The 72089-nt window shown below is 39.7% G+C and overlaps 2 protein-coding genes across 4 annotated transcripts; both read left to right on the top strand.

The window, feature by feature from the left end:
• The first annotated feature begins 27096 nt into the window (after positions 1–27096).
• On the top strand, positions 27097–31008 carry cysltr1 (cysteinyl leukotriene receptor 1). 2 transcript variants are annotated; one of them, XM_046848849.1, is made up of 2 exons: positions 27097–27257; positions 28410–31008. In XM_046848849.1, exon 2 carries the CDS (start codon positions 28420–28422, stop codon positions 29440–29442), a length of 1023 nt encoding a protein of 340 aa, XP_046704805.1. In that variant the 5' UTR covers positions 27097–27257; positions 28410–28419; the 3' UTR covers positions 29443–31008. The 2 variants fall into 2 exon arrangements, with proteins under 2 accessions (XP_046704805.1, XP_046704806.1); XM_046848850.1 differs by lacking the exon at positions 27097–27257 and adding an exon at positions 28090–28203.
• Positions 31009–34151: 3143 nt separating this feature from the next.
• On the top strand, positions 34152–68317 carry LOC124385925 (fibronectin type-III domain-containing protein 3A-like). 2 transcript variants are annotated; one of them, XM_046849427.1, is made up of 26 exons: positions 34152–34534; positions 42550–42679; positions 48935–49010; positions 49200–49276; positions 49417–49621; positions 50760–50993; positions 54137–54201; positions 54388–54551; positions 55436–55495; positions 56340–56478; positions 56615–56665; positions 56757–56878; positions 57096–57279; positions 58428–58514; positions 59622–59760; positions 60532–60594; positions 60727–60845; positions 60943–61048; positions 61748–61923; positions 63203–63316; positions 63405–63554; positions 64622–64908; positions 65000–65203; positions 66132–66298; positions 66688–66809; positions 67467–68317. In XM_046849427.1, the coding sequence occupies exons 2-26, from the start codon at positions 42581–42583 to the stop codon at positions 67767–67769; spliced, it is 3513 nt and encodes a 1170-aa protein (XP_046705383.1). In that variant the 5' UTR covers positions 34152–34534; positions 42550–42580; the 3' UTR covers positions 67770–68317. The 2 variants fall into 2 exon arrangements, with proteins under 2 accessions (XP_046705383.1, XP_046705382.1); XM_046849426.1 differs by having other exon boundaries at positions 56754–56878.
• The last annotated feature ends 3772 nt before the right edge of the window (positions 68318–72089 follow it).

The raw sequence follows: 72089 nt of genomic DNA, 5'->3' as shown, positions 1-72089 counted from the left end.
GTGGACTGTTTCCGTTACCTAGGTGTTCACATCAGTCAGGACCTGTCTTGGTCCTGTCACACCAACACCCTGGTAAAGAAGGCCTGTTTTCTTTGTTGCGTTCAGGGAAACGCCTCTGCTCCCTGAAAGCAAACACAGAGAGAATGAGAAGGAGCTTCTTCCCACAGGCCATTCAGAGTTTGAACCAGGAAACACCTAGGATCCCCCACTCTACATCGTCACACTTTTTCTCTGCACATATTTTTATTTTTGCACTATGACACTTCAATCTCTGGACTGTCCTTTAACTCTGGACTTGCACAGCACAGTGCACTTTATACCTTATACCACACAATACCGCACACGGGCACTTTAAGGACAATCACATCAACCACCTAAAATTTTTACTGTATACTGTATAACCCAAACCATTTTACACACTATTAGAACACACTATTAGCTTCATCTTTACTATTGCCATTATTGCAATAGGTAGAATTCCCCTGGCATTGACTGGACAATGCTTAATTTAAAGTTAGCGTTGTATTATAACCTATTATACTGCCACTGTTTGTCTATGGAGATTGTGTGGCTATGTGTTTAATTTTATGCACATTTAAAAAATAACAAGGAGTGGCGGGTGGTCACGCGACCCAAAGCCAGATGGCAACCTAAGAGTTTTGCTTCGCTTCGAAACACCGTATTTTCTTATCACGCCTTGTTTTGTTTTTTTTATTCTTTGTTCTTACTTAATAACTTGAAAGGAGATGGAAAGTGATTGTCAACAAGATCCCAGAAAAATAAGGAGAAAAAGAAAAACCCTGCCTCATATGATGTTAAGGGAAAAACAGTGTTTCTCGTGAAAAAACATGAGAATTGTTGGGCTTCCTAAGAAAGTGGAAGACAGTAAATCTCTACATTTCATTTCTCATAACCAAAGACTACATTTTTGAAACTATGTTGCTGGTTTGACTTCAGCTTCCCACAGATTTTCCAGTCATCAAGATTGAGAGAGGGCACAGAACCCCCCTTCCATCTCAGTCTACACCAAGCAGAGTGTTATTGGGCAGTTCCTACTTTTGCCAGTAAAAGGGGCAGTTTTGAGAGCTTGGTCATGTGCAGAGGAGGGACATGGGTTATATTGGTAGGAGAATGCTGAGGATGAAGCCACCAATGAAGAGGAAAAGAGGAAGGCCAAGGAGGAGGTTTATGGATGTAGTTGGTTTGAAAGAGGCAGATGTAGAGGACAGAGTAGTATGGTGATGGAAGATCGCTGTGGTGACCCCTAATGGGAGCAGCTGAAAGTAGAATAAGAATAAGAATGTTACTAGAGTGGACTTTATCTTTTTATTTCTAGGAGTTTTGAGGAGATTTTCCCTGTCTGCCATGTTTCTAGGTGGTCAGTGGTGATGTTGGAGAAATGATGTGTGTGACGAGTTGTTATTTAAACCCTATAATTTGGGGATAGGGCAGAGGGGGAAGGGTTGGTGGGAGCAATTGTTTATGTTTAGGAGAGCCGACTTTACTACAGAGTAATGTTGTCTCAACCTCACTTCTCTCAGCCCACAGCACTTAAATACTTTAAACAGCACTGATATATGTCCAATTTGACTAGGGTGGTCACATGGAATGTGAAAAGCATGGGTAATGTAATTAAAAGAAAGAAAATTTTTACATTCTTGAAGAACGAAAAGGTAACTGTGGCACTCCTGCAGGAGTCACATTTGTCAGATATAGAGCATTTAAAGCTCGAATTGTAGGTGTATTATAGTTCATTCTCATCACACAAACACAGGGCATGGCCATTTTGATGCATAAAAATTCCTTTTGTTTTAGAATAGACTGAACAAGATCCAATTGGCAATAACCATTTAGACTGTACCTCGTATTGCTTAAGTCTACTACAGTTTACTAAACATAGACTTGTCCTATCTAATCCTACCTAAGATCATCAAACGTGCATCATCTGTTGAATATAATACACATTTTGACTGTAGATGGTGACCCGGGTGCAATAATATCTCTGGACGCAAAAAAAGCATTTGACAGTGTTGAGTGGAAGTTCTTATTTCAATTCAATTCAATTTGTGCTCTAACCACATCAGACTAGTCAGACGTCTTTACTGTAGCCCATCAGCTGTGGTTTATACAAATGTTTACTATCAAGTGGATTTTTGATCCAAAGAGGCTGCCGCCAGGGCTGTCCCCTGTCACCACTCTTGTTTGCCTTGTATGGCGAACCACTGGCAGAAAGTATTTGCATGCATAGTGGCATGATGTGAAGTGGGGTGATGCAGGTGGGATAGAACACAAAATATCATTATATGCAGACTATGTTCTTCTGTACTTAAAGCAACTACATTTTACCATTCCTGGTCTGTTGGAGACAATTAATCAGTTTAGTCAATTTACTGGATATAAAAAAAGGTAGCAAAATTTCAAGCCATGTTTTTAAATACCCCACACATGTCTCTTTCATATTACTGACTCTGGGTTTCTCTATTTGGGTATACATGTAACCCCTGATTTAAAGGATTTGTTCCTGTTATTTGATCCTAACCAGAGTGCAGGACAAAGGAGCCAGGACTGGCTATAACGTTGAGGTCGTAAAACCTGATGAAGGTCAGCGGGGTGGACCAGCCTGCAGTGTTGCAAATGTACTGGAGTGGGACCCTGAGTGGAGTGCGCCTTCACCCCAGAAAGTAGGGAGCAGATTCTCAGTAGGTGGGTTGTGGATGGTATTTCATCTTTATATGAGTCCTCTGTTCTCCCGACTCAGAGATCCACCTACTACGAGTCTGCTTGTTGGCAGGAAACTCTTTTCTATAGGGGCCATAGCAGACAAACAACTGCTCCGACTTCCTCCACTGACTTGTCCTGCGGACGTACGTGTCCTGTGCTTACACCGGACACAGTCGGTTTTGCTTCTCCTTTTTAGGGGCTTGAAAAGGGGAGCCGTAGGCACCTTAGGTATATACCCTGGTTTAGGGTAAAGGAAGGAAAACAGTCTTACTAGACAGGTACCTAAGGACCTAAAACTATGCCCCCTCAGGGGCCACAGCCTCCATAACTCTGAGAAATTTCCCAAGGAGGTTTCTCAAGAGGGGACACCAGGTCAGTGAACCATGGTCTGCCCAGCGATTGAGGTGCCATAAGGAGGAGACGGGCTCCTTCCTGGCAAACTCTCTTCAAAACTCTTGTGATAGGGGGAAAGGCGTAGCCTTGGCCACATCTGCACCATGGAGTCTAGACCAAAGGAGGCTGGGTGAGTGAGGGAGAACCAGAGGGGACTGAGGATGTAGACAGCCCTCAATGAGAGCAGCTTCCCCTGGAACCAAAGGAGGATCTGCCATGCCAGCCTGTATAGGGGCGAGATCGGAGACCCCCCTGGTGGTTGATGTATAAGACCACCGATGTGTTGTTAGTACGGACTAGCACATGGCGATCCCTTAGGTCTGGGAGAAAGTGTTTAAGAGCGAGAAACACAGCCAGCATCTCCAGGCAGTTTATGTACCACATAAGATGTAGCTTGTTCCACCAACCTTGGGGGGACCTCTCCCCTCCCGGTGAGTAATGCATCCGTTGTTAGCATTATGCAGCGACAAGGAGCTCCCAATATGGGGCCTTGAGACAGGAATGCAGATATCCTTAGCATTCATGCATTTTGTGAAGGAGCAGGGTGAGAGTGCAAGGGCAAACGGGAGCACCCGATATTGGCAAGCTTTACCCCCAACAGCCTGACCTCCTGGTGGTGCTAAGGATTGACGGGCACCATATAATGAGGTGTATACCGCCCTCCTAGGGTTGAGGCTCTATGGTAGTCAGAGCAGCCCCAATGGGAGTGATGAGAGAGATACCGCAGGAACGCAGCCGACTGCTTTTTGGCCTCCTGGAACTTGTCAATGACCGCCCCTACGGCGTTTCCATACAAGCCAGAAGGGGTCTTAAGAAAAGCCCTGTCCCTGTTGGGAATATCTGACTAGATGCCTTTCTGTGGCTACTAAGGCTGACATGGACCGGCCCACAGCCTTAGCCGTTTCCTTGGTGGACCTAAGGGCTAGGTCGGCAGTGCGACATAGCTCCTTGATATCGCCAGCCCCAGAACTGAATCCCTTGTCCATCTCTCACAGCAGGTCAGCCTGGTATGCCTGCAAACACACCTATCGTGTGGAGTAAGCCCGCAGCCTGACCCACTGCCGCGTCAGCCTTGCCCATTAGAACTGAAGTGGCTCGCAATGGTTTAGTGGGCATTACTGGGTCCTTAAGGGATGATGCTACACCCAGCGAGAGATAGCTAGCTAGCGTCTCTTCCACCCGTGGCATCATCCTATAGCTGCACTCCTTCATCCCAAATGAGGATGGGTTCCCCTTTTGAGTCTGGTTCCTCTCAAGGTTTCTTCCTCATAAGATCTAAGGGAGTTTTTCCTTGCCACAGGCTTGTTTATTAGGGATAAATGCACACCATTCACCTTGACTGTTGATTTCTCTAAAGCTGCTTTGAGACAATGTTTGTTGTGAAAAGCGCTATAGAAATAATGGCCGTGTCACTACCTCCAGGAGCTACCTTTTACAGCACAGGCTGGGAAGAGTCCGTGGGCTTACTAGCTTCCATAATCTCTTCCTCCTTAGAGGAAGAAATGTGGAGCATCATGCTCCTCGCACTGGGGGAAGAAACCGCCGAAGGGCGTGCTTCCCCATGGAAGCAAGCGCTCGACCCGGCAGGTAAAGTGGGAGAAAGGGACACGCCCATCTCCATGCCTTCTGTCAGATCCATGTGCGAGCCCCATGACATCCAGTGCTGCTTTGCCTCACTTTGCCTCAGAGAGAGCACTCTCCTTGAAGAGTAGTGCGAACAGTCGACTTCCTTAAGAGCCGACTAAGCATGCTCCTCTACCAGGCAAACAACACATCAGCTGTGTATATCCCCCCAAGCTCCCCCTACCTTCATCTTCTCAACATAAAATCCTCACTAGTCAACACATTTCCATCTCCATCCTTTTTTGCTCTATCTTGCAGCACATTCTTCCCAGCTCAGTCCCTCTGCCTGGCCAATCGGTATAAATCCTTTTCTCCTTCCTTGGTGTCCAACTTTACATACAGCTCCTCATATGCCTTTTCCATTGCTTTTGCCACATCCCTCTATACCTGCTGCCACATCTCCTTGTTCTCCTGCCTACTTTTCTCATCACTCTGTCGATCCCAATTCTGTTTTGCCAACCTCTTTCTCCTTATGCTTTCCTCCACTTCCTAATTCTACTACCACATATCTTTGTCTTCCTTTCTATTTTCAGATGTTACACCAAGTATCTTTCTAGCTGTCTCCCTTATCACTTCTGCAGTAGTTGCCCAATCATCCAGCACCTTTTCAACACCACAGAGCCCCTGTCTGACCTCTTCTCTGAATCTCATACTACAGTCTTCCTCCTTCAGTTTCCACCATCTTATTCTACTTTCTAATGAAGTGCTTTGAAAGACTGGTCAGAGACTTTATCACTACGACACTACCAGACACACTGGACCCTCTACAGTTCACGATCTGCCAGAACCATTCTATTGAGGAAGCCATCACAAATCTTCTACACACAACACTGAGCCACCTGGACTACAGAAAAGGGAATTATGCAAAGATGCTGTTTGTGGACTACAGTTCAGCGTTCAAAATCCATAATTCCCTCAATGCTCACCCCTAAGTTGGAGGTCCTGGGACAATGGATCTCTAACTTCCTGACAGACAGACCACAAGCCGTATGGGTGGGCAAACACACCTCATCCACCCTCACCCTCAGCACTGGCCCTCCCCAGGGTTGTGTTCTGAGCCCCCTACTGTACTCAGTGTACACATATAACTGTGTGGCCACTTCCAACTCCACCACTATCATCAAGTTTGCTGACGACACTGTTGTGGTGGGCCTGATTTCCAACTACAATGAGACGACCTACATACAGGAGATTAAAAGCCTTGAGAAAGGGTGACAGAAGAACAACCTTCTCCTGTACGTCAGCAAGACTGAGGAGTTGATATTGGACTTCAGCATGAAGCAGGAGTGGTCATACCAATCGCTACACATCAACGGGACCCCAGTGGAGAGAGTGGACAGTTTCCGGTACTTAGGTGTTCACATTACACAGGACCTGTCTTGGTCCTGTCACATCAACACCCTGGTGAAGAAGGCCCGGCAGCATCTGTACCATTTGAGACGCTTAAGGGACTTAAAATTTCCCTCTCAGGTGCTAAAGACTTTCTACACCTGCACCATTGAGAACGTTCTGAGGGGTAGCATCACTTCCTGGTTCGGGAAAAGCACCATGCAGGACAGGCGAGCTCTCCAGAGGGTAGTGCTTTCAGCTAAACGTACCATATATATATATATATTGTCAGGAATCCCCCTGCCACGGTTGTCAAACCTCGGTGTGTCAGGAAGAGCCCTGCTCCTTCGCACTTGTGTGCCCCGCCCACATTGAGCTCATCGCATTCAGGCTACATTCAGAACACCTGAGACCTGTTCCAAGCTCTCATCGCAGCGCCTATATAAACCCCACATTCACCTACACTCGGGGTCCGTTATTATATGTGCATGCGTGGTCGTGTAGGTTCATGGTGGTGCGTGGTCGTGTGTATGCTGCTCCCGCTACATACCTTCTCCTCCTGGACTCCTCGCTCACTCCACGGCTGCGTTTACCTTCCCCAGCGCACCTCGGCGACGCGCTTCCTCCATAACGCACCGTGGATGTTATTATTGGACTCCGAGCCTCGGAGGTCGCGTTTGCTCAGCCGCGATCAAGCCGCAGCCAAGCTCCGCCCCTGGGAAAACCCGGAAGCTCGCAGCCGCTTCTCGGGCACGCTCGGCAGCGCCACACCCCCTCAACGACGTCACGGGACTCCCGGCTCGCTTCTCCGGCAACAGAGCTGAATGAGGGGGTTTTTACAGAGCGTGGATCGATACGTGGAGTTAAAATCAGCCAGTTATCCCACAGAAGAAGCGAAAATTGCGCTCCACATGTCTCTGCTGCCTGAGGAATCTCTCTCCCTTGCCAGAGAGCTGTGGAGCACGACTGAAGGCAAGGACAGCTCATGCGCCAGGTTCCTTCAGCTTCTCACCAGGGGACTCGGGATAACCACGGCTGATCTCCATCTCCTCTCCCCCACTTCCGAGAACGCCGTTCCTCATCAGACTTTCCAGGAGGTCACGCGCTGCTCCAGGTCCTCCAGGACAGCTCCGCTCCGCCGAAGGTCCTCCAAGGGATCTCTGCTGTGCTTCAGGATATCCAGGCTGGCTCCGTTTCGTTCCAGGACCTCCAGGAGCTCTCCATCCTGCTCCAGAACCTTCGGGTTGGTCCAGCTCCACTCCAGGTCTCCGAAGAGAGCTCCGTTCCGCTCCAGGGTCCTGAAGAGAGCTCCGTTCTGTCCCAGGACCTCCGTGAGAGCTCTGTTCCGTCCCAGGACCTCCGTGAGAGCTCTGTTCTGTCCCCGGACCTCTGTGAGAGCTCCGTTCCGTCCCCGGACCTCCGTGAGAGCTCCGTTCCGTCCCCAGACTTCCGTGAGAGCTCCTTTCGGTCCCTGAGCGACCCCGTGAGCTCCTCTCTGTCCCTGAGCGACCCCGTGAGCTCCTCTCTGTCCCTGAGCGACCCCGTTAGCTCCTCTCTGTCCCTGAGCGACCCCGTAAGCTCCTCTCTGTCCCTGAGAGTCCCCGAGAGATCCTCTCTGTCCCTAAGAGTCCCCGAGAGCTCGGTTCCGCTCCAGATAGTCCCCGAGAGCTCGGTTCCACTCCAGAGAGTCCCCGAGAGCTCGATTCCGTCCCAGGACTCCCGGGAAAATTCAGCTCCGTTACAGGGTCTCAAGAAGAGCTCGGTTCCGTGCCAGCGTCCCAAGGAGAGTCCGGTTCCGCGCCAACACATCCCCGAGAACACCTTTTCATCCAATGGGATCCCGGAGCACACAACTCACCTCTGAGACTGCGAAAGCGACGTCGACCCGTTGCCCCCGGGCTCCACCGAAGGCGACGGCTCGCCCCACAGTCTCCCAGAAGGTGACGGCTCACCCCACGAGCACTCAGAAGGTGAAGCTACGTCACAGACCTCCTCTTTTCCCGAGGGGTCCCCAGAACACTCACCTCAGCTCCGGGACTGCGAAATGGATTTCGAACCGCTGCCCCTGGCTTCATCCGAAGGCGACGGCTCGCCCCACAGTCTCCCAAAAGGTGACGGCTCGCCCCACGAGCACTCAGAAGACCAAGTCACGTCACAGAGCTCCTCCCACAGCGACGTCTTGCTCCCGAGCTCCTCCCACGGTGACGTCTCGTTCCCGAGCTCCTCCCACGGTGACGTCTCGCTCATGAGCTCCTCCCTCGGTGACAGCTCGCCTCAGGACCCCTCTCACGGTGACATCCTGCCTCCGTGGAGGGCGTCTCTCGGTCACTGTTCTCCGCCGTGGACGGTATTTGGCCTCTGGACTCTACGATGGGCACTACTGGGTTCCGATCCTTCACTGGAAGCGTCGCTCCGTTCCGGGTCTCCATGGGGGTCGTCGCTCCGCCTGCAGCCTCCGCAAAGGGCGTCGTTCTGCTCCAAGGCTCCGTGGAGGACGTCGCTCTGCTCCGGGTCTCCGTGATGGACGTCTCTCCGCCTCTAGTCTGCGCCGAGGACTTCGCCCCATTCCTGGCCTCCGCGTGGGGCTGTGCTCCGTTCCGGGACCCCGCTGGGGTCGTTGTTCCGTTCCGGCTCTCCGCAGTGGTGGTTGCTTTGCCTCGGGCCCTTCCCTGCTGTTCCTGGCTCCGTGGCGGTTCCGGCCGGGTCCCCTCGACCCTGGGCGGTCAGAGGGGCCCTCTTCCGAGTGCCCTGACCCGCCGGGCGTGCTGTGGGTTTGGGGCGTCAGGGGGCGCCCCTTTGGGGGGGGTGGTGTCAGGATTTCCCCTGCCACGCCCCCTTCGGTGGCTGTCAAACCTTGGTGTGTCAGGAAGAGCCCTGCTCCTTCGCTCTTGCGTGCCCCGCCCACATGATGCTCACCGCAATCGGGCTACATCCAGAACACCTGAGACCTGTTCCAAGCTCTCATCGCACCGCCTATATAAACCCCACATTCACCTACACTCGGGGTCCGTTATTATATGTTCATGCGTGGTTGTGTAGGTTCATGGTGGTGCGTGGTCGTGTGTATGCTGCTCCCGCTACATACCTTCTCCTCCCGGACTCCTCGCTCACTCCACGGCTGCGTTTACCTTCCCCAGCGCACCTCGGACTACCGACGCTTCTCGGTCGCTTCCTCCGCGCCGCGCTTCCTCCATAACGCACCGTGGATGTTATTATTGGACTGCCGTTTGCCAGATTATCCCGATCTACGCGGGTGCTTTTGTTTTGGCTCTGCCTGTTATTTGAATAAAGTTTCTGTTTGCCATTACTCCGGCTTCCGCCTCCGTGCCTCGCCTAACATTATATATATATATATATATATATATATATATATATATATATATATATATATATATAATATCTTTTTTGTTTGTTTGTTTGTTTCTTTTTTTGCACTAGGACACTTTAATCACTTTAATCTCTGGACTGTCACTTTAACTCTGGACTTGCACAGCACAGTGCACTTTATACCACACCATACAATCACTTCAATCGCCTTAAATTTCACTGTTTACTGTCAAATGCATCCTTGTATATACACTTTTTTCACATATATCTTTATATATTTTATATAGTTTATACTTTTATTTACCTTCTTATTTTCTTTTATTTTTTCCTTATTCTATTCGCTCATGCCGGACCGTCGTAAAAATTATTTCACTGCATGTAGTACTCTGTATGTATGTGTATGTGACAAATAAAATTTGATTAGATTTGATTTGACATCAAACATAGTCCACTTGTGTGCACCTTTCTCCACTCTTATAAGTCAACCTATGATCCTCCTTCTTCTTAAAATATGTATTCACCACTGCCATTTACATCCTTTTAGCAAAATCTACCACCATCTGCCCTTCCACATTCCTCTCCTTAAGGCCATACCTACCCATCACCTTCTCATCACCTCTGTTTCCTTCACCTACATGCCCATTAAAGTCTGCCCCAATTAACAATCATACATTCCTAGGTACATCATCTACAACTTCATCTAACTCACTCTAGAATTTTTTCTTCTCCTCCATCTCACAGCCCACTTGTGGAGCAAAAGCACTGATGACATTTATCATCATCCCTTCAAATTCCAGCTTCACCTTTATCACCCTATCAGAAATTCTCACCACCTCCACTACACTCTGACTGTACTACTTCTTCAGAATCACCTCTACACCATTTCTCTTTCCATCCACACCATGAATGAACAGTTTAAACCCACCTCCAATGTTCCTGGCCTTACTCCCTTTCTACCTGGTATGCTGAACATAAAATATATCTACCTTTTTCCTCTCTATCATATCAGGTACCTCACTGCCTTTACCAGTCATAGTACCAAAATTTAAAGTATCAACCCGAACCTCCACTCTCCTACACTTCTCCTTTTTCAGCTGTCTCTGTAGACGTCTTTCTCATCTCCTTCCCCTCTTTCTGCCAACAGAAGCCCAATTTCCACCAGTACCCTGTTGGCTAACGATACCTGTGGCAGTTGTTGGTAACTCGGGCCTCGACCGATCCAGTATGAAATTCTAAATAGTGATCTGCATATTTGAATTGACACATGTTTTATGCTGATACCCTTCCTAATGCAACCCTCCCAATTTATCTGGGCTTGGTACTGGCATTAAGAGTGCACTTGGTTGTGCAACCCTAATGGCTGGGTTAATAAGTATGTTAAATGTAAAAAAAATCATTTAAAAAATTATAAGGAGTAGGATGTGGCCATATAAATTTGGTGTAGGTATGTCCCCCTTTTTGCTTCTATTGCTATAAATGCTACTGCATTTATAGAATCAAGTTAAAAGTAAAACAAAAACATATATTGCACCCCACTGTATATCACATCAGTAACAGTTGTTCTGTTCAGTGTGTTCTGAATTAATTCACCTTTTAATTTTTTCTTTCTCCACAGTTATTAAATAGTTTTCCAATTAGTGTTTGGGACTCAGTCAGAATAATAGACTTAAGTCGAGGTTGAGTCAAGCTGTATGGTAGTAGCTTTTTTCTTAAGTAAAGAAACAGATACTGAGGTTTCATGTACATACAGTATAGGTAGGCACAATGGTTTGGATTCTGTCATCCTCCTCTTTCACACATTTACTCAAAGTTGTTGCTGGAGTGGATTGCCACCAAAGGTCCCCTTATGTGTGTTACTATTTGGCTCTCTCTTTCTTTTATCCAGTCATTGCTAGGCATGCCATAACAAAGTTAAAGTGCCAGTTACATTTAAAACTCCAATAAGGATCATTTCTTTTAACACTATAAGAACTTTCTGACTTTATAGAATGCAGTTATAGAATGCAAGTGTAATGATTCATAATTACACTATCCAGTGTAATCCAAAATGATGGGATCCTATTCTAAATTGCTTTCTTTCATTAACCCAGATTTTCTTTCCCACCAATACCTCCGACTTGCTCATTAGAGGTAATTTCCTGTTGATTTTTTTATGCCCAGATGCTTCCTGGCAATGTTGATTGTTTAATGTGATATACAAATAAAAATAAACTGCTTCTTTGTGTTGTTTTTGTTTTTTTGTCTTTGTTTTTTTTGCATTTGCTTATTCTAGCTGACTTCATGAAACAGCTGATGCCTAACTGTGCAACTTTATGTAGATCTACTTTAATATTCATCATTCTTTGCATCATTTATTGAATAGTTATATTTTATAAAAAGTCATTGTGCAGCCTGACTTTTTGAACATCTGAACATTTCTAATGAAAAAGGAGAACAAAATTGTATATCAATATCTTCTCTTGTTTTGTGTTTTAGCTTTATAACGTTTAGATGATTTGTTGTACATTTTCCTATCCAAAAAAAGTTTAGAAAGATTTATTGCTTTAGTAATTTTAAGTTCATGCCATCTAAAATTAAAGATATTTTTTCTCTGCTATAGTCATGTTACTTTTAGTTACAGTATGTCTAAGTCAAGTTTCAGTATCTTTCCTTCTCAAATCTAGGTCAATGATTCAGTGTATACAGTAGCTGCTGCTCAAGTAAAGTATGAATGTGTACCTAGCTCATGCAAAATGCATCACATCCTGCCATGAAAATATCTATGTGGTCTCTACAGTTGGTATATATGTGGTGTGTATACGCAAATTACCTTACAATTTGTACAGAATAAAAAAGGAAATGGGTTTTTAATGCTATAATTCAAAGCCAAGTTCTGCAGCCTGAGCAATAATATGCAAGACATAAATCAGACACATAAATAAAAACAATTCGTAAAAATAAAGTCTTAAAAGTCATAATGCCATTTGTAATATGCATTTGTTGAACTAGATTTAGAGATGTCTTCATCTTGATTAGAAGGTAAACAATTAGCATAAAACAGAAACCACATCCTATTATAAATAGGCATTTAAAGTTTGCACACATTTAAAGTTTGAAAAAAGGTTTGAAGCAATGCAACATTTTACAAACCAATGTGTGAGGGTGACTGCCATCTACTTTTCATTTTTGTTTTTTTTAATATGTACTGTAAATATATGTATATAAATAATATATAAAGTTTATATATTATTTCCCCAAATCAGAATGGGGAAAAATATATCTTTATAGATATCAGACAAACTGGTTTATGGTTTTTAAAAATTCCTAATCTCCACATTGATAAAGATGTCTTTTTTTAATCTTTAACTGTCTACTTTAATTAAACTGTTCCACCTGTGGTGTCAGATTTCTGCTCCTAGCTGATAGGAATGGGTATTGTCTGATATTGTAGCCACAATATTCAATGTTTTCCGCATTTTGATTTGCTTTTCTGCACTTTGCATTTGTAAAGAGTGGTAATTTTTCAGTTATTGTAGTCTTAATTTTCCTCTGAACTCTTTCATCAGTATGGCATTTCCACCAACAGAACTGCCACTCTTTGAATGTTTTGTTGTTTTAGTACCATTGATTGTTGTGTGAAAATATTTTTACTTTTGATTCTGTTTAATATGACCATTAACTGAAGTTCTTAACATGTATTTGCATGATTTATTTAATTAAATGTTTTTTGTATTTGTATAGCGCTTTAAACAGTAGACATTGTCTTAAAGCAGGTTTACAGAGATAAAGCGGTAATTTAAAAAAAAAATATATATATATGTTATTTTTTATTGTAAGTTTGTCCAAGCCTGTGGCAGCTCTTTCTATAAAAAACTCCCTGAGATGGTATGAGGAAGAAACCTTGCGAGGAACCAGACTCAAAAAGAAACCCATTCTCATCTGGGTGTCACAAAATGTCTATTTATTACAGTTCCATCATTGTTAAGGTGTGCAGTGAAATGCAACCTGTGGTTAATTGTAATAGACTGTTGATATTAATTACAGTTCTAATCCATTCTAAAATTTGTTGTATTGCTCAGTAATTTCATGGATCGTTAAGCTTGTTTAGGCTTAATGTCATGGATGCTTTGTTGAGGTGGAAACATCCAAAGCTGCACAGAGTGGCCTCCAATTGAAGAGAACGAGAGAGAAAATTAAAATGTTTGCAATGTATTTATGTCAGGGTGTGAGCGAAACAGAAGGCGGAAGCCGGAGTACAGCTCGCTTGGGCTTTAATGCACGTGTGAGGGAGAGAGAGAGATACGAGCATACACACACACACACACACACAGACGCGCATACGCGCACACACACACAAGCACAAGCACACGGCAGTCCTACGGTTGAGAGAGATAGTCCGAGTAGCGCATTGGGAGAAGCGTAGCTGACCCGAGATGCACAGGGAGGGGAAGCGCAGCCGGTACGGGATTCTGTAGTCCGGATGAAACGGATGAGAGAAGTCCTGCATGAAAACCGGAACGCCAAAACATGTAGTACCGAAAGTCAAACATAAACAATAACGAACGGGGAGTGAATGTGAGTGAGGGGTTTATGTAGGAGTGGAGTGATGAGCTTCAGGTGTGCCTCGTTAAACCTGGAGCTTCAGAGAGAGTGGAGGCATGAGTGATGATGAGCTCCAGGTGTGCGTGGTTAAACCTGGAGCTCTATGGAGAGTGGAGGCATAGAGAGCCACCAAAGGGGGCGTGGCAGGTGGTTCCCTGACAATTTACTTCTAAAAGCTGTTTTTAAACAATGTAAATTGTTAAAAGTGCTATACAAATAAAATGTAATTTAATTGAGTTTAATTTAATTTAATTTAATTTAATTGAGTATGTATCAGGACATAATGTAAAGAGTATACACCTCTGACAGGATGTAAGAATCATATAGATGTTTATCATGTTTGTCTTACTGTTTAAAAATTGTTTTAATGCAAGCTCCCAAAGAACAGTATAATATTGTTTTTATTCCTGCTGAAATATGAGTGCATTTTATGATTTGTAAAGTCCAATGTGAGGTCACACCCTCCTTACTGATACTGCAGGACAACACTCTATTTCCTGAAATAGGTGTTGTCTTACAGGATGTGAACTGCACCCCAGGCCTCCTCACCATACACCAGCATCTGATTTACTACCACCCTTGTGACCGAATGATTACAAATCTCCATAACCACATTTTAAAATGTAATGGAGGATATTATACTGTAACAGCAGTTTGGGACTTAATGCAAAATGGCATCTTCAAAAAGATTATGGTCTTGTGTAGAAATCTAATGGTCAGTTACAGTGGTGTGAAAAAGTGTTGGTGTGTGTCCTGATTTCTTTTTTTTGCATGTTTGTCATGTTTCAGATAATCAAACTAATTTAAATATTAGTAAAATATAACACAAGTGAACACAACATGCAGCTTTTAAATTAAAGCTTTGATTATTGAGGGAAAACTAATTCCAAAGCTACATTGCCCTGTGTGAAAAAGTGTTTGCACCCTGTTAAATTTCTATAGCCACACCCAGGCCGGTGAAACTGTTTTTTTACTGAGTATATCTCTGTGCTTTGCTCCATTCAGCTTTCTCTTAACTCTGACCAGTTGCTAAGTCCATGTTGAAGAAAAACACCCCCACTGCATGCTGCCACCATCGGGCTTCACTATTGGGATGGTTTTAAGCAGGTGATGAACAATGTTTGGTTTTCTACAGACATAATGTTTAGAATCTAGGCCAAACACTTCAGAGGGTTATCAGACCAGAGAATTTTGTTCCACACAATCTGAGAGTCCTTCAGATGCCATGGGTTTTGCGCCAAGGAAAGGCTTTTGTCTAGGGTCCACTGTGCTCTTGGGAATCTTCAGTGCATCAGCCTTCCCCAGATTTATGCCATGCAGACTCAGCAGGCAGTTCCTTTGACCTTATAGTTTGGTTGCTTTGATATTCATTGCCAGCAGTGAGACATTCTATGTATAGATGTGTGACTTTAAAGTTAAATTTCCAAATGCACTGTATAAATCTAAATATATATACAACTGTATCTTATTTTTTACAAAAATGAAAATAAGAAAATTCTTACTGACTTTACTACATCTTAAGAGGGAACCAATATTACTGCCATTTTTAAATAATGTGTAAAGCATATCAGATAAATATCTAATTGTACAGTGTGTATGTACAGAATGTACAGTATAAACATTTTAATCACATCTTTTTGCACATTTACTTTACTTTCTCTAATATGTACATAAAAAACATAAAACTGAAGACGATTATAACTATGTGAAAATCTTAGACTAGGTTTGATAAGATTGTAAGATATGAGATATGAGAGAGGAAGAATTATTATCTGATTTCTCTACTAGGCCATGGCTCTGCTCTTTGTATACATATGGTACGTGTTACATGGCAGAGGTATATCTTTAACCACATCACAGTCTTCTGACTTTTCATCTGCCTGAACTTTCTCAGTGACCTTTTGATGCAAATTAAAGTGTCCCCATTTTTCTTATCAAAAAGACTATTCTGAAAGCAAAAACTGCTACAGGATTAAGGTTAGCGTTTTGACATTCAACTCAGTATGCAAGTTCTGTTGCTGAGAATGTTTCTGTAGTTAGGTCTGAAGTGTGTTCTTTTGATCCAGGTGATTCAGCAGCTTTGCTGACATATAAGAAAGACAATCTGATAAGGCTTCTCACAAGTCATTGCACTCTTTCACAAGAACAAAAAGTATTTGTTTTTCTGTTCTCTGGAAACTCAGATGTAGAGCATGTGGAACACTATTTGCTACAGTTTTGTTCAATTCATTTATGTATTACAATGAACTTTAGTTAAAATGTATGTTTGTTTTATTAGTTGTTCCATGATCAGTTGGGGCATTGAAACCAGTCTTGATCAATAAGTTAAAGTTAATGTATAAATATCAAGGTCAGAAAATAAAACACTGTATGATTAGGAGCCTGGCCAACAGGAGCCATCTATGCTATTCAGGACTGCTTTGAATGCACTGCCTGGGACTTGTTCAGGAGGCTGCAACTGACTTGGAGGAGTACACATTATCAGTGACCAGCTACATTAGCAAGTGCATTGAGGATGTCACCGTCACCATGAACAACATCTTAAGCCCCAACCAAAAACTGTAGACAATTGGAGAGCTGGGTGCACTCCTGAAGACCTGTTGCATTTAAGGTAGGTGATGAGGGCCAAACTGTCCCACGCCATCAGAAAGGAAAAGCGTGCACATGCCGAGAGTATCCACAAACACTTCACAGACAGTGGCAACACACGGTGGCAGGACATCCAAGCCATCACCAACTACAGAACATTATCACCTGCCCGCTATAGTAATGGCTCCCTTGTTCCAAAATGCTTCAAGAACACTACCATCGTCCCAGTGCCTAAGAAGCCGTCTTTGTCCTGCCAAAATGATTACCGTCCCGTCGCACTCACCCCTATCATCATGAAGTGCTTTAAGAGACTCGTCATGAGGGATATCAAGACCCTGCTCCCTGTAACACTGTATATTGAGGTCCTCACAACCACACTGTGTAACAGTCTCTTTCCACAAGTCATCAGACTTCTCAACATGAAGGGACTGGGCTGACACACACACACACACACACACACACACACAATCAATGGCAAAAATTCCCAAAATGAAACAAAAGTTTGCTCTTTGCACTTTGTTTACATCCAACCAAATGCTTTTTTATACTTACAATCCACTTGCACAACCTTCTGTGCTGTACTGACTGGTGCTACTTTGTCACTGTGTTTGCATTGTCTCATGTTGGCTTTTGTTGTCTTTGTTTTTTTTGCACTAAATGTTGCAAAATGACAAAAAAAGCTACTTGACTTGATTACAATCTCACAAGTGTGTCCAAGCTTCGATTTTTGTTTAAAGTTATCTGGAAGTGAAAAGGATTACTTTCTGATAACTTTTCTATTGAAAACTAAAAGCCAAACATGCTTAAACCAATCAAGCCATACAATAATTAGATCAGTTTCTCAAGTCTATATCATTATTGTGAGCATTATGCTATAAATGTTGTAGATTTAGAGACACAATGGAACCCGATATAAACTGAGGTTGTAGCCATCTTCACCAAGGTTGTAAAGAGTAGCTATTGGATTTGCTGTAACCTGTAAGCTTAAACCAGTCTGACCATTTTACTCTATTTAACCCTTTTTTGTCAATAAAACATTTCAGCTTGCATAACTGCTGCTCATTGCTCAGTGAATTTTTACTATTAAATATGACTGGAAGATTCTAAAAGCAGATACCAAAACAGTCAGACCAGGCCATAGTCAAATTCAGTAAAATCCCATTTTCTCGCATTCTGATGTTTGCAATGGTGGACAGAAAATCACCAAGTTATTGACTTGGTAGGACTATTGTTCCGACCACTAAGGACAGATTCAGATATAACCTGCCTGATTTATCTCAATTTCTCACTAAACCCATAAATGCTAACAATCTGCACCTGAGCACCTGAGCACCTGAGCAAACGCATAGAAAACGATAAAAACAATCCCAAGTTCCTTTTCTGTACAGTAGCTAAATTAACAAGAAATCAGGTATCTAAAAAATGTGTTCCATCACAGTTTAGTTCAGTGGACTTTATGAATTTCTTCAATAAAAAAATGTATAGTATTAAAAAAACAACTGTGGAGGTCCAACCTTTGACAGCGTCTCCTGATCCAATCGTACCTCAAACTCCACAACTACACTACTTTACACATATAGGACAGGACGAGCTGTATGATGTTATTACCAAAGCGAAATCAACCACATGTCTGTTAGATCCGATTCCATCTGAACTACTGAAAGAAGTGTTACATTCAGCGGGTGAGTCTCTTCTGAATATTATTAACTTCTCACTATCTTTAGGTCACATTCCTAAACCCCGCAAGTTAGCAGTTATTAGGCCCCTCATTAAGATACCTTATTTGGATCCAAACAAACTATCAAATTACAGACCCATGTCAAATATCCCTATTTATGTCTAAGATTTTAGAAAAGATTGTCTCTGCCCAGTTATGTTCCCACTTACAAGAGAACGATATCTTTGAAGAATTTCAGTAAGGTTTAAACCCCATTATAACCCAGTAACTGCTCTAGTTAAAATCATGCTGCATTCGACACTATAGATCATGATCTTCTCCTAGATCGCTTACAAAATTACATCGGCATTCAGGGACAGACATTAAGTTTAAATACTACCTGTCTTATCGTCACCATTTTGTAGACTTAAATGGAGAGCTATCCAGGTTAATGCTAGTAAATTATGGCGTGCCACAAGCTTCAGTTCTAGGACTCCTGTTTTTCACAATATACATGCTTCCCTTTGGGAAATATTATTTGAAGGCATGGAATTAGCTTCCACTGTTATGCTGATGATTCCCAGCTATATATCTCATCGAAACGATACATCTCAATTGGCTCGGTTAACTGAGTGTGTAAGAGAATTAAAAGATTGGATGACTCATAACTTTCTATTATTAAATACTGATAACAGAGATTTTGCTCATCAGCCCAAAAACCAGTACAAGGAAGCGCCAGCATTTTAACCTGCATTTAGAAGGATGTACTGTAACTACTAGTTCAACAGTAAAAGACCTGGGAGTTATTTTAGACAGCAGCTTGTCTTTTAAAAATCATATCATCCATGTTACAAAAACAGCCTTCTTCCACTCTAGAAATATTGCTAAGCTAAGAAACATGTCTATATTTGATGCAGAGAAGCTCATCCAAGCAATCATGACCTCCAGACTGGACTTCTAACACGTTACAATCCATCACACTCCCTAAGATCTCATAACTCGGGACTAGTAGTTCCTAGAATAGCAAAGTCCACTAAATGTAGTAAAGCATTCTCACCTTTAGCTCCTAAACTTTGGAATAGTCTTCCTGACAGTGTTCCTGGCTCAGACACACTCTCCCAGTTTAAGTGCAGATTAAAAACGTATCTTTTCAGCAAAGCCTTCACATAACACACATCACATATCATAACCTTGTGCTCCATTACATCTGATCAAATGCATGTTATCAACTTGTGCTTGTTAATATCATGAACAGCAGCTACGCTAATTCATCTCCACTGCTTCTCTTTCTCTACCCATCCTGAGGCATACTGAGGTTGCGCCAAACCCCAGTCACGTCCCACTTCATGAAGATTGTGGACCTTTAAAGAAGTAGATGCTGATCGCACATGTTGAGCTATTTTAAGTTCTATAACCACAAATGACTGTAAAAGCGTAGAAAGTACATTACTCATAATCTTACATTCCAGTGCTCATGTTAGTTCTCGCTCTCCAGTGTTTTTTATTGTTTAAAGATTTATGATCACACTCTTGATGTCACCGAAATGAGGATGGGTTTCCCTTTAGAGTCTGGTTCCTCTTAAGGTTTCTTCCTTATAACATCTAAGGGAGTTTTTCCTTGCCACAGTCACCATGGCTGCTCATCAGGGATAAATACCCACCATTCACCTTAACTCTTAAAATTCTGAAGGGCTGCTTTACGACAATGTCTGTTGTGAAAAGCGCTATAGAAATAAACATGACTTGACATGACTATATTTTTTAAACGTCAATGCTTTGTTAGAGTATTTCCATTTTGGGAAACTTTGACTTTACTACATTTAAGTATGTAAAATGTGTGTGGAATATAGCTCAACACAATCATTACTTTATTTTAGAGAGTAGAATAGAATAAAGGTTACATAAACAAATTGTAGCACACCTTGAAACTTTTCAGCATTAGCTTTTTATGTTTGTAGTCTCAGGGAACAAGAGGCCCCATTTATCAAAGAAAACTTTAGGGTTTTTTTGGTAGGTTTTTTAATAATGACTGATGATAATAATAAAATAAACATTAACAAAATTAACATCTCTATATGTTGCACAATTATAAGTGGGTTCTGGTCTGTCTTTGTTTTACCACAAATGCAAACTATTTGTTGGTAATTTTACCGACAGCAGAAGAACTTAATTGACATGACTGATATAATTATCCTCCTCCACAGTCAAGGCCAAGTTGTAATTTGATTTGGACCAAACAATTTCCACAAAGTTCATCAGAAGTGCGCATACACTAATGCATCCTTTCCCCTAAATCATTTCACTATTAATCTACAGTCAGAGCACTTAGCCCTGCTGTAAGCTCATGCTAATGCATTTAATACTTGTTTGTTTTACAGAGTTCACTAAAGGTTCTACCCTGATGTTTACATTGCATCATGCCTTATACATGTAAATTCCTCTTATTGTGTTTCAATTTGGCTAGCTAAAATATTATTATTATTATTATTATTATTATTATTATTATTATTATTATTATTATTTGTTTGTTTGTTTGTCTTTTTACTTATTTTTTATAAATTAATACATCTAATCTGAACATGTTATATAAATGTTTATATATAATTAACCCAAGCTTCATGAACATAAACCAAATTTATTATTGATAAATATTATTCATAAATGTAAAAGTTCACACTCAGTTCACACTTTTGAGTGCCGTCTATAATTATTCTTTAGAGGTTTTGGATTTACCAGGCACTGAGCGGGTCATGGGTGTGCTCTTGTTCTTCATCTGATAGTCCAAACCTGCTTTATTTATTCATTTATTTATTTATTTATTTTTTCCTTCTTTTTTTTTTGTGTGTGTTTTTTTTTTTTATTTCATTTTTCTTCTCTGGTTTAAGCTTTGCCTCTAAGGCTTGTCTTTAGTAAGCTAACACTAAACCATGAAATTGGCCTATAGTCAAAAAATATATTCCTTTTCTTCTTCTTCTTCTTCTTCTTTGGCTAAATACTTTTAATTAAAGTCATAAAAATACATGTTAACATACAATATACAGTTTGTAGTCATAAAGTAGCAATATCGCATCTTTTCACAGCATGGGCTGTTTTCTAAGGGGAGGTGATGGCATATCCTCTCTCATCTATCTCTTGTTAAGTAACACTTTTCAATCATGGGAACTCGTGAGCTTCTGTACAGTATGTTACATCAAGGCTGAAAGGCTGCCATAACATCAACAGTAGTTCCCATGTCTCAATGTAAGCAAGTGTTCGCCTTCACACTTGTCATTTGATAGCTGTTATGCATTGCTCTTTAAAGGGTAGGAGGAAGCAGGAAGAACTTGGCAAATAGCCAGGAATGACTGCAGTGGCTCCCTGGTCTCTGCCACATAAATCATGACCTCATGCACTTGACTTCAGAGATTTGAAGATGTGATCATTTCCCCTGAATATGGTACTGAAACGTGGAGTAATACTGACAATGACTCAATGAAATTTTTTTTTAAAAAGAGGGTAGAATAATAGTATAATTAATCTTTGCTCTAAATTAATCTGTATAAAAATTAAACTGCTAATGTTTTTTTAACTAAGAACTTGTATCCAGTTCAACAACAGAACTACAATGTATTCTTCTGGCACTGCTCGACTGGTCCCACCTTCTCTCAGGATGAGAGGTAGGTATACTTCAAGGTTTTTCTCTGTTCTGCACCGAGGTGGTGGAATGAACTTTCCCTATATGTCCGATCAGCAGAGTCACTAGCTTCTTTAAGCGACAGACGAAGACCTTCTCCTTTGTGAATCACTTAAACTAGCGCTGTTTCTAGCTTTGTTTTTTTTTGTTTTTTTAAATCCTGCATTGTAGGCTGATGGTACCATACGTTTTTAATCTAGGGAACCAGCGTTGATTTATTCATCAAACCGTGTGGGAGCTGCAATGACTTTGGGCATTCACATGTAGTTCTATTACAAAACTGATTTTCTGAGTTATTTCACGGTCAACTTATGGCAGTATAACTTAAAGGGTGGGCCAGAACTTAACCTACTCTTAATTATGTTTATTATTATTATTTAAAATATTCTCCTGGTTCTTTTTTTTTTTATATATTTTCGTTCTACTTACCTACAGTATGTATATATACAGTACAGACCAAAAGTTTGGACACACCTTCTCATTCAAAGAGTTTTCTTTATTTTCATGACTATGAAAATTGTAGAGTCACACTGAAGGCATCAAAATTATGAATTAACACATGTGGAATTATATACATAACAAAAAAGTGTGAAACAACTGAAAATATGTCATATTGTAGGTTCTTCAAAGTAGCCACCTTTTGCTTAGATTACTGCTTTGCACACTCTTGGCATTCTCTTGATGCCTACTTTGAAGAACCTACAATATGACATATTTTCAGTTCACTTTTTTGTTATGTATATAATTCCATATATAATTCCACATGTTAATTCATAGTTTTGATGCCTTCAGTGTGAATCTACAATTTTCATAGTCATGAAAATAAAGAAAACTCTTTGAATGAGCAGGTGTGTCCAAACTTTTGGTCTGTACTGTATATATAATATATCTAAATTTTTGGTCTGTACTGTATATATAATATATATAAACTTTTGGTCTGTACTGTATATATAATATATATAAATGTTTGGTCTGTACTGTATATATAATATATATAAACTTTTGGTCTGTACTGTATATATAATATATATAAACTTTTGGTCTGTACTATATATATATATATATATATATATATATATATATATATATATATATATATATATATATATATATATATATATAACACCACTTTGGCATTCATCTTTTTCTGATTTTATTTGAAAAGAAAATAACTCCTGACCACTTAATGTTGTTATAAATGTGTAGCAGTAAATGTTTGTGAAGGACCTGGAACAAAAATATCATAAGGGATTCCAAATCAAAAGGGAATAGATCACTATGGTTTGGGATAAGTGCAAAACATTAGTGTAAAATATGGTATGTGGTTAGTGTCATAATATGTGCATACATGTAGGTGCATCCGAATAATTATCTTTATAAAAAGTACACATAGTCTCCCAAGTTTGCTCTTCACTGTTTTGTTGCTTATATTGAAACAGGTGTTAAGTACAAACATCCTTATATCCTGGTTTACTCTGGACAGACTGTCTATGTGGCTGCATTTGTGTAAAGACTACCAGTGAATATTTACCACCATTCATTTCCACATCTTATAGTGGAAGAACACTACAAACACTACATGTTAGAAATAAATTAAAATATATATTTTGCAACTAATGCTAATTAAACTAATCCACCTAGATGTCATAAGGAGATACACAATGACTTTAGTTATTACTAATTATTAGCCACATAATTTTTCCACCTGTGTGCAATTTAAGGTGCATTGTGTGTATTATTCACACAGATCTGGCAACTTAGGCATCAGAGGTGAACCTACTTCCCTAAACCCACCTCCAGTTCCATCCATTTACACAAAGTTCTCTCTCACAGCCCCTGTCGGTTTGTTCCAGAGTTGGCTAACCAGAAAGAGCATGAACAAGGACCATTGTGATCTTCATCTTCTCTTCTTCTTCTTCTTCTTCTTCTTCATTTGTATTTGTGTAGAGCTTTTTTCTACAATCGACATTGTCTCAAAGCAGCTTTACACAGATAATGTGGTTAGAAAGAATGAATAAGTGTATAAGTGTAAGTTTGCCCTAATGAGCAAGCTGGTGGTGACTGTGGCAAGTAAAAACTCCCTGAGATGGCATAGGGAGGAAACCTTGAGAGGACCCAGACTCAAGAGGGAACCCGTCCTCATCAGGGTGCCACAGAATGTTTATTTATTACATCTAATAAAGATATCATTTTCAAGCACAAGAGACTTATTGTTTGATTTTATTCTTAAAGGGTTGAATGAGTTCTACCTGATTTGAGACTAAGATATGGCTGAGGCTAAGATAAGTGAAGGGACATTTGTTACATAAAATGATTGACAAGAGACAATCAAGAGACAAACTATAATTCTGGAACAGAACTCAGTTTTCCAAATGGTTTTCTTAGTCATGCTTTTAGTAGAACATCTGACACATCATACTTTATACATCATAAAAATTGGGAAAAGTGTAATCTCTCTAATTTAACCATAGCATGGTTCTTGATACCACGTGGGCTGGTTTGACTATTTCAGAAACTAATGATCCCCTGGGATTTTCACACACAACAGTCTGTAAAGTTCACACAAAATTTATACAGGAGGCCAGACTAAGTGTCAGCCCTGGTAAGCAGTGAGATGTGGTAGCTTAGTCGTTATGGCGTTGGACTTTGGATTGGAAGGTCACAAGTTTAAAACCCACACCATCAAGCTGCCACTGCTGGGCACTTGAGCATGGCCCTTAACACTCCCCTTCTCAGCTGTAAGTCACTCTGGATAAGGGCGTCTGCCAAATGCTGTATATGTAAATATAAAGGGTGCATCAGTCGATAAAGCAACCAAAAGGCCAAGGGAAACTCTGAAGTAACTGAGGAGAGATTGACTCAAAAATTATTAACCACCAAACATCTGTTGTTGTTTTTTTTTTGTAATTAACCTTCTTATATCCCAATAAAAACATGTTCAAATAATGCATTGTGTAATTGAGATTTAAAAACTCAAAATTTTCATTTATATTCCAGGTTGTAACTTTGCAAAAAATGTAGGGGGTGAATACACTGTCAGTGATCCTGGGTAACAAAAGACTTTAATTCTATTGTGTCACAAAGAAAAACTTCTTGAGTATGGAGGTCACCTCTGCTAGGAATCGAGCAGGTCTTTACTTTGCATGAGCTCATCTTTATGCGATAGCTGCAGGCATATCTTCATACCACCACTCAGACCAAGAAGTGTAATAGCCTGCCAACTTTTGCCAAATTTTTTAAAAATCTATATTTTCTGGTTAAATAAAATACAGTGCTATGAACACATTTTCGGTTTCTGAAATCAGAACTTATTACTAATTATTTCATCACCATGCCTAACAATTAAATGAGAATGAATAACTCATTAAAGGCATCAAAAATGAGTAAGGAGTAGAAAATCCACAAGGTCTGTGATATACGAATTCTGCTATAAATGAAAGTAACATCAAAACATGTCAAAAAGAGTAGGTAAGTGAAGTTTTTAATATTTTGTAGTGCAATCTGTGCACTCCTGGGCAAAAAAGGGACAGAATAGACAAAAATGTTAAGCTTTTAATGATCAGAAATCATGGGTCAATGAATGAGCAATAATGTACAGTGCATCTGGAAAGTTTTCACAGCGCTTCACCTTTTCCACATTGTTATGTTACAGCCTTAATCCAAAATGGATTAAATTTATTATTTTCCTCAAACTTCTACAAACAATACCTCATAATAATAATAATGTGAAAATAGTTTGAAATCTTTATAAATGTATTAAAAAAATTATAATTTAAATCGTATGTACATAAGTATTCATAGCCTTTTCCATGACACGCAAAACTAAGCGTAGGTGTATCTTGTTTCCACTGATCATAATTGAGATGTTTCTGCAACTAGATTGGAGTCCACTTGTGGTATATTCAGTTTATTGTACATGATGTGGAAAGGCACACACCTGTCTATAGAAGGTTCCACAGCTAACAGTTCATGTCAGAGCACAAACCATGCCATGAAGTCCAAGGAATTGTCTGTAGACCTCCAAGACAAGATTGTATCGAGACACAGATCTGAGAAAGGGTACAGAAAAACTTCTGCAGCATTGAAGGTCCCAATGAGCTCAGTGGCCTCCATCATCCATAAATGGAAGAGGTTTGGAACCAAACTGAGCGTTCAGGAGAGAAGGACCTCAGTTAGGAAAGTGACCAAGAACCCGATAGTCACTCTGAAAGAGATCCAGCATTTCTCTGTGGAGAGAGGATAACCATCCATAAAAACAACCATTTTTGCAGCACTCCAACAAACAGGCTTAGCGTCATGTCTAAAAGAAACCAGGCACTGCTCATCACTTGGCCAAATCCATCCCTACAGTGAAGCATGGTGGTGGCAGTATCATGCTGTGGGGAAGTTTTTCAGTGGAAGGAATTGGGAGACTTTTCAGGATCAAGGGAAAGATAAATGCAGCAATGTACAGAGACATCCTTGATGAAAACCTGCTCCAGAGCACTCTGGACTTAAGACTGTGGTGAGGGTTCATCTTCCAACAGGACAACGACCCGAAACAAACAGCCAAGATAACAAATAAGTGGCTACGGGACGTCTCTGTGAATGTCCTTGAGTGACCCAGCCAGAGCCCAGACTCAAACCAGATTGAACATCTTTGATGGAGCTTGAGAGGTCCTGCAAAGAAGAATGGGAAAAACTGGCCAAAAATAGATGTGACAAGCTTGTAGTGTCATACTCAAAAAGACTGTGAGGCTGCAATTGGTTCCAAAGGTGCTTTAACAAAGTATTGAGCAAAGGCTGTGAATACTTATGTACGTGATTTTCCTGTTTCTAGCTTTTCCCCCTGAAACAATCAGGAGTGCATTTGTTTTAATTCTTGATCATTTTGGATGGGCCATTTTGGATTCTTGCTCATTCTTTAATGGACCATTAAATACCATTTAAATTTTAATCATTTATGTTGCCCAGGAGTATACACTGTAAACCCTAAAGTAATATGCACATTTATACTGTATATAAGACTGGTACAGTGCCCGGATATATTAAGTAGATTTAAATACACCTTTTTAACAGACACTTTTTCATAATTGTTAACAGACCCGGTGTTCAACTTTTTGTTAATATTATTAAATGTTATTGTACTTGTGGTTAAAACTCGCACGGCACAGACGCACGCACGAAGCATGTGGTTTGCTTTGACTCTGTGTGCGCGCGCATCGTGCCGCAGGCGCGCGCTTGGCCGCCGCACAGAAACGGCGCGTCATTAAACTCACGCTCATTTGATCGACTTACGCGGACCCGAAACAATCCTGTGTGATCATCTGGATTATACCCCAGATAAGCGATTCAACCTTAAAAAAAAAAAAAAAAAAAACCTAGGTAAGTATTTCTAATTTATTCTCATTGGATAAAAACATGAAAGAATATTTACTTCTCGTTTGGCCAGTTTTGAAAAACCTACTGTTTATGAACTATACTGTCAAGCCGAACATGTCAATTGTAAAATGCAATTTGTATGAATCTTGAAGACTGAAACGTTAATCAAAATAAACAGTAACTAAATAATGACTGTCTTCACGCAAAAATGTCCTCATCCATGTAAATAAATCTACTGTACAGTGTTTATAGTAATAATCAACAGATCTTTCTTTACATTCATGCTTTACAGAGTTGTAGAGTTAAATGGGTTCTGATTAGCTTTCAGCCTGTTTGTAGTGTTTAGAAAAAAAGTAAGGTAATAATATGTATATGCAAATGATAAGTATATATATATTTGTAAAAGCGTATGTGTTAGTGTTTTGGGGTGGGAGGTGATGGTGTATGTATTACATGTCTATACAGCACATGATGGGTGGTTCTTCCTTAGAACTGAAGAGCAGCCAAACCTAACATGAAAACCCTTTTAAAACGTTGTACATATTGTCCCTTAAAGGACACACAATTACACACTCACATCCAGTAAACATTTAGTTTGCTTATGGACATGGTTATAATGATTTGAATCCAGATATTGATTTTTCATTCCTTTATTCTTCAGTAAGAGCTTTATATTGGTTAGAGTTGCACTGTGAGTGTGTGTGTGTGTGTGTGATTAATGAATGAATAAATACAAAATGGAGCTGAATAAAGCTGCTTTACATTGGCTCTTATTAAAAGGGCTTTAAAAATAAGTAACTAACAAACAACATTGAATTGAATCAGGACTCAAGTCCTTTCCTGTGCACCGAGAATACACGCAGCATTATGGCATAAACCAACTCGCCTACTAGCATGTCTTCTGAGTGTAGGATGGAACCTGGAACCCTGTAGCTGTGCGATTTTAATGGTACTCCACGTGCTATTTATACGTCTTTTAAATGAATTGTCTTACCTAAAATGTACACTGTTTTAGATTGAAATGTTTATAACTGATAAATTCTCTAGTGCATTTATACGTTAATTATGTGTCACCAATGTAGCGTCTCGAGTGTTTTACCTGAAATGTTGTGCTTCGTTGGTATTTATGCTTTTTGTTGTCATTTTGCCTTAAAGAACCCAGAAGATGGCAAACAACACCACCGAGATATGCCCCTCAATTGATGACTTCCGCAACCAGGTCTATTCAACCGCCTACTCCATCATCACAGTTTTCGGCTTGGTGGGTAATGGCTTTGCACTGATAGTACTCATCAGGACCTACCGCCAGTCGTCTGCCTTCCATGTGTACATGCTAAACCTGGCAGTAGCAGACCTGCTGTGTGTGTGCACCCTGCCTTTCCGCGTGCTCTACTATGTGCAAAAGGGCCACTGGATACTGGGGGACTTCCTCTGCCGCATTAGCTCGTACGCACTTTATGTAAACCTCTACTGCAGCATTTACTTCATGATGGCCATGAGCTTTACCCGTTTCCTGGCCATCGTCTTTCCTGTGCAGAATCTACGCATGGGCACCGAGCGCCGTGCGCGAGTTGTCTGCGCCGGCATTTGGGTGTTCATCTGTTCCACCAGTTCACCGTTCCTGATCTCCGGCGAACACACTGACTCGACGACAAACAAAACCAAATGCTTTGAGCCACCAGAGAATTCAGCCAGCATAAAGAAACTGGAGGTGCTCAATTACTTTTCATTAGTTGTGGGTTTCCTTGTACCCTTCCTAGTAATCCTGGTTTGCTATGTTGGCATTGTGCGGGCACTGTTGGGCAACTCAAACACAATGAAGAAGCAGCAAAGCACACGTACCAAGGCTATCCGTATGATTATAGTTGTCATGCTGGCCTTCTTGGTCAGCTTCATGCCCTACCATGTGCAGCGCACGGTGCACCTCCACTTTAAAAAACAAGGGGCCTCCTGTGATGAGATCAACTTCATGCAGAAGTCGGTGGTGATAACGCTGTGCCTGGCTGCTGCCAACTCGTGCTTCGACCCCATGCTTTACTTTTTCTCAGGCGAGAACTTCCGTAACAGGCTCTCCACTTTCCGCAAGGCTTCCGTGGGTTCGCTGAACATGAATCGCAAACGCAAATTGCCACTGTCTTCCCGTCCGTTACAGCAGAGCGAGCTGGAGAAATTCAGTAACCAAAGCTAACTCGGGTAGAAGACAGTTAAAAGACAAAAGCAAACAGTGATAAAGCATGCATTGTTTGGCTTTTGTTTAGTATAATTAAAAATGCGTTCATAATAAATGGCTCCATCCCTGCCATAAGCTTAAGTCTATTCGTTACGTTTCTTAGGAATTCCATTATGCACACTGGTGCCATAATGAATTACAGAGAAGAATACAGTGTTCTCTATGGAAATTCAGGTTCAACCTGAAAGACATGTTAAAGGGATAATTTAAGAAAGTTCAGTATTATTCTGGTCTTGTAAGTCGATATGTAGCTTAAGTAGTAAATTGCACTTTCTCTTTCTGTATATAAACTAGCGAAGAATAAAATCTAGAAAAAAATGGCAAAGGCTTCAACGGATTAGATATAATTTACTATAAATTAACTATTGCACAAACAGCCTCCTGCTTACAAAATACATGTAATGTACACAAGGATGGTGCTTTTCATTTTTATGACAGAATACCACGGACAGATTGTTGCAAATCTGCTTTTTTATTTTATTATTACTTTTTCATATGATTAGGGCTAATGTGCTTATATATTGTAATGTATGTACTGTATGTTAATGATTGCAAATGTTACTGCATTGTATATCAACAGTGTAAATGCAGCAAGACATATTTATATGCAACTTTTATTAGACCATGCAAACAAACTGATTTACACCAATTCACGTAGCGATTCAAACTGTAGGGTAATCCTAATTCTGCACTATGTAACCCAGGTTTGGGATGTAGCTGCAGACGTTCATTTGGTGAACCACTTCTGTTGTTCTTTTGGTGAACCACTTCTGTTGTTAATGATTTGTAAAAAAGAAAAAGGGGAATATAGAGTGGACGTTGTCCATGCTAGGCAATGACAAAAATGCATACTCTACATACTGAAAGTCAAAGCAGTTATTTGAAAAGACTGGGGAAATGAACTGTAAAAATTGTCTCCATTCTTTTCGTTTTTCCGTTTTAGCCCTCAATTATTTTCGGTTTTTTTTATATGTAGTTGGGTTTTAAATTTTGTTGAGACCTGGCAACTCTGTCCACAAGGTTCATATTACTGAAGTAGCTGTGTAACCCTTCAGTTCAAATGGTATTATGGTGACATCTTGTGGCTAAAATGGTAACTGCGTTAAAAAAAGGTTGATTTTAACGGTACATTTTACGGTACAAAAGCGCATTCTACATATATTTAGGAACACATTTACAGAGTGCTACTACTAGTGCGCTATTAATAAGTATTTGCACTTAAATCTAAGTGAACAGTATAGTATGGCATAGTGTTAAGTAAGAGCTGATAACTGACAGTAATAAATTGATTATAACATTGTAGCTTCAACCTGATGGTCTGCTGCTTTTAATAGCAAACATATTGTGACACTGTCATGTACATTTATGTTCATTCAAGATATAAAGAGACGCCTATTTAAGATTTTTACTTGTTGCAGTCGAGACAATGGAAATGATGTGTTATACTAGAAACTGCGAACTTCCTTCATTATTAGGCTCACTTGCAATTTGCTCTGATGTTAAATCTTGTTATTATTACCATTACTATTGTTGTTTCTATCGTTATTCTGAAACCCAACCTCTCTAAATGCTACCTCCAGAGCTTTCGGGTTACTGTATATGCACCAAACTTGCAGCTCTTATGTGCTACGACTTTTCTAACTAATCGCAATTGTAGATTTCTTGTTAACAGAAGTTGAAAGTAGCCAAAATTCCAATCGACCTTCATTGAAAAGTTTCGGACTGTTAAACTTTTAAACCTTTTAAGCCGCATTCATTAAATTTAGTCTTTTTGCTGTCCCATTCACTTAATAAGTGTAACAAAGACTCCAACTTCACCTATCTCTCAAAAAATGCCACACACTCTTTCAATCTGTCGTTTTAACAGTTTACCATAGCGTAATATACTCTATCTCAAAAATTCTTTCTAATCTACTGTATCAATCTCTTAAAAAACTTTGTTCAAGAATATTTGCCTAATTGCTCTAATTGCCATTCACCATGTTTTTCTGCCCTTCAAATGGAATTCTTATTTAAAAAAAATGTCATACCGTATCCATTTCATACGTTTAGAGTGGCGTAATGATGTCATCATCAACGCTTTTCATGATCGACTTTACCTATCTAGTTCTAGTTCTAGTTACCTATCTAAGAAAGAACAGGCAAAAGAATAAGGGTTCATCTTACATTCCAGTGCTCATGTTAGTTCTCACTCTCCAGTGTTCTGTATTGTTTAAAGATTTATAATCACACTCTTGATGTCACTCAAATGAGGATGGGTTCCCCTTTTGAGTCTGGTTCCACTGAAGGTTTCTTCCTCATAACATCTAAGGGGGTTTTCCTTGCCATAGTCGCCACGGCTGCTCATTAGGGATAAATGCACACCATTCACCTTAACTCTTAAAATTCTGTAAAGCTGCTTTGAGACAATGTCTGTTGTGAAAAGTGCTATAGAAATAAACTTGATATGACTTGACTTCTAACAACAGAGAGACTCGATAAAGCAAACTGTTCAGCCCTTTTACCTTTTTGGCTTCAAAATGTGAGGAATTCTTGTGAGGAAATCTCACATGTCCATAATTAAAAAGAGAGAGAGAATTTTACTTGTCACATGTACATCACAGTGAAATACTTTCTTCACATCCCAGCTTGTCAGGGGGCTAGAATCGAAGATGGTACAGCACCCCTGGAGCAGAGAGGGTTAAAGACCTTGGTTAAGGGCCCAGCAGTGGCAGATTGGCAGCACTGCTGTGGATTGAACTTCTAAACCTCCGATCAGTAACCCAGAGCCTTTACCGTTAAACCTTTACACTTTCCAATGTCATTTCAAATGCAATGTAGTTAACATGCTGATCAACACATACAATAAGAGGGCAGGCTGACACAGAGAGAAATGTGTTTACTCTATATGTTGTAGACACTTTGAAGGACTACTTCCATCACAAGTAAAAATGTGCAGTTTATAACATATTCTACACTGTAGGCTGTGTGCTTATGTGCATGTAAAACTTTGAATCATCAGGCAAAATCATATTTAGAATAATAATAATAATAATAATAATAAAATAAGAATAACACTGATGAATAACAAAAGTTAATACTTGTATAAATTAACCTGTTATATAAAATAAGGGCTAGGGGATACAGATTAAGACTGACACGTACACTTGTCACCACTCCAAATCAGGAAGTGTTAAAAAGAAAGTGTGGTTAAGGGCCTTGCTTGAGGTCCCAACAGTGGCAAATTGGTTTGAGACCTTTTGATCATTGAGCTACGGCTTCGCAATGTAATCGCAAATGCAATGTGATATCACGCTGATCAACACGTACAATAATAGGGCAATCTGACACAGAGCATGTTCGTACTCAATATACTGTAAACATGAGTGGCGGACCTTGCAATTCTAATTTAAGACTTCATTGGTGTCCTACCTGAATCAGTCCAGCTCTCAATACCATCATTATGACACCACAACTGTACAAACCATTGATGTTATACAGAAACACAGTAAAACAGAGCGTTGCATCACCGACAAGTATCTCATGCAGCGAGAATGAATGCCATTACTAAAGCAAGAAACACAACAACAAGTCTCCTTTTACTCAAGCCACATCTTACACACGCGTACATAATCTCTACCAGAAGCTTTAATATTAAGATAAAAAAATGATCCTGGTTTTTCTTTGCATTTTTTGTAATTTTTTTTGCGTTTTCCCGTGCATTGCGTTTTTCCCGGGGACTTGAAATTGTGTGTTTTTCTTCAAATTCTCCAGGAAAGAACGGGCGAAAGAATAAAGGGTTCATGAAAAAGCTTAAGAACTGTTTTGAACTGATTCGGGTGAACTTTCCTCGTGATGTACTTTTCTTGAAAAGTCTCTCTTGTTAATATCCTTGTAAGTGGATCTGTGATCAAATCAATTTCTTCTCTGTCAGCCATTGAATGAAACAACAGGTATTAAATCCACATGAATATATTCAAACCTGTGCAGTTTGTTACAGATGGGGTTGCGAACTTTGAGTAGTGCTCTCTCTGACCATCCAATCAAAGGACTTGAAAATACTGATGTGATTGGATGCATTCCAACGGGCCTTGGAGTGAGCAATCTGATTGGTTAAAGCAACAGCTTCAAGTAGCATAGACAAGAAACAACCAGTAGCCTCCACCTATCATTTCTACAGGCTTTAGAGCATTACTTGATGTGATGGATGAAATCTGATGAAAACCCCATCGTAAAAAAATTACACTTGGATGCGCTGCTGAGAGAAACACTATGAAATGGAGAGAATAGACTATTGGGAATAATTTAATACATATTCATGGACAAAAATCAGTTGTGTTTGGGTCTATGGTTCTTTTGCTGCCAGAGAAAGACCATGCAGGAATGATATTTATTGCACATGTGCATGTAAAACTTTGAACCATCGGGAAAAAAGTGTTAAGGAGAATAATAATAAAAAAATAACAACAAGAAATTTAAAACGTTTATAAATTAACCTTCCATGTATAATAAAGGGGGAGGGCTTAAGGATTAAGACTGTCATCCATTTGCTCCAAAATTAAGAGTTGAAAAAAAGTGAATTTTTTTTTTTTGAAAAATCGGATAATCGATATTACATTGTATATACCCAAGCTCCAATAGGATACGATCCCTAATGCATGATTTGGATTAGGATCAAATAAGAAGGAAGACGGTGTGAATAGTGTAAAATTCTGAGCTCCCGCGTTTCCGCTTCTAACTTTCCCCCTTCCTTCTTCCCACTATGGGAAGACCCGGGTTCAGGCGAACGGAATTTCGCTCGCACTGCGCATGCGCCCGCCGAGGCTGATGGCGATGTAGCAGCGAGCTCCGGGAATTCACCTCAGATGTCCCCAGTTAGAGTCTGAGTGGAGGTCGCAGTGGGGATGAACGCCTACAAGCAGCCGTGCGGAATAACCGAGAGCTCGGGCACGGATTAAAGTCTGACTTCATTTTTTTTTAATTTTATTTTTGAGAGGGGGGTTCAATTCAGCGCCATATAATCACACGCGAGCTGCGTCGTCCATGTCTTCTCCGTTCCGGCACTATTGCGGTAGGCAAAGACTATTTCCTCTCATCACTCTTGTATGAAAACGGCGCTGCTTCGAAGCAACGCGTGTCGAGGTCCGGTCCAATTTCCATTCGCGCACTGGGACTCCTTCCTGATGGTCCCCGACTCGTAGACTACGCCCTGTTCGTCATTAACTGACCCTCATCATGGTTTTTCCCAACTTCCGCTAGACCCAAACCGATTTTTCCCCTTCTTTTGAATAGAAACCGGATTCTGCTTAACTTAAAACCAAAGGCAACATTTCCACAACATTGAGAAAACGTTAAGGGAGTTTTCACGCGAGATTCCGTCGAGCGGTTTCTCCAGGGCTGTAGCTGTAGTCTGATTAAACACGAGGACGTGGCACCGTTGTAATTTATTTGACATTTTTTATTTTATTATCCTAATGCTATCACAACCATTTGCTTTATTTAATGGCTAAGTAAACACTCTCTTTTTTTATCTTCTCCTAAAATTCAGCCAGTGGAAGCGAGTTTCTTTAAGATCTGATGGTTCTGGAACCATCCATTGAACAATATTTACTTTTAGTCATTCTATACAAGGCTTTTATACACGATGATACATTTATATATATATATATATATATATATATATATATATATATATATATGTGTGTGTGTGTGTGTGTGTGTGTATAAGATGTGTGTATGTTGTTTATTTTGCAGCTTTGTCACTACAAACATATTGTGTATGTATATTTCAGTATATTTGGTACAAGATGAAATGAATTATTTATGTAATTAATTAATGATAGTTATTTAACACAAAACAGTAAAGGGTATTCATTAAAATAATTATTAAGAATAGTTTTACCCTGATCATTTATTACCTTATTATTATTATTATTATTATTATTATTATTATTATTATAGCTATGGTTAATATCTGTTTATATATATATATATATATATATATATATATATATATATATATATATATATATGTTGCAGTGCCCTAGTATTTCCACATTTCCAGGTGCACACATCTGTCTCCAAGACGTTTTGGATTTTCTTTACATCCTCTTAGTGTAGTTACAAGACCATCGTTATGGAATAGAGATACTACACTTTAATTTCCTTGGTGGATCAACAGGTAAATAAATGCCCAGTTTTAGTTTGTTCTGCTCCTACTCCCATTTCCCATTGTAAAGGCTGTGGGATTCAAACTACAATTTTCCACACATTATACAATCCCTTTCATTTTGTCTGCAAAATCAATTCAGAAGCATGGGCAGTAAAATAAGTAGCATATTAAACAGACCAACAGTGGATTACATCTGTGTGAGTGTTAATAAATCATTCCTCTGACAGACGTAAAGTCTGCCCTGCTGTTGTCCCAGTTCTAAGCCAAGGCTTTTTCTTTTTTTTTTTTCACACAGTAAAATTTCCACCTGCAGATGATCACTTGCAGGTTGAATTGATACCTACAGGGGTGTATTAGCTCATACAGTGTTCATTTAGGCCCAGATGGATGTTGCTCTGTAGCCTGTTATCCTGTTTTGCTCATCTGTGAGGCATCTCACAGGTCTGATGTGAGGGAAAATGTGCCTGTGTGTGTTAGAGAAAAGAAAAGACAGACACTATGCGAGTTGTCGAATTACACACCGTAACCCTGAGACGATCTGTCCCTCGATCGACATTGTTTAGGAAAACTAAATTTTGTTCGAATAAAAGTTGGGTTATTTTTGGACACGAGTAATAAAGAAGGTAGAAGGAAGGTGAAAGGAGTGGTCGCGGGAAATCGAGATTTCCCATTACAGCATCTTTTGTCTGATGAGGGGTTTGGTTTCCTCAATGCCCCGCTCCTGGTGTCACACCTTTGAAAACCTGGCCTCATGCTGGATGTCCTGAGGGCATTTTCACACAGAGGTTTTTTTTTCCCCCTGGTTCCCTCCCTGTGACACATCCAAACTAACATGTTTCACCAAAACTGGCATGAACTGTAATGGTTTTGCAATTGTTTTATTTTTATTAGTCGTCAATTAATAAAAAAATTAGGGGTGTGAGTAGTTCAGTGGTTTAAAGGTTGGACTTCTGCTCCAACTGGTTAGTTGTATGAATAAGACAGTTGAAGTCGCTCTGAGGAGGGGCATCTGCCAAATGCTGTAAATGTTCAAAATGCTAGCTGATTGGTTGTGTGAAAGAAATTCAGAGCCTCGTGGTTTCAGGCTGCTTTATTAGTGCTGATAAAACATAACAAAGATTTCAGTCATAGAGAGACATTTCCAGGTCTTAGTGTTTTAGGACACGCATTTAATGACAACTAAATCAGTGGCACAAATATAGCAAAAAACAAATCATGTAGATGACCTGGTGGCCCAACTGAAAGAGTTAATAACTCATTTCCATCAACAGGGCCTTTCTTTTAGTTTAATGACTAGCTCTTTCTTGGATGTAGCCTCCTATGTGTACAGCAGAAACCGGGAAGTTTTTCCATCAAGTTCAGCTCCAGCCTCAGTAACATCAAGAATGTGTCTGGATCAGTCTAAACTCGCTTCCTGGAACAGGAGAGTGACGTGGCAGCTAATGGTTTTTTTTTTTTTTTGCACAATGAAATTCACTATGCAACAGTGCAAGGGTTTTGTTTCAAATTCATTCGGCTTGAAAAGACAACAAAATGATTATGCAAGGTATTCAAGCTAAATTTAAAAAGACCTTGTGCACAACCCTGCATATAATAAAACTTACATCATGTAAGTAATAGCATTCCATAATTTCAAAAATGACTTTTCCCAGGATCGTATTGCAAAATGTACATAATTTGCAGACTAGCAAAGCACATTTAACTCTTCTGGGCCGTGTGTTGAGACTACCACTCGTGACTAGTAAATAGATAGTACATTATATGGTCAATTCAATCCCTGGCTATTTCACCTCTTTATTTTCCTAAAACTAGATTTTGCAGTGAGGTTGTGGGGATTCGTCCATTCACCCACAGGAGCATTAGTTAGGTCAGGCTCTGGTGCCAGGTGAGGAGACCTGGCATGCAGTCCAATTCCAGTTCGTCTCCCAGGTCCAAAGTTTAAGTCAGTTTAACTTTGCACAAACCGTGTACCAACAAACGATGAAACATGTTTGGGTTCCAGTGAAGGACCAATGTGATATCAGCTGTCCACAAACTTTTGAATATATTGTGCATTAATCTGTACGGCTGCTATCTTAAACATCTGGCATGTCCAAAATTGGGAAATGAAAATAGCGTGATGTGATAACAGCACAGACGTATATGCTTTCAGAAGTATATTAAGAATTTATTATAAACTTTCTTTCGGCTTCTCCTGTTAGGGGTCGCCACAGCGGACCAGCCGCATGTTTGATTTGGCACATGTTTTACGCTGGATGCCTTTCCTAACGCAACCCTCCCCATTTATCCCGGCTTGCGAACGGCACGAAGGCTTGTGCAACATGAGAGCGCTGCATCCTAACCACTAGACCACCAGGGACCCCCATATTAAGACTTTATTATAATATTGAAATTATATTGTTATATCACCCCAACCTGTAAGTCAGTTACTGTTAATGTCAAAATGTTAAGATGAGTTTTATCAGAAGCTAAGAAAGTACCAAGCAGTGGCGGTAAACGAAACGCTTGCTTAAAGTTAAACATAAAAATATGTTGCTAATATCATAATGTGAGCGCCTGAGTTAGCGCTGGCGCATGTCTATGCAGGACTGAACAGGGCTTGAGGTGCTTCATTCAAGAACAGCTGTTGAACAGAGGCAAATGGAAGGACCCAGCACCCGCCAATGTCAAAGAGTTATTGTGTGGCACTGGTGCGCTTGGCTAAAGGGGTGCCTGGCACTGCCAGCCCTCTTCACCCACAATCCCATACTAAGCTTCCAACACTTATGGGCCTCTATTAGCATGAGAGAAACAGAATGATAAAGAAGCACACAGGCAGAACTGAGTCATTCTTTTTTCTTATGATTAAAAACCCTTACAAAAAAAAGTGCAAAATCTTCAAATCCCATGTGTACAGCTGAGCGTAACACTTTCATAAACGCTGTAGAAGAGCAATTAATTATTAATATTATAGTAATCATGAAATGATGTTCAAGCGAAATGGATGAACATTGAAAGAAATGTTATTTACATTTATAGAAGTGTTCAAAAGTTGCTTTTTGCAAGTGAGGAAATATAATATGTTTAATGAAAAACATGATTCTATACCTACAAGAATCTTAGTGTAACGAATGCTGTTTGTCTGCACCAACAATTAAGGGCAACTGTTTACATAATAGGGAAAGTAAATATTACAGTTATTCACTGCTAAAATGTTTCCCAACGGAGAACTGTAAAAAAGTTAGTACTTTTATTTTCAGTTTTTTAAACTGACCTGTTTTATATATTTACATGTATGTTCTGGCAGATCTTTTAAAGTAATACAGCTTACAACTGATCTGAATGTTCAAAGCCAGTATGAGCAAATGTAGCAATATAAAACATGATAGAAGCATTTAAATATTTAAAGTTATTTCTTATTTTTTAACTCAGACTGTCGTGACTTTATTTTTTTGCATATTAAACGTCTTATTTTTAAGTTTATTGGCCCGACGACTTGTAGAATTTGTTGAGTTCAGTTTAAAGAGTAGTCTATTCACGATTTTAAAGTCAGCAAGTGCATATTATTTTCTAGGTTTAACTTGAAATGTCTCTCATTGTACTGGATTATTATTCTTTATTATTATTAACTCTTCTTATTATTGTTATTTATTTCACACTAAATATACTTGCATTTGGTTATTTTCCTTTTTTTTTTTTGTATGACGCTTTAAAGGCAACCCTGTAAAAATTGACAGTAAATCTTTTTAAATATTAACGTGTCTTCTTTAAATCACAGTGCTGTTGAATTCTCGATTTTGATTGGTCAGAACGGGTTGATTTTTCACAGTGTTTCCTAACCAAACCACAGAGTTTCATGCAAGACAAATTTTCCACAGGTTGTGGTTAAGGGGGGTGCGCATCCATAACTTAACATGATAACATGCATATTAAATTACTATTACACACCTTGACTGATTTATTTATTGGTTATACCGTATATAAAATTTAACTCAGTTAGGCATGATGCAGAATCAGTGTGAGCTTTAATTATCGATGTGTAGAAAAAAACTGCGACTGAAACAAGTGCGGGAAATTGGCATAGGTAGAAGTGGTCATAACACAAAACAAAAGCATGGGTTTATAACTCATTTTAATATGTAATATAATCGATGACTTAGTGTTTACATCCAGAAGGAGTCTCCAGTGTCAGCACTGGGAACAGTTAGAAGTAAAGCTGTAACGTTACTTCACTGCATTTTTTGTCCTATTATCTTCAGGAGAGGTTTTGATAGGGCAGAACTGTAATATAATACAGGAAGTAATGTGTTGTGTGTTGTTTGTTTTTTTTAGAAACATTAAATAATTAAAAATGAAAACTGCAGCTATTGGGAAATAATCAGCTTTATGTAGGGACACATCACACAATTGTGCTGTTGATAGATTTTCTATAAGAGTTATAATTTATTCCTCAAGTGTTTATTAGTACGTTTTAACGTAATTACTGTAGAATAAGAAATCAATGAAAATAAATATAGTTAAATAAACAGTGATAAGATTAGACACCTCAATTTTACCATTTTGAACGTTTGTGTGTTTCCTGACACACTCTCTCTGTCTCACACAACATCTTACAGGCTGGGAGGTTTGTTCCAGTTTTCTACCCAAAAGGGAATCGTGTGTGGTCCTTGTGGCTCTTCCCTGTGTGCAAGCGCAGGTCGTCTTGTGCTCTGGCATGGTGCAGACTTTTCTGTCACATCACACGTGTTCCCCCGTGTTTCCTGTTTACAGCCTGGGCTGCATTTGTACTGAGGAGCGTGGAGTTATTGACTCCAGATGGGTAATGTAGCATGAATTTGAGAGAGAGAGAGAGAGAGAGAGAGAGAGAGAGAGAGAGTGAGAAAGAGAATCATACCACATCACTGCAGTTTCTCTGTTTTTCTTTCTTTACTTGAAGAGGACTTTAACTTTTGCAGAAAACAAGTAGAGGTCAAATATGTTCTGATATGGGGGTGGGGGGGGGGGGGTGTTCAGCATCAATTTTCCAGATTTCTCAATCTCTGAATAAAAGCTAGACTTGTTTCAAACACAGATCACAATGTGGAATATTGTACTGCTCTTTCTGTTAAGGTGGAAAATTGCTAGTAGTTTAAAATGGACTCCTCATCTACAATTCACTGAGGTTGAGGCTTTCAGTTACTGAAAGACTGAAAGAAACTCCTTTTTAATGCAGCCAGTCTAATGAGAGGCCGCTGTTGTGTAAAGAATATCACAGTACTGAATGGTACTCCATATTGCTTGTTCTTCACTATTTAATGTGCCTAATCAAAAAAATAATCAGAATAAATTGCACAATTTATTGCTATGTATAATATCTTATTTAAATCAAATGTAACTGCAAACAAATAAATCTTCTTTATAATTATGTATCAGTCGAATAGACATTGAGTCTTGAGATGTGCTGCTTTTCTCGTTTATTTCTAAGATGGTAGCAGTTTTCTTGGCATTGATATATGAGTAGAGGAGAAAACAATTCAGTTTAGGAAATCTTGTAGCTTTTGGAACTATATATACACCCGGACTGGGCGATAAAGCGAAAAGTTTGATGGATATTTTGCTATCTTTATATTTGCTTTGGAAAAAGGGGAAAAAAACTTTTGGAAAGAATGGCTGCTGTTGTGGAGTACTGATGAAATGTTTAGCGCAAAAACTCACAGTAAAAAATTATGTATCCATTATGCTAACGATGCATGAACTAGATTTTTTGCTGTCTCTCTTGTGCTGTCATACTCATTGGACAGAAAGAAGGCGTGTCATCGGCCTGTAGGCTCCGCCTTTTTTAGCATTATAATTCAGCTTAACATTCTAATATACAATATATTGCTCAGCCCTAAAATATGGAGCATCCTAAAAGCCTGTAATCACAAGGGATCACGTATATTATGTATATATAGGGATTATGTATACCTGCACCACATTGTGTATGCCACGAACATCCAGTTGCCTCCTGTGCACAGTCTTCAATGTCGTTCATGATGTCCTTGCCATGTTTATTGTTAAAGTCCATCGCAACCTTGTTACAGCTTCCCGCTCCAGCCATGGAAACGATTTCAGTGCCTTTTTTTTTTTTTTTTGACAAGCATTCATAAATGGCAATTAAAATATGTATAAAAATGTTGTTTTTGCTGAAAAGTACAAATTCCCTCTACGTATGGAGAAATATAGGAAAACATATAAGTAAATAATTAGTATATAATGTCATGTTACTGTATGGAACTGTTTATTCTGCTCTAATGGCATGGTTATTGACTGGCAGACACTGAAAACGTCAGTGTTTGAGAAATCATAGTTTTTACATGACTTAAACATTTTTTTATTTTTATTAAAAGATAACTGATATTACTAACTCCTGTACAGTTGTACATACAATGTACATACTGCATATTGTAATTTTTATACCCCTGTTTTTCTACACATATTGTGCCTTACATACATCTGCACTAATATTTTATTTGTGTATCTATATATGCTTTGTACATCCTGCCTAAAATTTCACATTTGTAAATACATATATATTTAGTGTACTTGTTTATTCAGCTTTTTGCACATTTCACTCCCGTTGCCTTATAACCTTTTACTTGTTGTACTTTTCAACTGTGTCTGCACAGTCTTTCACTGCTATAGACTTTATATTTATTTATTGTACATGTATCTACACATGCTACTATTTGCATTTCTGGTAGATGCTAAACTGTGTACCTGTACTATGTAATGGTAATAAAGTTGTATCTATGTGTCTGTCTGTCTGTCTGTCTGAAAATGGCACATGGATATAAGATAATCAGGAGTAACAGTTGCAGTCGTACTTCCCTCATTTTACGCTCCTACTCCTAAACCATGATTATAGTGTTTAAGGGGTTAAATCGTGTTTCTTTTTTTTTTTTATCGTCTCATAGGAGTTGATGTCAATGAACGCTCTCTTCAGCTATGATGACAGATCAGCACCTCCCACTTTTGGAGGCCACGTCCATGTTGGCTGAAATGCCCCTCCACCCGCACATGCTCAGCCGAGACGGCATGCAGCAGGTGAGTGACCCAGAACGACGAGGCTAGATCATCAGATAGCAAGCTCTTCTTTTATTCAGCTCACAAAAGACACTCAGGGAATCTAATGCTTAGGGCACAGGCTTGGTTCTAGCATGTCGTTGGCTGAAAAGAAAAAAGCTTAAGATAATCCTCATGGACAAACTGTGTATACATGCTTTATGCGTCTTTCTCCATTATTATACAGATTAGAGTTTTTGTGTTGTGAATGATCCATGCCTACTTATTGTTATAAGGTTTCGCAAGATTTGGATCTAAATGCAGGGTTTATTAGAAAACCGAGGCAGACAGCCCTGAAAGCCAAAGCTAACTCAGAGTGCTAAACAGGCACAAGGGGAGATGATCAGCAGGCAGATATCACCAGTCGAGGTCTAGCCCGTAAACTATGCAGAACTAACTCAAAACCAGACGCTGATAAAATCAGCAGACTTGAAACCCCGGACTGGCAGAGAACTGGTGCTTGTTGTGGACATTTAAACGTGGACAGCTGAGTTGAGTTACTGGAGCCAGTGAACGAGGGTGCAGGTCATGTGACTAAAGATAGTAATGATATGATGTTAATGAGGTTTGGCATTAGACGTTTGTTGAGTGATTTTGTAGTCGAGGCCGTCACATAAAAGCTTCTACCTTACTGTCAGGAGATCACGAGTCTTAACTCCCAACAACCCTGTAGCTCGGAGCCAAAAACATCAAAATCGGATGTCCCTCTGGGTGGAGGTTTGTGGTCGGTATATTCTTCCAAACCTGTCAATCACAGTGACACGAGCCAGCAGTGGGCGTATACAGTATGAGGTCATTGATGCGGAAAAATTTTATGCACAACGTTAGCCTTCACCAGTCCTGATTGGTAGCTGGTTAATGAAAAGTGAGAGCTGGTCAAGGGGTTGGGAATTTTGGCATTTTTCACAGTAATGTTTTTAAACAGATCACCGGAATTGTTTTAAAGTCGTTTTTATATTGTATCATGGCTATATAAAAAGGTGTATTTTTAGTAATGTGATGACCCTTTCAACTCGAAACAAAAAAAAAGATGGTGGTCTTGGTGGACTTTTTCTGAAGTACTGTGCATTGCGTACACACTTACTTTGCCGAGCCCTGATACTATAATTTGTTTATCACCTGACCTTGGTCTATTTCCTGTTTTGAGTGTAATTCACGTTTTTTGGCATTTCACTGCCTGCTTGTCAATAAACACATCCGTTTCTGCCCCAGCCTCCTACCACGATGAGAACTAAATGCAATGTGGTGTGTTTTTTTCTAACTGTTTACTGCATTTGACTGCAAAATCACTTAAGAAATCCAGCATCCAGCTGAGTTTCCGCAACTGGCGCAGTTGCTGACCGCACAGATGAGAATATTCTTACGTACTCCTTTACCCTCGAAAAGAAAAACGGTTGAAATCCTGCTTACTGTCACTGTCGATTAAGGGGTTAAGGGTTTTGGACGATTAAATCGTTTCCTGCAAAAATAAAAAAGAAATAATAATTCAGAAAGCAATTATTATCGCACATCAGTTCAAACTAGTCTACTAAGGATACATTTTTGCACAATCCTGTGCTTCTTTCTTATTGGTGGCCTTTAGACAAGTGTTTTAAGGAAAGTCAAACATTAAAATTGTATTTAAAAAAAGAGACAAAAGAAAAAAAATCAGCCTTTAGTTGTTCGTAACTAAATTCAGGTACCAGCGAGCACGTCCCAAGCGTCTGGCTGATCTCAGCTTGTTATCACTGTTCCTGCACGCTATTATCGTCTGCATTACGGTGAATTACAGTGTGCTGTTGTCAGGATGAAACTCGTGCAGCGTAAAGCTGGCTTTATTACATGTTTATTTACACATGTTAATCATTAACAGCTGCAGCTGCTCATATGTCCTGTGTGTCGATGGGATTGTGTATGTATGTGTGTGTGTGAGAACTTTTTTTCGTCATCTGTATAATTCTGCGTGCTTTAGTGGTCACACTCATCTCGTTCCAATCTGTTCTTTTAACCCAAGTGGATCCCAGTTAGTCTTTATCTCGTTCAAACACTTTCTTTAGACAAAGCGCTGGGTCATGCGAGGGCTTTCGGGTTTAGTCAAGCTAAGTCGAGAGACTGGAGAGAGAAGCAAAGAGAAGAGAAGAGCGAAGTGTCTGCATTCCTCACAGCCACACTCTGCCAGCAGAATTTCCAGGAAGAGGAGGCAAAAAAGGGGGGGAGGGGAAGGGGCTGGAAGTGTACACATCCGGAACTCGGTCCTGATAGCCTCCGCTGATGGGAGGGTGTCAGTGTGTGTGTGTGTGTGTGTGTGTTGTGTGTGTGTGGGTGGGACATGTGTGCTCTTCCCAGCATGTGTTTCTTTTTCACAGTTACTCTCATCAGTGTGTGAAGCAATCGTTGCTCTGCTGTACTGTAGTGCTTATTGTTCTACAGAAGTTCTGTAAAATAGTGTAATATCTGTTTTAAAACCAAAAGAAACAAACGCAATGTTCTTAAATCGTGGGTGCTTTCAGTTCCAAAAAAAACCTTTTGATTTGCATCAATTCAGCATTAGCAAATGGTTTATATATATATATATATATATATATATATATATATATATATATATATATATATATATATATATATAAAATTAAATGTGGTTGTGGCCCATGTAAAAAAGCATGCTGTTATATAGCAACAAGGAAAAAAAAAAGTGTGGGTAAATCTTTTATTCATCCCACCCCCCCACCCCCACCTTTCTGAAAAAAGAAAGCCACATTCCATGCCTGCTTTCCCATCGTTTGGCCTCTAGATCAAAGCCTGCTGGGAGCTCAAAGGCCACACAAAGAGCAGGGACGAGAGCTCGGGTTGAGACGTGGCTTTTGAGCAACTTTATCTCCTTGAGAGTCAGCGTCAGATTAGCCTCAAACAGTCCAGGTCACTGCGTCTCACCATGCTGTCTATCAGTCTTGCAATGGGGGGGTTTCAGCTTAATCTTGTACTTTTCTAATTAAGCAGCACATTTCTTCTTTGGCTGAAACTTTTAGTGAATCGTACCTGAGAATATGAAGGTACGTTAGAGGAATGCACCAGAACCTTTGCTGAAAGGCATTAAGGAGATGCGATTATTCATCCTAATTAAGCCTCTGTGACTGGGATATGTGACTCAACCCAGGCAGTGACTGAACTTCCCAACACTCCCACACACATTTTACCAGAAGCTGTGTTTTTTTTTTTGTTGTTTTTTTTTCTAACAGTGACTAGACGTTACACAGACTGGCTTTAGTCTTGAAACTGTTCTTCTGAATTACATCAAGAACTAACGTTCTGGATCAGACATTGGTTTTTTGCCTCTTTGTGTACCCGATTTACATCTCTTTTACTTTCCAGCGATCAAACTAAGTTTTTTTTTTTTTTACGTCTTTGGTCCGGCGCTCAAACGAGATCTGCCGAGGAACAACTGTCTCTTCCTATTTTACGTCCTCTCGCCGAAGTTGGAAAAGAGTCTAAATATTTACCCTGTGCCTTTAAAACTGCTTCCTCAGCCCAAACACGTTGTGGGATTGTTTTCTTTTGTTTTGGCACAGACAGAGCAGCTGCTTGACGTCGTTTGTGGTTTTTGGTACGAGATTGGACCGAGCTTGGATGTCGCTCCGGTTCAGCAAATTCTTCTCAACTGTAGCACAAACGCTCCAGCTACTTTAACTCTCAAACGGCGTATTATTCTTAGGGTCATTTGTCAGTGTTCGCTTTGTTTTCGAAATTGTCCAGTTTCACCAGTACAACACACACACACACACACACACACTCACACACACACACAAAGCCAGAAGGATCTACCTCAAGTGGAGACTATTTTTATAGCAGAGAAGAGTTTTTTTAAGCCGGCACCAAGTCAATGAATATTTATCGTTCCTTTTTTCCCCTCAAATCGTGATGTTAGGACCGAAATATAGTTTCCCTCAGAATCAGTGATGGAATTGAGACTTAATAAACACAGCGACAGACAGCGCAGCATCAATATATACACTAAACACAGACAACCAACCACAACCACATAATAAACTTCGACTACGCAAAAACTATTCTATGATTCTAACATTGTTGTACTTTTTCGTATCAATGCCAAAATTTGGGAGTAAAATACGGGTGCATTTTAATTTCCGTAATAAAACAATTAACAATCAGTAATTTAGCAGCTGTATTGATTACAATGTTTATTGTGTGTAATGCAAAAGTGCAGCCTTACAGCATCAACATATTATGGAAAACTATTCAACGCCTTCAGTTCAACAGTGCTAAGTATTATTAGTTTTATTTATTTTTTATTGTTTATATCAAACTGCTTTTAGTGTACGAATAAATCAGGCAGTGATAATGTCTGTGCCTTGCTTTTTCCTTTTTACCTCCTTTACCCTAGCCACCCCCCTTTTCCCTCTCTCCCCCTCCCTGTTTCCTCACCTCTGGGTTTTGGCTCCCAGGGATGGCAATGGCTTTGGGGTCTGGTTGGGGCATTCCATGCATATTTCTGCCCCTCTTCCACCGTCTGTATCCTGCATTCCTCACATACTGCCCCAGTCCGCTTCCTCCCCCACTCTTTCTCTCCCTTTTCATTCCAATTACTTTATCTCTCTCTCTCTCTCTCTCTCTCTCTCTCTCTCTCTCTCTCTCTCTCTCTCTCTCTCTCTCTCTCTCTCTCTCTCTCTCTCTCTCTCTCTCTCTCTCTCTCTCTCTCTCTCTCTCTGCCTCCCCCCTCTCTCTTTCTCTCTTTCATACGTTCCACCAGCAATTGTACATAAACTGTTTGTGCACGGCCTTTTGTAAACAGGAATGTGTGTTCTTTCCCCTGTTTTTTGTCATTGATATATATTTGTCACATGCCTGCGATGGCCGCTGGGTCAGTGCAGCAGCGACTGCCTGTGTGCAGAGACTGATGTAACATCCAGGCTCGTGTACATTTCCCATGGAGGCGTATTTTGTCAAATGGGGCCGAGGCTTTGTGCACACACTCTGCAGGCTAGGGGGAAACAAACGCGTGGTTTTGGAGTGTGTGGACGAGTGTTTTCACTGAGCCAGACATCATATGGAAAGCATTCAAATAAAACTGGATATAAGCCATTAGAATTGGGAAATATGCATAGTGTTAATATTAAAAGAATTTTTATATATATAAAATCTAATAACACCCAATCTGCACAATAATGTTGGCTTGTACACACCTTTTTGTAAACTAAAAATCAGTGTTGTAGTGGTAAGACGTGGCATGTCCAGTAACACCACATCACAACACACTAAAGCAAAAGCAAATGTTTTATTCCCCTTATACCACCGCAAATCTCAACAATCACAATTCTGAAATGATCAACGAACAACACATTTCAATGAAAATATATTTCTTGTTGTAGAACATCGCTTAGCTTATAATAGCTGTAAACAGACGTTCCACCACTGCCTTGAAGCGATTTCAATAAAGCTTTTTTAATTCGACTAAGACGGGCCTAATTTAAATTTTAAAAGGTGTATTTAGACGACAAAGTATTAAGACGTAACAGTAAGCCATGTTACTGTTTAAAAGATTTTGCCTATTACAAAACTATGATGCACAGATCTGCATTTACATCACAGGATTCTTCATCACATTGAAGATTCCATGTATTAAATGTAAGACTTTACTTATCTGAATCTCATTGCCCATGTAGGCACATACATAGGCGGCTGCAACGGAAGGTCTTCCTGTACCAGAAAGAAAACCTAAGGATATATTCTATTATTTAGTTTAGGTGCTTGTATTCAGACACCAAGCTGTAATTTCGATTTCTATTTTGACTTCTCAGACTTGATTTGGAACGCTTTTTTGCAGAATAAACACCAAAAAACAGCCACATTTCGAGATTTTAGCCACACTTGTGCCACTGTTTGTGAGAAAGATTTTAAATACTGGTTTAAGTTTGCAGACAATGATGTAGAAAAAGAAAACTTTTGATACCATAATCATAATACGCTGCCCAGCACTTAGAAGCACACACAAAAAAACCCTGTAGTTAGAACACATCAAATGTAATCACCGCATAAATCACAAAGCTGATGCAACTCTTTCCAGAAATCTTTATAATGACTGTGGAGTTTCAGGACACAGTAGCAGGGACTTTTTGTTTTGGAAGTAAAGATAAACAAACAAAGCGGGGCTCGATGTATTTGAAGTGTTATTTCACGTTCACATGGTTCACATCATAGTTCAAGATGTCTGATTGTTTTACTGTTTGTTTGTGTCTTTTCCAGATGGTCCTGGTGCAGGTCAATCCAGGAGAGACGTTTACTGTACGCACAGACGATGGCCAGATTCAGTGCATTACAGGTAAATTCTACATACACACACACACACACACACACACACACACACACACACAGACACACACACACACACACACACACACACACACAGACACACACACACACACACACACACACACATACACACACATGTATGTTCAGGTTTTTAGTTTGTGGTATTTAAATGACAGCTGCATTCTGTGTTTTTTTTTAGGTCCGGCGCAGGTGCCCATGGTGTCGCCTAATGGCACCGTGCCTCCAATTTTTGTGCCTCCAGGTTACATATCTCAGGTATCCTCATCATCATTTATTATGCCATAAAATCATTGCTGTAATTGTATTTTGAATTAATAGACAAGCAGAGATGAAAAGAAGTGATTCTGGACTAATAAACCCAAAACCTGTTTTGTGGTCTTGTGTGTCCCCTACAGGTGGTGGAGGAGAACGGCATGTGGAAGGTGCTGGTTCTGCCTCATACTATGGAGTTTCATCCCACTTTACCCCCTGTGCCGCCACATCTCCCGCTGTACACGCCACCACAACCAGCCATGCTGCACCACCCACACTTCTACCCCACCGAACTCTCTCCTCACTACATTCACCAGCTGCCTGCACTTCCTGTCTACCCTGATCAGGGTGAGCACACACACTCCCACACACCCTAATACATAATATGTTTGTATATGTGTATAGGACAGCGGTTGACCCATTTATCAGATGACACATATTATTAACTTTGCAACAATCTCATCCAGGGTGTATTCACCTGCAAACCTAACCAGAGTCCAGCTGTGAATGAAGAGTGCACTAAATTCTAGAGGTCCAGTTTGTAATTCGAGCTGTTTCTATCGATTATTTTAGTATTCGGGTATGCTGCCGATTATTCCAACCATTAATCGAGTAAATAAAATTGTAATAAATAAAAAATGTATAGTTTAAAATTATCCCAAACTTTGTGTGTCATTCTTTGACCTATGACCTTTTTTCTTGCAATTCCGAGTTTTTTCTCGAGAAACGATTTTATTTAACATCCGATAACATATAACATTTCTGGTGCATCCACTGGTATCCATGTTGTCGACCTGAAGTGTGAAGCTGTTGGCGTATGAATGAGGCTCCTCTGCTTCCTCTCTCTTGTTCCGTCTCCTCCAGAGCTGATTGTTAGACAGTTCTCTCCAGGGATCGGAGGCTTGATTTGATACCATGCAATTTTGTTGAGTGTAGACCATTTTATGAGGTGGTGGCACTGCCCGATTTGATGGGGAAAAAATCTGAACTTTTTTTATGTAATGAGGCTATGATGTTTTTTTCTGTTAGTTGGTACCCACTAAAACTTCAAACTAGCTCAAACAAGTCTGGCCATAGGCCTCCTCTCTTGTTTTTTTTTTTGTTTGTTTTTTTTTGTAATTCTAATGTATATCATAAATATTAACTAGATCTCTTGATCTGTTTGCATGGTGTTATTTAGATTTAGTTGCTTTCCTGACCATTTGTGTGCAGGAGGTAAGCTGAAGAGTAAAGGTATAATTGTGCAAATGAGTAGGCTGCATCCCCGGGACACAAAGATTACATGTCTGTCCTGATAGTTATTTATTCATAGTTGCTCAGTGGACAAGTAGATTCATATTCATAGATGCTCGGTGGACTGCTGAAGTGACATGTTGACTTTTTTTTGTCTACTTCAGACACTCGGCTAACTAGCATAACATATGTTATAAGACAATTTGGTTTCTAGGACAACTGTTCTACATTTATGATGTGTGTGTGCACCCAGACATGATGTGCCACAGTGTATCAATGCCCATCCGTGAAGAGCGTGCAGTAAAAATGCAGGAGCAGCTGCAGCGGAGGCTGAAAGGCGGGCATCTGGGTGCTACTAACGGCATACCACTCACTCACAATGGACACAGCAAAGTCCGGACAGGCATGGCTGCATCTCCAACTCCACCACGTCTTAAACACTCAGTCCGCAACAGAGGCTCGCCTCAGAGTGACTATGAGGTTAAAGGTGAATTGTGCACACATGTGCACACACTGTTCACTTTAATTGGAATGCATGTACATTTGCCCATTTATGCAGTTATCTAATAGAAGCACAATGCATACACTCGTGCAGATACAAGTAGAGATTCAGATGTTTGCATTATACATCTAAATGGGGGAAATGTGTGTTTTTTGTGACTCTAATTGTAACAGGGTTGTTGGTGTCATATAGGCCAGTGGTCCCCAACCTTTTTTTTGCGCCACAGACCGGATTAATGTCGGACAATATTTTCACGGACCGGTTTAATGTCAGATAATATTTTGACAGACCGGCCTTTAAGGTGTGGCGGATAAATACAACAAAATAAAATGATACGACGGCATAAAAACATATTTTCTAAATATAATAATAAACGTGAATCCACAGTGTTGTTCTTTGTTCGTTTTGCTAGCTTGGGGGTTTCAATTTAGCTGTTATGTGTTAGCGGCCAGAGCAGCCTCTTTAAGAAGGTATGTACCGGAGAGAATCCGGTAATTTTCCAAAATAAAACTTCGTTCAGAATCAGTAAATAAAACGGAAATAATGAAGGTAATGTATCCTTTCTGTGCGGCCCGGTACCAATTGACCCGCGGACCGACCCGGAGAGAGCCTCTAGAAAAATTGAGCGAGCAACAGATCTGTTGGTAGAAATGCGTTTCAGAGGAAACGGCTCAGTTGGTTTAAGCGGGCAGAAAGGATAAATTATCTCAAATATTCACTTATTACAGTCATGGCGAAAAAATGTGTCTCAGCATGTAGAAAACACAAAACCTTGCGGTGGATGAGCTACAACATTAAAAAACACACATCAAGTTTTACTTGCGTCAGCCAAGACCAACAGTCTAAGGCTACCTTGGGAACAGTTTAACCCAAACAGACCAGCTAAAAAGTAGAGAAAAAAACTCATACATCTAAACATCATCATCAAAATCAATCATCAGAAAAATCACAGTCTTTAGCTGTCTCTTTATACTTGTATGACAGGACACCAAAACCCTATGCAGAAAATAGAGATCATTTAAATGGCATCTCTTGTGCTGATGCCAAGGCTTTAATAGAGTTTTAGGTGCAGTCTGGTGTTTAAGTGACAGCATTGAACCCTGGGATTTTTTCCTCATTTTATATACAGTGAGAAAAAGAAGTATTTGAACACCCTGCTATTTTGCAAGTTCTCCCACTTAGAAATCATTGAGGGGTCTGAAATTGTCATCGTAGGTGCATGTCCACTGAGAGACATAATCTAAAAAAAAAAATCCAGAAATCACAATATATGTGATTTAAACTATTTATTTGTATGATACAGCTGCAAATAAGTATTTGAACACCTGAGAAAGTCAATGTTAATATTTGGTACAGTAGCATTTGTTTGCAATTACAGAGGTCAAACGTTTCCTGTAGTTTTTCACCAGGTTTGCACACACTGCAGGAGGATTTTGGCCTCCTCCACACAGATCTTCTCTAGATCAGTCAGGTTTCTGGCCTGTCGCTGAGAAACACGGCGTTTGAGCTCCCTCTAAAGATTCTCTATTGGGTTTAGATCTGGAGACTGGCTAGGCCACGACAGAACCTTGATATGCTTCTTACAGAGCCACTCCTTGTTTATCCTGGCTGTGTGCTTCGGGTCATTGTCATGCTGGAAGACCCAGCCTCGACCCATCTTTAATGCTCTAACTGAGGGAAGGAGGTTGTTCCCCAAAATCTCGTAATACATGGCCCCGGTCATCCTCTCCTTAATACAGTGCAGTCGCCCTGTCCCATGTGCAGAAAAACACCCCCAAAGCATGATGCTACCACCCCCATGCTTCACAGTAGGGATGGTGTTCTTGGGATGGTACTCATCATTCTTCTTCCTCCAAACATGTTTAGTGTAATTATGACCCAAAAGTTCTATTTTGGTCTCATCTGACCACATGACTTTCTCCCATGACTCCTCTGGATCATCCAAATGGTCATTGGCAAACTTAAGACGTGCCTGGACATGTGCTGGTTTATTCAGGGAACCTTCCGTGCCATGCATGATTTCAAACCATGACGTCTTAGTGTATTACCAACAGTAACCTTGGAAACGGTGGTCCCAGCTCTTTTCAGGTCATTGACCAGCTCCTCCCGTGTAGTTCTGGGCTGATTTCTCACCTTCCTTAGGATCATTGAGACCCCACGAGGTGAGATCTTGCATGGAGCCCCAGTCCGAGGGAGATTGACAGTCATGTTTAGCTTCTTCCATTTTCTAATGATCCAACAGTGGACCTTTTTTCACCAAGCTGCTTGGCAATTTCCCCGTAGCCCTTTCCAGCCTTGTGGAGGCGTACAATTTTGTCTCTAGTGTCTTTGGACAGCTCTTTGGTCTTGGCCATGTTAGAAGTTGGATTTTTACTGGTTGTATGGGGTGGACAGGTGTCTTTATGCAGCTAACGACCTCAAACAGGTGCATCTAATTTAGGATAATAAATGTAGTGGAGGTGGACATTTTAAAGGCAGACTAACAGGTCTTTGAGGGTCAGAATTCTAACTGATAGACAGGTGTTCAAATACTTATTTGCAGCTGTATCATACAAATAAATAGTTTAAAAATCATATATTGTGATTTCTGGATTATGTTTTTAGATTATGTCTCTCACAGTGGACATGCACCTACAATGACAATTTCAGACCCCTCCATGATTTCTAAGTGGCAGAACTTGCAAAATAGCAGGGTGTTTAAATACTTATTTTCCTCACTGAAAATAAGTATTTAAACTATTTATATATATATAAATAGTTACCTAAATATACTTTTCAGCACTGCAGGTCACGCTAGTGTAATGTTATGTACTGACAGATGAATCATGGTATAATGGAAACCTAATGAAGTTATTTTGACTTGGGAGCAACTTGAAATAAAAATGTCCACAAATACTGGCTTTTGGAAACATGCAGGAATGTAAAATTTGTCAGGGTCACATGACCTATATCACAAACATACCTCACACGCATCGATCTTCCATCAGTAGAATACCCAAACAGTTTTGTTTTATATAAACTAAACAACATACAAACAAAGATAAACTCATGTTTGTTTTTAATGCAAAAATATCCATCTGGAGCAGGATAATAGAACGTGACACTTTTGTCTAATGGAACTGTTACAGCTGCAGATCCGGAAGAGGAAATGAGGCGAGTGCAGGAGCTGCTATCTTCTGTATGCAAACCAGCAGTAAGTATTTTACACTTATGGAGATGATAACAGCCTACAAGTCAGTATTAAATTGCATTAGTTATGTTATAATTTCCTGTCCTCTACCCCTCTCTCTCTCTCTCTCTCTCTCTCTCTCTCTCTCTCTCTCTCTCTCTCTCTCTCTCTCTCTCTCTCTCTCTTTCTCTCCTTCCCTCCCTTCCTCAGGTTGGCAAGGTCACGTCACACTCTGCAGTTCTCTCCTGGCGTCCTCCCCTCAATCTACTGTCAGAATCAGATGCACACTTACACTCACACCCTGCATTGCCGCTCAGCTACGAGCTGGCCTTGTTCCAGAGTGGCTCAGAGGGAGATTTCAAACTCGTGTACCAGTAAGTCTTGAGATCCACAAAACCTGATTACAGTGTTAATTACACTATATGGCCGAAGGTTTGTGGGCATGTTGAACATCCCATTCTAGATGTAGTCCTTCCATTTGTTGTTACAATCAGGTCCATCCTTTCAGAAAGACGTTTCTCTACCTTTTGGAGTGTGCTTGTGTTCCTGTGTTGATTTAGACACACAAGCATTAGTAAGGTTGGGTTCATCCAAAAGGTGTTCAGAATCTGTGCAGGCCATTTAAATTATTTTACTCCATTTTTCGCAAGCCATGTCTCTGTAGACCTTGCCTTATATTTATTCAAAACTTTAGCATGCGAAGACATTCAACACAATTGTGTGCTTCCAAATTTCTGCAAACAGTTTGTGGGAAAAACTCACATATGAATGTGTCCACAGTCCTTTGGCCATACAGTACCTGCATTTTAGCTTCCTCATTGTAACTGCCTCGAACTGCCTTGAAATAATTTGGGGGCATCCTCATGCCACAGCAAAGTCTCTTTATTTATTTATTTGTTGTTGATTTGTTGTTGCTGTTTTTGGTGTTAAGTGTTTAAGAATCAAGAATACTCTTGTATCGGTTTACGCTGACAGAGTGGTTTAGAATGTGTTTGCATTGCTGCTGGCGGAAACAGCACAGACAGGGCGCAAACATTTGCACTGGTTTCTAAAAGAAATGACAGCAACACATTGGATATCACAGTGGGATGTTGATTTGGAAGTGTCCTCTTATTAACATTCATTTAAATCTCACTGCTGATGCTCAAAACAATACCAAAAAAAGAATGGCCTATGGCCTAAGCCTTTATTTTGTAAATCTTTTGACTGCTTCTGTGCACATTCCTCGCATGCTTCATAATTCTGAATGTTCTTCCAGAGGGAAAGACACTGCATGTACTTTGGAAGAGCTCAGACCTGCTACACACTATTATGCCAGGTGAGACACACCGACACTCACATGTTAACTCTTATCAATTTGATGGAGATTTGTCAATCAGAGATGTGTTTTGAGTTAACTGGGGAGTTGGGAGTTCAAACACCATCTTCCAGTCACTACCAGTTAAAAGTAAATTAGATTATTATGAATAAATAAGAGCTCAAGATGAATCACCATGGTGTAATCATTTATTGAAACTTTGTAACTGTGGCTCAAAGGGTGACATTTTACTCTCTGCATCACCTATCAAAAAACTTGACCCAACATTAGCAGGTTCTACACCCATGAATGAGACACATGGCAAATTAGTGGGTGTAACATTTTCATGAAAAGAATCCAGACATAAAGCTGTGTCTTATATTCTTTACATATTGTGTTAGTATTTAATGTACCATAAACCAAAAAAACAAAAGAAATCTGCATTTGATATATTAAACAACATAATTAGTATGTGAAACATTTTGGGATGTACATTTCCAGTAATCAGAATATATATATAAATTGTTATTATTATTATTTCTTAACCCATAAATAAAAAAAGTATGAAAGTATGTTCCATAGTTGCAACCACCCATTGAGTCACTCCTGATCTCTTGACCTTTAACCTTTTAACCTAGGCCAACTTCATTCTTGGGCTGTATTTAAAGTTTTAAGTCTTTCCATTCAAATGTCTAGCAAATGAAAACATCTAATTGCTTGAAGTACATGTGAAGTTTCTGTTTGTATTATTCATATTATACTTTATAGTCTTTATAAGGGCATATTTTTTATTTTAAGTTCATAAATGCATGTATGAAGGCCTTGACACTGTACTGTATGCTGATGCTCTGTCTGTGTGTGAAAGGGTGTGTGTGGCATGTAGGTCAATGAAAGGAGCCCCATCAGAGAGTGTAACCTTCACTACACTGTGCAGCTTCCCAGACACTCCTGCAGTCCCCCAATTTATTCGGCACACCGAGAGCTCCATAAGCCTTCAGTGGAGAGTAGGCCCTTTTTTGTACATGTTCAATTTTTACAAATTCTAGGCTTAGTTTTCTCTTCTTATAAATAAAACAGTAATTCCATAATATAGTTTAAAAATCAGTTCATTATCAGTTTCTTTATTCTTGTCTGTCTCAGTCGCCCAATGACAATGGCTCAAAGATTACCGGCTTTTGCTTGGAATACCAGGTGAGGACTGGACAATGAACAAGCACCAATCTTTCTTTCCATTAAAATCATAACCTTGTAAGTATGAATGTGCATTTTCTTTGATCAGCAGGAAAAACAAAGTGCATTTAAGGAGATTTACAGAGGCCTTGCCAAGCAGTACAAAGTTGTGCACCTCATGCCTTCAACAAAATATGCCTTCAGACTTGCTGCTAAAAACGATGTAGGAATGAGGTAAGCATATTATTTCTCCCCTAGATCTCACAAATGAATTTAGTGATTATTTGATTATATCACAGGTATTAATATTCTTGAATAGGATATGTTGTTGAATGTAATTCATGTTTCAGGATCAATTTTAGTCACAAGCTAGATTTATTTTTTCAGTTCTGGTCTAGATTGAGAATGATTTGCTCAACACGAAGCATGTTTATCCGTCTTCTCTTTCCAGTGCCTTCAGTGATGTTCTGAGTTGTTGCACAGGCAGCTGTGTCATGTCTTCTCCAGTTCCTCCACCTACACCTCGTCTGATAGAGGCTGGCGTAACATGGCTGAGTCTAGAGTGGAGCTCCCCCTGTGGGACAGCCAGCCAAGAAACACTCTCTTACACTCTGGAGATGGAAGAGACTGGATCTGTGAGTGCGCACACAAACCAGTAGAAATACAATCACTGTAATTCTACTGGAGTATGTGCCAAACAATAGTGTTTCATTGTGTATACAACCTTGCATAAGTATTCGCTCCACTGAACATAGAGGTATAACATGGATCTGAGACAAAACTTTAAAGCTTTAATGCTGTGAAATCCCTTAATTAGGTGACTTCTGGTGAAATCTGGTGCTATCAGAAGTCACCTAATTAGTTGAATGGAGTCGACCTGTCTGCAGTCGACTCAGTCTCAGTGTAATTTCAATATAAACAAATCTGTTTCTGGAAGGGCCCATATTCACTTCCTAAACAAACAGCAAAAGGAAGCCTAAGGAGCATTCAAGTATTATTTAGGGTTTGGCAATTAACAAAAAAAACAACAAAAAAAAACACAAACAAAATCTCATACCTACCGAGCAACATTAAATCTATTATATAAAAAAGAAAAAACATAAAAGCAACTCTGTCTAGTCAGTCTGTCTTTCATCTATCATTAGTCAGACAAGCAATCAGGAGACCCAAACCCAACTCTGGATGAGCTGGAGAGATCCAAAGCTTAGATTATAGAAGCTGTTCACAGGAAAAACACATCATTGCGCACGGCAATTTTGTGGAAGACTGCCAGTGTTCGGCTTATGTTTTGCAGGAAACCCACTCATCACCCAGAGAACACCGTTCCAACAGTGAAGCGTAGTGGTGCCAGCATGATATTACCTTTGCCCTCTTGGTTGCTTCTATAATTTTTAGGTGTACATCTTCTTCAGTTCATCAGAAGACGAAGGCCCCAATTGGACCGTCTGTGCATTTTTTTGTGTTTGAGAGATGACAAGAACAGCTGGTATCTGCAGTGTAATACTTAACCATAGCTTCAGATACTCAAGTACAAATGCAGTGCAGTGTGCCTAATTGGATACAGATGTTTGAGGCTATTTATGTGCGTTCGTCCTACTTTTTTCTCACATATGTCTCTGTTTACCAGTCCTGCTTGACCACAGTGGCATGCTAAAGGTTAAAAAACAGTCAAGCCAACACTTGTTATGACTTTTTATTTTCTGTTTTAATGGGTAAATGCCAGAAAGTGGTTTGCAACATAGTCATGTTGACAAGATGTTTTTTGTTTTTTTTTTATGTGCAGGGGTGTGGCTTTCAGCCGAAGCATAGAGGGGAGGAGCAGTCATGTATAGTGAGGGAGCTCAGGCGAAACACCTCTTACCGATTTAGGGTGAGTGATGGAATATGAAGTGCATTTGACAAGTTCATATATGAAGCTTTTGTTGAATTCTGTACAGAATGAACTGGGCTATTTTAAAAACGAGCAGTGGAAAATGATGAAACGGTTACTAAAGGTTTCAAACTCTTTTAAGTTCAACGTTATCTAATTTTAAAACAATAGGCCCCCTCCCCCAACACAACACACACAAACACACACACACACACACACACACACAACCTACACAGCTTCCTTCTACTGAGCTCCAGCTACATCCTCTGGCTCAGTTTACTGTTTTATTTTAGCAGCTCACATGACAAAATGCTGCCTTACAACCTAAAATATCCAGCATGTTTGATTCATTTCCTGCAGTTGGGTTGTATTGGGGTTGAACTGTGTTCTCACTGGAGTCAGACTGTCCATGGGTTGTTTTGGACATGGCCTGAGAAACTGGGCTAGTTCTGTCCATACTGGTGAAATTGCTGTGAATGCACCAGTGTATGTTTTCAAATAAAACCCGCATATGTGAATCAGCACCAATGTTCGGTGTATGAAGTCTTTTAACCATGTGTCTGTCTGGGGAAAATGTCTCTGTGGCTGAATTCTGGACAATATAAAAATGCAAAAAGTATTAACAATTTCTACAAATATTTATTTGCCCTATATTGTCCTTTAATATATCACCAATATATTTTAATAAAACAACACAATTCTTTTATTTTTTTTAATCTCGTCTAGACGTTTTGTCTAATTGCAAAGATTTGATAAACGCACTGGTGAAACTGTCATTGGGTGTAAAGACATCTAAAACCTCACCCACCAAATTTCCTCACCGAAACAAAATTCCACAATGTAATTCTCACATTCGAATAGATAGATTCAGCAGAGACACGTATTACAGTCCAGGAAAGTCTTGGACTTTTTTCGACCTGTAGTAGAAACTGTAAAAATATTAATATGTGAAGGGCAGACCGACTCACAGCTGGACACACACATACATGTATACACATATATACATTAATATATGAGAGCACATCACAGAAAAACATACAGCTGTTTATTATTGAAAATGTCCCTTTAATAATTTTAGTGGTTCATCATGTTCTTGTGTTTTAACAGGTGTCTGTGGCTGGACCAGAGGGTCACAGTGTGTCTAGTGCAGAAGTGGAATACCGAACCTTGCCAGAGCAACCAGGCAGACCAGGAAAACCTTCACTGCACACTTCTGTACAACCACACAGCCTGCATGTTGTCTGGGGTAAGCCACTCTCCGATCAGTACAAAGAGTTATTCTCAAAATATAGGTGTATACAGTGATGCGTGAAAACCTGTAGACTTTCTTAGATTTTCCTGGATGTTGACAAACAGAACCCAATTAAATATTAGAAACAAAAATATTATACATGGATATTTATTTATGATCCCATTTATGATGCAGTATTGCATGTCTGTGACTGGCAAACATATGCAAGCCGTTGTTTTCGATATCATTTGCGACATCCTCGTGTAGCATTAACTGCAGGACTGCGCCTGTGTCCGTTATCCAAATTCGATTGTGTCTCGTTTTAAAGCAAAACAAAAATGTATTTTGATCTTACTGTACAGCAGTAATGCGGGAAAGTCTACTAGTACTTATCAATAGGTTATGGTGTCTATGATGCCCGTGTCTATGGAACAGCATGTCCTGTGAGTAAAAATAAGTGCAGGTATGTGATCATTTATAGCACCATCACATCATAGTACACAAAGAGTGTCTCAGTTATGTAACTAAACACAAGTGATGATTTGAAACTGTTAAAAACATGTATATAACAGCTTGAAGTACTCTGTGTAGGCTAAAGCTTTCAGCATGCAAAATGTGAGATTTGCTGTGAATATGAGTGGCAACCAGTTCTGAACGGATATGCTATAATACACAATCTGTATGTGTATTTAGCAACGCGAAAAAAACTCTTTTAATGCTTATTTTATATTCTGTATTTTTATGTACTTAATAGTGAGATTATATTGACCACTTATTTCTCATCAGAGGCCCCAGAGGATGACGGAGGCTTGCCGATCACTCTTTATGTGCTGGAACTCAGTCAGAGTGGTGAGAGAAGCTACTGGCTTCAAATCACACCCATATCTAGTTATCATATTACACCCGAAATCTATTTAGCAACATAATAACTGACCAAAAGTTTATAAAGAACACATACTTAATATGTGTGTTTGTATGTAGATCACCAGTGGGATGTGGTGTACCGTGGCCCTCTCAGACACCATGTGTGTGAGGGCTTGCAGGAAGGGAGATGGTACAAATTGCGTGTGTACTGTGAGAGTTTGGGAGGTCAGAGTCAGGTAAGGGCATTCGGATATTTTGGAATGATGAGCTTTTTGATAGAGCAGGGACATTTGCTTGTGTCTTCTTTGAAGACCAGTTATTTTTTTCTTTCAGGTGTCGGAGAGTTTTTGTGTGCAGATGGCTCCTCTGCCCCCAGGACCATGCCAAGCCTTGCGCCCTGCAGAGGGAGCCACATCCTCAGAGATTTCACTATCTTGGGGTGAAGTTTCTTTATTTTTGTTTTTTGTTTTAGTTAAAATCCTGATTTATTCAATAGCAAACGTCAACAACTATTAAACAATGGCTACATGGCCTTATGGTTATTATTTTATTGCATTTTGTTTCTTATTTTAATTTGTATCAAATGTGTTTAGAGGTCTGGAATAGGATCTATGGTTACATCTATTTATATTTATTCAGTTGCTTATGCGTAGTTAGCAAATATAAGATACAGTTTAAATAGTGTAATTGGAATCCTTGATTTTATTGATGTAGTATTTAAGATTTTAACCTTCTGTTATTGTTATTCGCATAACTTGATTTTACTTACTTCATTTATATTACTTAGCATTTTTAAATAATTCTTTCATTTAATTACAAACACTGTGAGATCCAGAAGAATCCAGAAGAAAATTCACAAACAGAAGAAAGCCTATATATTATATATACACTGTACATTACTGTACAATGCAACTCTTTTCTTTGAATGTCCTAATCTGTTAGGAAGTTGAGATTAGAGCACATGGTTCAGCACCCTTGGAACCCAGAGTATGAGGAAGAAACCTTGAAATTAACTGCAAAGGGAACCTCATCCTCATCTGAATGCACCGAATGAATGTTAGCCTGCTTTCTGATTATTATGCTAATGACCTGTTTGATGAAGTTTTTATATATGCATTTGTGTCTGTGTCTGTTCCAGATCCTCCAGTGTGTGATGGAGGGGCAGCAGTCTCTATGTACTGTGTGGAAATGGCTCAGTCAGTGGAAGACTCTCAACAGCAGGTGTTTCAGGGCTCAGATCCCTACTGCACTGTGGGCCAACTTCATCCTGGCACAACTTACCTGTTTTGGGTGAAAGCTTACAATGCAGCAGGGGTAAGTTCATACCGGAGAGCTGTGTGATGATGGGTATATTCGTTAATCCCATATGTGGAATATCAAAGTTTGCTCTACTTTATCATCATTTTTAATATCAAGAACTGTACAAAACTGATAACAATTTAAGCTACAAGGAGCATTTGCAAGGGCAAAACTCCCAAACTCATTCACAGACATGCTACCACTTTTGCCTATGTAATCACAGTGAAGGGATTCAAGAGTAATTTGTATTACTCATGGTGTGTATGTTGTGATCATAGTCTCTGGTCTAATTCTCTGACTGTAGAAAGGCTACATGGACAAATAGCCAGCAAGGTGTCAAGATTATGTTAGCAACAAATTTTAAAAGGAGTAGAAATAATGGCAGTCACAAAAGCATTTTTAGCACGTAACATTTGACCAGTAGGTGGTGCTGGGAAGAAATGTATTTAAATTTGTTTAATATTTTGACACACCTTTTCAAAGGTTACGACCACAAGCATGCTTCAAGATTAGGCCCAAATTTGACCCGATGGCGATGCTATAGCATTAGGGGCACTTGGCATAAATTAGGTCTGAGTATTTCTAAGCCCTGCCCTACACAGATACAGTCGATATATATATTGGCTGCCATAGACAGCCAAAAGAAGAAGAAGTGGTGGAAAGAAGAATGGGTGGAACAACAAAAGGTTGCACCTTTGGTGTGAAATAAAATAGCCACTGCAATTGTGCATGAGTTGATCTTGTTAGTCACTAAAATGCACTTAATACACTGAAGTGTCAATTTGTAGAGGTAAATCAGAATGCACATACATGGATCTTTATTTGCTTTTTTAATCCTTCACTTCAATTACAGTCATTTTGTGTACAAAAAGGCCACTAAGACACTGTGCTGAGGAGCCGCAGGGCCGATCACATGATTTGGATTTTTATAGATGCTCTCTCAGCTGATTTATTTGAGGTTTTGTTTTAATCAAAATGTAGTTTTTTTTAGTTCAATTCATTTAAATTTTAGCTCAAAGAAAATGGAAAATATTCATATTTCCTTCACCATTTATCATTGCCTCTGTAAAAAATTATTGTGTTAATGTTATTTGATCAAGTTCACATTTCATGTAATGCCTGTATGTGCATTGTCTCAATGTAATGGCCTCAGATTCTGTGGCCACAAGCGTGACAACTTAGACAGTTTTTTATTACAGCATTTATTCTCTTACACATTTTAACTCTTCTTCTTATTAAAAATCTTATTTGTATTATTTCTGTACCAATTATTGCTCCACTTTTTCCACCACAGTGGGGTCCCCTGTCTGATGTGTGCCAGGCTTCAACGATGCCAGGAGCCCCAGAACAGTGCAGTGTCCCAAATATTACACTAAGTACTTGCAGCAGTGTACTCGCTACCTGGGAGGTGAGAACGTCAACTGCTTCATTTTATTTTTTTTTGACTGGCAGAAATCCAAAAACTGAATGTAATTTTTTTATCATTCTCATTACAGAGCCCAGCTTGTAATGGTTCAGAGGTGTATGAGTTTCAGTTGGAGTGGGGTATCGACGAAAGTGCTCTGGAGTTACTGTACTCTGGTTCTTCATCTCAGTATGAAGTGAGAGACTTGCAGCCAGCTACACAGTATTACTGCAGAGTGCAGGTAGGAACTTTATGTAATCAAGGCTAAAAAAAGACGGACAGACTGACGGACAGACAGACAGACAGATGTGTATGTGAGTGATTGGCCTTTGTGTAACTGTGTCATTAATTTGGACTTTGCTTAGTTAATAGCCGTGGCCTTAAAGATAAATTATATTTTTTGAGTGTGTACTCTGATCATGGCACATATATAAGCACAAGATGATTTGTTACTTCCTAACAATAACACGAAACATTATTTCAAATAATGTTTAAAAATGGATAATAGAATAACTACTTTAAAACATTTTGTGTATTACACTGTTTAATTTCCCTGTTTTATTACATTGGTTCTAATATACCAGACCCTTCACATTAATGTTCACATTAATCTCCTATAGCTCAGTTGTTGCCTTGTAGCTCAGTTTAGCAGCTCATACCTACAGCAATACGCTGCTGTCATGCTCGGATAAAGAGTCGGAGACCAGAATACAGTCAATAAGCTTTATTCGCCTTAGTACTCGAGATAGGAGCTTCAGCAGAAGCACAAAACGGAAAACAGGTAGAATCCCTAACATGGGAAGTCCAGGGATGATCTCTAGTGCGAACTGTAGATCGGACGGTGAGCGAGTGGAAATGGGGGCCTTATGAAGGGGAGAGTAGATTGAAGACAGGTGAAGGTGATTAGTAGGAAGGCGAGGCTGTGCGAGTGTGCTGAGTGCAGGTGGGAGGCATGGCTGGTGGTTCCCTGACAGCTGCGTCCAACCCAAAATACACAAAAATACTTTTTTATTTGGGTCAGTTCAGGTTGAATCACTTTCTCACCACAGTCAAAGCACTTCACAATTCACTTGAAAGCCTCCAAGACAACCTGGGTTAAACATTGTCCGAACAACAGTATACGCGCGTGTGTGTGTGTGTGTGTGTGTGTGTGTGTGTGTGTGTGTGTGTGTGTGTGTGTGTGTGGATTATAAGTCAGAATGGTTATAAATATTTAGGGTCATAGGTAAAAAGAATTAAACAAAAAAAGCATTACAATAGAAAATGTCAAAGTAACAAGATGGTTTGTTTTTCTTTTTACACATATAGGCAGTCAATGCTATTGGAGCAGGCCTCTTCAGCGATGTTGCCACAGTACAGACCCCAGCCTCCATCCCAGCAGCTGTAGAACATGTGGAGGAAATTGGGACAAACTCTCTGGGTGTTGCTCCAGCTCATAATACTGCTACCAGTCTGGCTATAAGGTGGACAGAACCTAAGTGTCATGGAGCAGAGATTTCTGGATACAACATAGACTTTGGAGAGGAGCACCCTCTGTCTGTAGGGAGGACTAATTACCACATACTGGAAAATCTTCAATCGGACACTACATATAGGTATTACGAATATATTTAAGATATAACCAAATATTGTATATAGAAGATGATATTTTTCTCGAGAGGTTCCAAAATTTTTTCTGTGTTTCAGGATACGAGTGCAGGCAGTGAATAGCATTGGCGCCGGTCCCTTTAGCACAGCGCTGAAACTCAGAACACGTCCTTTGCCTCCTGAACCCCCAGTGCTGGAGTGTGTGGTGGCTGGACCTCAGAGTTTGAAGCTGAAATGGGGAGACAGGCTTCAGAACAGTCATGGCACACACTACTGTTTGCACATGCAAGATGCTACGGACAGGTACAGTCCCTGCAAGCCTTTAATCTGTGTAGAATATATGATCAATCATCATGTTCGAATGCTACGTAATTCAGACCCATGCTTTGTTCAAAAATGAAGACTTAACAATGTTGAATTTTCTCCTTGGCTTTCTTCACTTTTAAACAACAACATTTCAATGCGTATGAACATGCATTTATGTAGCTTATCGATCAGTGTGCCTTTCTGTGTTTTGAACCTCCAGTCCCTCAAAGTTGGGATGATGGGATTTACTTTATTTTGATCCAAGTTAAACCACGATGCATGTTGCAATCCATTAGCATAGCAAACATTATTTTTATGTAACGCAGTTCCCATCATGCATTGCTATACCTGTCGGTTCATTTGTCCATCAGGGAAAGGTTTTAGAACAAATGCTCCAAACATCCTTTGATTATCAGATGTCAGGCATCCAAATGCATACATAGCCAAATATAGATTCTTGTTGATTCGTTTATGTCTGTTCTCCTGGTGGGTTAAACAGAGGTCACTGTATAATGATTATGGAAGATTCCAGAGAGAGAATTGAGAAACTTTCGGGGAGTCATAGCTGATTGCAAAATAGATGAGCATATAATCAATTAAATACATATAATCAATTAAATACATTTGAATGGGTAGAAGGAAATGCATTATCAGTTGTTGTTCTTTTATTTATTTTATTTATTTTAAGCATACTTTGAAAAAATAGTGATATGCCCTGTTCGATAGTGTTATTGTGTTGAGCCACAATATGATTTTGCTTGTGCGAGTTGGTTCTGGTAGTTCAGCACTCACATAAGGTACCTGTGAGATGTTTAGTGAGGTAGAATTGTCTTGCATGAGAAGGAACCACAAAATATCTACACCCAGAAGAAAACAGCAGAAACACATCAAATAAGCTAAGATTCTGTGCATTTCTGTGTTGTAGGTTGGTTTGCATCTACAGTGGTCCCTGCCATACGTTTAAAGTGCAGAGATTGTGTGAGGCTACAGAGTACCAGTTCACCATTCAAGCTCACAGTGCAGCAGGCATGGGCCCACTCTCTCCTCCATACATTTTCAGCACCACCCGCTCTCCACCACCTCAGCTCAAACGTAAGCCTTGATTTTCCATTTTACCTTTTTATACTTGTGTGCAATAGGGCTAATTTTCAAGGGGTGAAGGAGCCAGTGGTGATTAGGATTCTAGTTTGATGTCCTAATTTGACACCAGAATAATGTAGCCACTTTTGAAAGAAGAGCTTGGATAAAAAAAGACCTGAAGACAGCGGACAAAAGAGGGGAAAATGCATAGTGCTCATTTCTGGGCAAAATAAATGGACCAAGCCCAAAATATCAAAATATTAAGTATTTATTTGTCTTAACAACATGTATTTGGTTGGGAAATGAGCAAAAATGAAACAAATACTGTAGATCTCTCTATGCTCTATCAGTCGTGTTTTATTGCTTGTTTATAATATTTATTGTTTTTTGCTTTTCCATAGCCCCAAAGGTGGAACAGGTCGAGTGGAATAGGTATACAGTCACGTGGGAGGCACTTCAAGCAATGAGAGGAGACCCAATTGTTTATGCACTGCAGCTGCTGAGAGGCAGAGAAGTGGAACAGGTATGGAAAGGAGGGACTAACCTCAATGTAAAAATACACATAGTATAAACACAGTTCATTTTCCCGTATTAAGAAAACCAGAAGAACTGTTCACTCAGAGATCATGAGGTGATTAATTGAGATCTAATGGCAGTTGATAGACTGTGAAATGTTGTTACAGCCTAACAATGAAAATGTAATAGTGAGACATACATGAAAAAGTATATTCATAGATTATTTATATGTAGTGTTAAAAGAAAGAAAGGCAGCCAACATTGACCATGAATGTAGGGGTAGATGGATAGATGGAAAGATGAAGGCATGGGTTGATGGATGGAAGGATGGAGGCGTGGGTTAATGGATGGTGAGATGGATGAATGTATGGTTGGGTGGATGGAAGGGTGCATAACAGGAGAGGTGGCTGATAAATGGAGGAATGTCTTGATATTTAGATGCATTGAGGAATGGATGGAGGGATGGGTTGATAGGTGGATAAAGAGATGGATTGAGGATTAATGGATTTATGAGCGTGTCAGATATTAATCAGCTGCTCTTATATGATCACTATAAGTGTATATGAATAAATAGGTGCTTGGCCCCTGTTTCACTGTATATCTTACTGACAATCACGATTTCTCTTTATAGAAATATCATGAGTATCAATCCTTTTTTTTCCAGCTATATAAAGGCTCTGGAACCTCATACACATGGCAAAACTCCTCAGTGAGTAGCATGTGTCGTCTGCGTGTGAGTGCCGGTCGTCGGAGCACGGATGGTGGAGAGCTGTGGGGTCAGTGCAGCCTCAGCACGGCCCTTCCTGTCACTGAGCCGCCCAGAATCTCAAGCTCCCACAGTCCCCGGCCCAAGAGGAGTTGGTCTGTTGCCGACGAGCGCTTTGCAACCATCCTGCTCCTTGGCTTTGTCATCTTGGCCATTCTATTTGCCGTGGTTATCCAGTACTTTATCATTGAGGTGCAATGAGGGAAGAGAAGAGCAATTTGTTGCAAGAAGGGAAGCAAGGAATTAGAAAGAGGAAGGAGATGGAAAAAGCGGCATCTTAGAGCAGAGCAGGCCTCGTAGCACATAGCCGCCCCGGCTAGCACAGAGCATTTTGAAATGGTCATTATTATTATTATTATTATTTTATATATTTTTTTTAATGACTATTAATGCATGGAGGCAAGAAATCTATATATGGCATCAGTAGGTACTTTGTTGTGTAAACTGTGATGAATGGGATTCCAGTGTGGCGTCTGTATACTTTTCCGAGGGTTATTTCACAGTTTTGGCCACGATTTTTATCATCATTTCATCTGAATCGAGAATATTTTTAGATCACAGATGCATCTCTAGGCGAAGCCGATCACTCAATGCTTTGGTGAGCTTGGCTGGTATTCGGTACACAGCAGCCTTTTCTGAACATTAAAGGACCTCATTCTCAGTATGGAAGTCATGAGATTCTCCTGCGAATCCCTGAGGATTGTTATATCAGTGAGTTTATTTTGCTTTATATAAATGAAGTTTTATGGGCCGAGTGCTATTTACTGCCTTTGAATAATATGACGTTTTTTATTTAGCGCATATATCATGTAGGCAGTATGTTCCAATGTTTTATTTTTGTTTTGTTTTTTGTTCTTTTCCTCAATATCACAAGTGTTAAAAATGGAGACAGTGCCAAAGCTTTCATATTCAAGACATTTCAGACATATTCAAATGAGCATACTCTCATCAACGACTGGAGACTATTGTACTCTTATTCGCAGATACGAATTATTTTTTACCTTTTCAGAATTCATAACATCATAACCACATTATGCATCGTAATCCATTCATGTATCTGAGACATTGGGAGAGCTCGATTTTTCCGTTCTGCGATCACCAGTGTGTTCTTTCTATGATAGACTATACATACATTCTAGCTATGTTCATGTACATACAGATATGGCAGTATTGCTTAGATAGCCTATATGGATATGCATTTGTTATAAATGTCTATATTTAGCTCAAACTGAGCAATGTAGTCCCCTTTTCTGAATATTTTTTCCTTTTTTTTTCGGAGAAGAGTTTTATTTAACACTATATTTTCTCAGCTAATGTGTAATGTATTCTCATCGTTATCTCCAGAAGCAAATGTTAGCACATCCCATCTTTAGGGCCAGTAAAGCTGCTTTTCAGTTGCCGTGATCTTGATTGGTGCTTAGCAGTGCAGCAGAACGAATACCCATCCCTCTCTCATTCCCTCCTTCTCTCACTCTCCTATTCTCTCCTTCTTTAAAGGGCTGCACAAGACACAAATGGGTTTTTAAACCTTTAGCTTCAACATTTTATACTTATATCCAGACTGAAAAACCCAGTTTCCTTGTGGTGCTTAATCAAGAAAAAGTTCATTGATTTTAATAGTTCCTGTTCCACTCCAAGGTCGTTTAGATCTTAGATGCAACTTATAGTGCTCGATCAAGTAGACCCAGAGTGAAGTGCCTCTGTCTGTGAAGGCATCATGTTGTAAGTACGTCATTCTCAGTCTAGAATCTTCACCTTTCTTTGCCTTCGCTTACTTTAAGGACTTGAAATCATAATCATTAGTTGAAGTGCATTAGAGCGCAATTAGTGTCATATGCTTCTGTGCAAGGCCTACTATTGCGCTTCTCAAGCCGTGTTTCACTACAAAAAGTAGCGAGAAACGTGTTTATGGAGCTGCTAGTCTTTTTTTTACAATAGAGAGAAAAGCTGCTGTCTGAACTTCCTCGGTTTCAAACTTGAATAGAGCCCTACTCTGTTCTTTATACCTCTTTCTTGTCGCTGAAAGCCATTCTATTGCACGTTTCTTTTTCCCCCTATGCTTTTCTTCCATATAATCATTTACACCCCCCCCCTCCCCTCCCCCCCTCCCCCCAGGAATCTGTTGGGCCAAACTGGTAATGACTTTGCATAAAGGTACATTAAAGATTTTTAAATCGTACCTTTTCAGCCTCCACTGGAAAATAAATGCTGTTGCGAGCTACAAGTGAGTTGTGCGGCAGTCTTTCCTGACCGAGCACGTTAATCTCAGCCACTGGCCCGTTCGCAGTCACTGTTATTGTATGCTGTTGATGCTACTACAGCAGTAATCTGTGTTCACTGTCACATAGATCAGGTGGGCACAGGCCTGGATTACTCACGTTTGCACAATATAAGTGAGTTAAAATACAAAAATACGGAGCAATTCGTTATCTCCCGTTAAATACTAATGACATATCACCTCAACAACTTTCCATAATTCTAAATCCACAACTTTGAAGGATAAATAAGCTGCTAGCATCCCATCAAGTTGAAGAGTAAATAAAAGACCAATCCAGTCAGCAAAAAAAAAAAAGCCCAGTGTTCGAACTCTCACTACGTATGATACCATTTCCCTTTTTTTATGTGTTCTCGCTTGTGCTCGTTCTCTCATGATTGGCTGGAGCTCCTGCCAGTCATTGTTTACTTTTTTCATGCCTGAAGTAAGGAGTAATAATGTTTAATGTATCTCAACTGGCATGTGATGTTTATACATGCAAACTGCCCACTAAATTCTCTTTTGATTCAACCGAACCATGAACTTCAGCATTAATAATCCTATGACGTGCTAATAATAAATAATAGCATGCCATAAATGTAATGAAAGCTTCATATTTATTTTGCATTGAGCCAAATAATGAACATACTCCATAAACACCAATATGAACTGGTGGGCAAAACCTGTTAGTGAGGATTAATCCTGGGTGTCAACACTAATAGCACTGACCTGATTATGATTGGTTGAATTGATTAGTTAATTTTTATGCTGACTGACGTGAAAAATAAACCACTGGCAGTTTCATTGCAATCAGAGAGACCTATTCCATAAAAATGTAGCATACTGAATTTCCATTCTGCTTCATTTTGTTTGGTTTGAAGAAATATGTCATATTGTCATTTTCTTAATATTACTTATAAATGCCTAAAGATTAGTGCTGAATGTTGTGGATTGGGAGCTTGAAATAATTCAGTAATTAATGACTTGATTGCACCTTCATGTAACGTGTTCCTTTTTGTAAGGAAGAAAAATCCTATCTACTTGCTGCTACAAGAAAATGGACTGTTCATCCTTTAAAGTGAGCCAAAAACCGAAAAGTCCTTTTGTATACTTCACACCGAACACTAAACCAATAGCATTTACAGTAACGGTGGCTCTGAGGAACGGACCAAAGATATTACCGCTGCGGTATATTTTAATACGGTTTAATGCCAGCCGTGCGTGATTGAACATCTTCAGATGTTTGATATTATGATTCATCTGTTCATTGATTCATCATTTTATTCCAATCGAGCTGCGGAACTTCACTGAGCTTGCGAATCAGATTCACACTTTTCGTTATTTAATAAATTGTAGATTTCTGAAGAAATGACCCAGAATAACTGAGAATTCTGTGCTTTTACGCCATACACTTTGTTTCCCTCTTAATCATTTAGGTTTCTAGTCATAACCCTGATCTCTGTGCAGCTTTAAAATTTGTGTTTAAGCTACTGCATTTGTAATCTCATAGAATTTCCAGTTTCCTGAAGATGTAACCAAAGCCGATACAAAGACTGTTAACAGGCACCGAGGTTACTGTGCACACACTGTCATGCTTTCATTGTACATTAAAGAATTTCAATAAACAACAAAACAAAGACCGTCATAAAACATAAGAAGCCATAAAGGGACAACCTGAATTATCACGGTCTCTCTGTGTGTCGCTCGCTGCTAAAAACACAAACAGAAAATAGACTCTGAAAGGTTTCAAGCCCTAAGTAGTGTCTCTTTGTTTTAGATTGTCGTGTGTAGAGTATGGAGGTTGACTGGCAACACAAACACATTAGCAGTCAGTAGCCTGTACTGTGTGCCAGCATGTACATCATGGAATCTTCTTTTTTTTTTTTTTGTCAATCGACCAGCTTCAAATCACCTTTTTGTTGTCATGCCAGTGTTTATAGACTACATTTTTGATACTGAACCTTTTTTTTTTTTTTTTTTTTTTTTGAAATACAAAAATATATACATTCCAAAATAAATATTTATCTTTTGTTTTTGTTTTTTACTCACATTACAGACTGCCATGTACCGTATGTCATAACTGACTTGTAACATAGATAATATATTTAATATGTTCAATAAATTATAGTCATTCTGTGTATTAATTGTGACTCTTGGGGGGGGGGTTAACAAAAAGAAAAACTTCAAAATGAAAAAATGGTAAGATGAAATGAAATGTAGTCTTCTAAGAAGAGGAAGAAGAAGAGGTTAATAACAAAATAGTAAAA

The sequence above is a fragment of the Silurus meridionalis genome, chromosome 5, assembly GCF_014805685.1.
Source record: "Silurus meridionalis isolate SWU-2019-XX chromosome 5, ASM1480568v1, whole genome shotgun sequence".
NCBI lineage: Eukaryota > Metazoa > Chordata > Actinopteri > Siluriformes > Siluridae > Silurus > Silurus meridionalis.
The sequence above is the reverse complement of the archived record's forward strand: the minus strand, read 5'-3'. Positions and strand labels throughout refer to the sequence as shown.

Excerpts from the sequence above, each read along its gene's own strand:
- cysltr1 (XM_046848849.1), top strand. The coding sequence starts at position 28,420 with ATGGCAAACAACACCACCGAGATATGCCCCTCAATTGATGACTTCCGC.
- LOC124385925 (XM_046849426.1), top strand. The coding sequence starts at position 42,581 with ATGATGACAGATCAGCACCTCCCACTTTTGGAGGCCACGTCCATGTTG. Across the intron at positions 49,622-50,759 it reads TCCTGTCTACCCTGATCAGG|ACATGATGTGCCACAGTGTA; the intron begins GTGAGCACACAC and ends GTGTGCACCCAG. Across the intron at positions 58,515-59,621 it reads ACACCTCTTACCGATTTAGG|GTGTCTGTGGCTGGACCAGA; the intron begins GTGAGTGATGGA and ends GTGTTTTAACAG.